The sequence below is a fragment of the Xenopus laevis genome, chromosome 2L (assembly GCF_017654675.1).
Source record: "Xenopus laevis strain J_2021 chromosome 2L, Xenopus_laevis_v10.1, whole genome shotgun sequence".
In the NCBI taxonomy this organism is placed as follows: domain Eukaryota; kingdom Metazoa; phylum Chordata; class Amphibia; order Anura; family Pipidae; genus Xenopus; species Xenopus laevis.
In genome coordinates, this window is record NC_054373.1 from 183135914 (window position 1) to 183208002 (window position 72089).

A 72089-nucleotide genomic window follows, 5' to 3' on the forward strand; every position below is an offset into this window, starting at 1 on the left:
ACAAGTCCGAAAAGATGCGGCATTTACAAACCAGCCTGCAAAACATGTTGTACAATGCTTTTAAGGGTGATGTCACTTCAGGAACTCATCAACATTCCAGGGGCAGAGGTGCCAGTAATCCTGCCATGAGCGCACCTGCAAGGACAAAGCCCTTTGGCCAGTCTGTAACGTCAGACATGCAAATGTTTTTCTGTCCAAGGCAGCGCCACAACCCTTCTGGATCCACCCTCAAAGAACGCCTCGACCGGCAGGTAGCGGACTACCTGGCATTAACTGCAGATATCGACACTCTGAGGAGCGATGAACCCCTGGACTACTGGGTGCGCAGGCTTGATCTGTGGCCAGAGCTGTCACAATTTGCCATGAACCTCTTGTCTTGCCCAGCCTCAAGTGTGCTCTCAGAAAGGACCTTCAGTGCAGCAGGAGGGATTGTAACTGAGAAGAGAACTCGCCTAGGTCACAAAAGTGTCGATTACCTGACCTTTATTAAAATGAATGAGGGGTGGATCTCGGAGGGTTACTGCACGCCGGAAGACTTGTTCTGACTTCTATGCAGCTGTCCTTCTCTTCAAGCCTCATGACTCCACACACAGCTGTCCTTTAGCGTCCTCCTCCTCCCTCCGCCACCGTTACAAACTAGGGTGCAAACCCTACTGGTTTAATTTTTTCTGGCCTCTGTGCTTCAGTGGCTGCGACCAAAAAATGCCTATTTTCTGCATTTATATGACATAATTTTTCTGGCCTCTGTGCTTCAGTGGCTGCAACCAAAAAAATTTATATTTTCAGCATTTATATGGCATAATTTTTCTGTCAACTGTGCTTCAGTGGCTGCGACCAAAAAAATGCATATTTTCTGCATTTATATGGCATAATTTTTCTGGCCTCTGTGCTTCAGTGGCTGCAACCAAAAAAATTACTATTTTCAGCATTTATATGGCATAATTTTTCTGGCAACTGTGCTTCAGTGGCTGCCGACCAAAAAAATGCATATTTTCTGCATTTATATGGCATAATTTTTTCTGGCCTCTGTGCTTCAGTGGCTGCAACCAAAAAAATTTATATTTTCAGCATTTATATGGCATAATTTTTCTGTCAACTGTGCTTCAGTGGCTGCGACCAAAAAAATGCATATTTTCTGCATTTATATGGCATAATTTTTCTGGCCTCTGTGCTTCAGTGGCTGCAACCAAAAAAATTTATATTTTCAGCATTTATATGGCATAATTTTTCTGGCAACTGTGCTTCAGTGGCTGCGACCAAAAAAATGACTATTTTCAGCATTTATATGGCATATTTTTTCTGGCCTCTGTGCTTCAGTGGCTGTGGCCAAAAAAACTGGGCAAACAATGCCTACAAGGTCAACGACGTTGACCTTGTAGGCATTGTTTGCCCAGTTTTTTTGGCCACAGCCACTGAAGCACAGAGGCCAGAAAAATATGCCATATAAATGCTGAAAATAGTCATTTTTTGCCATACGTTGACTCAACGTATATGGCAAAAAATGACTATTTTCAGCATTTATGTGGCATATTTTTTCTGGCAACTGTGCTTCAGTGGCTGCAACCAAAAAAACTGGGCAAACAATGTCTACAAGGTCAACGTATGGCGAAAAATTACTATTTTCAGCATTTATATGGCATATTTTTTCTGGCAACTGTGCTTCAGTGGCTGCGTCCAAAAAAACTGGGCAAACAATGTCTACAAGGTCAACGTATGGCGAAAAATGACTATTTTCAGCATTTATATGGCATATTTTTTCTGGCAACTGTGCTTCAGTGGCTGCGTCCAAAAAAACTGGGCAAACAATGCCTACAAGGTCAACGTATGGCAGTTGTTTAAAGAGAACAGTAGATTACTAGCCAGCAAAGCTACCTAAGCTAAAATGTCCCTCAAATCCCTGCAGACTTCTGTCCCTCCAATACAGAGCAGTATCAAGCAGATTACTAGCCAGCAAACTTACTATCATCTGTCCCTGAAATCACTAACAGCTCTCCCCCTACACTATCTCTTCCAAGCACACACAGGCAGATTTTTCAGATACATTTTTGCCCTTGATCCCCCTCTGGCATGCCACTGTCCAGGTCGTTGCACCCTTTAAACAACTTTAAAATCATTTTTCTGGCCAGAAATGTCTTTTCTAGATGTTAAAGTTCGCCTTCCCATTGAAGTCTATGGGGTTCGCGAACCGTTCGCGAACCGCTCGCATTTTTGCGCAAGTTCGCGAATATGTTCGCGAACTTTTTTTCCGACGTTCGCTACATCCCTAGTACATAATTCACATTATTTTAGCTGTTACCTGGTTGCTAGGATAGTGCTTGCCTTAGCAACCAGGAATGAACAGGTGAGAAGCTGAATGTAAAATAAATGAGTAAAATAATAAAAATCTATACTTGTCACTATGAAACGGGTTTTCTATGATTGGTGCCCAATCTGCTGCCCTTAGGGATCCCAGGGGATTAGTGGATTCCAGTCAGTTTCGTCTTTTTGCCTCTGTAATGGGAATAGGGCATTGCTAGAAGGTTCCTTGTCACTGAGGACAGGTACGAGCTATTTCCCCCCCTCCCCCCGTAATCTTCCGGTGCTTCAGCAATTTCCGTCACTTCCGGCTCATGCGCAGTTGTTAAAAAACCAGCAGACTGCTCCAACTGCGATTGCGCCGATACAACGTTTACTTCAAGAAGATTACCGAAGAGAAGAAGATGGCGCCAGTGAACTCCACTGCGCTCACTCTGCATGTGCGGTCAGTAATCCTTCAGGCGACACGATTCTGGGGTAACACTTAGCAGGGGGGAAGCAGGGAGGGGGCCAGTGGAGGGGGGCCAGTGGGGATTTATCACAGTGGGGGGTTTAGTTCCCCATGTGCCCAGCGTTCAGAGTTGCCTTTTATTGCATTCATTGGATTTTTTTACACTGCATGCCATATTAACTGACGATAGATAGATGGTAGATAGATAATAAGATAGATAGATAGATAGATAGATAGATAGATAGATAGATAGATAGATAGATAGATAGATAGATAGATAATGGATAGATGATAGATAGATAGATAGATAGATAGATAGATAGATAGATAGATAGATAGATAGATAGATAGATAGATAGATAGATAGATAATGGATAGATGATAGATAGATAGATTATTAGATAGACAGATAGACAGATAGATCATTAGATAGACAGATAGACAGATAGATCATTAGATAGACAGACAGGCAGATAGATAGATAGATAGATAGATAGATAGATAGATAGATAGATAGATAGATAGATAGATAGATAGATAGATAGATAGATAGATAGATAGATAGACAGACAGACAGACAGACAGACAGACAGATAGATAGAGTAGATAGACAGACAGACAGACAGACAGACAGATAGATGCTCAGCTACAACTCCCAGCACCTGCAGTATGGCAAGATTAGCAGTTATGTGTATTTATGGCTCCTAATTGGACCATTTATTTATCAGGGTGCAGCAGGCTAGTGCAACTCTTCCCTTGGTACAGGCTGAAGGCACAAACATGCGGATTTGACAGCAAATAAAGAAGGAGCGGAGTCTCTTCTCTCTTGCTCATTGGCTGGCGCTCCACCCTCCCTCAGGGACGGCACATCAGCAGATGAAATTCTCAGTTTAGACATTACCCCCAATTGTAATAAAATACAAAGTCTGCCCAGGTGTAATAACCAATGGCAACTAATAAGAGCTGTGATTTTAAACAGGTGACTCTTATTGATTGGTTGCTGTAGGCAGTTAGACCAGTAGCACTTTTGCACCTTTTATTACATAACCCCCTTAAAGTCATAAACTCCCAGATTTAGATCAGGCCTCTGTCTCCATTGGATTTTAATGGTGGTTCATTAGTCAGGGCTGCAGGGATTTGTAGTTCCTGCAATCAGGGGCAACGGGCAAGTACAGAGCAAGCAGAGGCTGGGCTGCAGGGGGAGCCCATGAGGTGTGGGGGTGGGCAGGCAATAATCATGTGATGACCCAGAGATCCTTAGCTATTAGTGCAATTACGGTAATAAAATCCTATAGATGCCCCAGAATCCTTAGCTATTAGTGTAATTATGGTAATAATAATCCTATAGATGCCCCAGAGATCGTTAGCTATTAATGTAATTACGGTAATAATAATCCTGTAGATGCCCCAGAGATCCTTAGCTATTAGTGTAATTATGGTAATAATAATCCTATAGATGCCCCAGAGATCGTTAGCTATTAATGTAATTACGGTAATAATAATCCTGTAGATGCCACAGAGATCCTCAGATATTAGTGTAATTACGGTAATACTAATCCTGTAGTTGCCACAAAGATCCTCTGATAACAGTAGTGTAATTACGGTAATAATAATCCTGTAGATGACCCAGAGATCTTCAGCTATTAGTGTAATTACGTTAATTACGGTAATGATAATCCTACATTTTCCTTTGAAACAGGAGCATGAAATAAACTGAGTCCGGCCCTGCTGACTCGCTGATTCTAGTCCCGCCCCCGGCTGATTTCTATGAGGCGCAGCTCGGATCCTGCTCATTCCGGTACCAGGGGCACTTGAGCTCACAGAACAGCCAAAATAAAGGCCCCGCCCCTGCAGCCCGCACTGACGCAACCATTGCATGAGCCTCAACCCCGCCCACTCTCTGTCTCGGAGGCTGGTGCCTTATACTGCTCCGCTATTGGTTGTCTCTCTGGGGGCCTTGTCCTTTTCAACCAATGAGACAGCAGCTGCTGATATGACCAGAGAAAGGAAGTAATGGTACGTGAAACGCCTTCCGCCCTTCTAAAGGTTCGACCATTAACCCTTTCACTGTTGATCTATAGGCTGGGCCATTAACCCTTTCATTGCTGATCTTTAGGCTGGACCCTGTCTGTAACCCTTTCACTGCTGATCTATGGGGATGGGGTCAATTTATAACAGTTTCACTGTTGCTCTAAGGCAGGGGTCCCCAACCTTTTTTACCTGTGAGTCACATTCAAATGTAAAAAGAGTTGGTGAGCAACACAAGCATGAAAAAGTCCATTGGGGTGCCAAATACGGGCTGTGATTGGCTATTTGGTAGCCTCTATGTGTATTGGTAGCCTACAAGAGGCTCTACTTGGCACTATACTTAGTTTTTATGCAATTAAAACTTGCTTTCATGCCTTGAATTCAAAAATTAGCAGCTACTTTGAAGACCCTGAGAGCAACATCCAAGGGGTTGGAGAGCAACATGTTGCTCACGAGCTACTGGTTGGGGATCACTGCTCTAAGGTTTCAGCCTGTAACTCTTTCAGTGCAGATATATATATATACACACACATATGAATGGGGGAAGTTTTATGGCAGCAACAGAACTATAGCAACTGACAGTTGTACAGACATTGTGAATCTGCCCAGCAATGACCTACAGAGAGCCAGTTCCAGTAAATTACACATTATTATGATACAATATGGGAAACTTCAACCTGCACAGCAGCTCACAGGATGGACAGACAGACAGACAAGCAGACACTGTCTCACTAGCCCATAACGGCTTTTCAAAGACAATAGTTGTGTGTAGAATATTCTGGGTGCAGATAAGACCCCCCCGGAAAATATCCCACAACTTCCCGACTCTCATTGTAACAACCACTTTCCCTCCTTTACATGGAGCCTCATTTCCTCTAAATTGAAGGATACCAATTAATTCCCTGGTGCCACACCCACCTCCATCCCCTCATGTCACCACACACCCCATCTGTCACTCACCCCCATCTTTCAATCACCCCCTTACACTGGTGAATAGCAGGGGAAGAGAGACATGGCAGCAGGGCCCACCAGGACGGGGGAGACACCAGTATATTTGGCCCCCTATCATGGGCTGGGCCCCCCAGCAGTCACAGGGTCAGTTTCCTCTATAGCTATAAACCTGCACAGGGCAAGAGTAACTCAATTAACACTTGTGATGGCGCATGGTGGAAGACATACTATAGCTGTGCTGGGCATGTAGAAACACCCATAGGTACTGACCTTAGAACTGGCACTGCAATACAAAAGCCAAAGTGCAGACTCAGGGTTGGAATTGTGCAGAGAGGGAAACAAATAAGTGACTTGTTACTGTAATTATCCCCCATAAATACTGTCTCCTGCCCTTCATGTGACCATTCTGTGAAATGGGATTGATACAGTTACACAAGGCAAGGGCACATGGGATTATTTTACCAAAAGATACAAGTTTAGAAAAAATGGTGTTTCTGTTGGAAGGGCACACACTAGACACTAGGGCAGAACTAGGGTACAAGGAAGAACTTGGCAACAGGGCAGAGCTAGGGAACAGTGATTGGGGGCCTGGGGATTTTTGGTGCAGATTTGGCCAATGCCAGTTGTTTAATGTTTTGGATACAGTGGCTAGAACAAGAGCCTTTGGGGAGTTTGAGTGGGGAGAGAGTTTGGCAGATTGGGCAGGAGATTCAGTAATGGAAATGGCCAATTTACTGATCATACAACACCATGTCAATGAATAATAAGGTGGTGGTTACATACTGGAAAGGCATCTATACTGGGGAGGGAAACTATGGGGGTTACTACATATTCCTAAACGATGCCCATACACTGGCACCACCTTCTGCCAAAGCTTTGTGAGTGTTATTTTGGAAGATGCTTCTTTAACTAATGTGACTGAACTAAAGATATAAACTGCTAGGAGGGTCACACTCCCACCCTTATACCCAACAGGCCACAAACCAGCAAACTGACATGTTGGGTTTGGCTTATTAGGTCCACAGGGGTTGGCACTACCCCAAAGCACATGTTGACCCTCTAAAAATACATGTTAATGATAATAATAATAAGAAGAAGAAGAAGAAGAAGAATAAAAAAGTATTAACTGAAGGGGAAGGGTGAAAATCATCTGATCTTAAAATGACATGCCATATCTTCCTTTTAGATTGTAAACTCTGTTGACGAGGTGTTTTTTTTGTTTGTGATACATTGTATCTATAGAATTAGTGGGTAGTTATAAGCTGATACATTGTATCTATAGAACTAGAGGGTAGTTACAGACTGATACATTGTATCTATAGAATTAGAGGGTAGTTACAGCCTGACACATTGTATCTATAGAAGTAGCAGGTAGTTACAGGCTGATACAATGTATCTATAGAATTAGTGGGTAGTTACAGACTGACACATTGTATTAGCGGAACAGGTTGCAGAGTTGAAGGCGGAATATAAGGGGGCGGGGAGGGGGCGGAGCTAACACTGCCGGTCTGTATATAAAGGTGAGTAAGGTTTAAGCTTTCCTCTAGTTTCTTCAGTCCGACTAGAGGACACTTCGGTCTCGATACAATAAGATCTGACTCCGGACCCTGCTTACCCCCCATTACCGCTGTGAAACATTCATTTTACATCAGTGCCGGTAAGTGTCTCCTCTTGCGCTTTGTCTGCTCTGACTGTGACTTTCCTGCCGGCGCTAAACTGCTCCGCTTGTCTGTAACTGCCCCTGGGCTTCTATATAACCCGCTGCCTGGAGACTTGGATCAATAGCGCGGGGCCCGGCCGTTAGTTCTAATTGACTGTCATCTAATCGCAAGTTTTAACCATTGCGCTTTCTTCTACTGTCACTCATTTCCCTCTCTCTCTTCTAACTGCCGGCGTCTGGGCTTCTTTCTCTCTCCTAACTGCCGGCGTCTGGGCTTCTTTCTCTCTCCTAACTGCCGGCGTCTGGGGCCTCTTTCTTTCTAACTGCCGGCGTCTGGGCTTCTTTCTCTCTCCTAACTGCCGGCGTCTCGGTGTCTGGACTTTGACTACCATTAGACTAGATGGATCTCCCCAACAGTGTGATTGTGAGAGTTGCAGTAGCCGGGGGCAGCATGGTTTCCTCCCTTGTTCCTAGGTTGTGTAACAAGTAATAACCTTTATAATGAACTTCCTTCCCGGCTTTGTGCTATCTCCCCTCCCCCAGTGTTTCAGCTGCTGAGTCACTGTGGGTTCCAGGATGTTGTGTCCCTCAGTCACTGCCTCTGTGTGTCTGTCTGACTCCCAGCAGTTTCCATCAGCCTGTGTCTGAGATACAGCCTTTTTGGCTTAGAAAGCCTGCTGGGAGATGTAGTTTAACTAATGGAATCTGGTGCTAGCCACATTCTCTATTCTGTATTTGTTTCAAGTCCATGGATGTTTGTGTGAGCCTTGGCAACAAGGACCCATTTATAGTGATATACTGGCATTAGAGTTGCAGCAATCTACATATATGTGATCCTCTATTATAGAGCTGCTTCCCAGAGGGTAGTGAAATATTTATTCCATAGCCTATAGGCAACCTCTGGACTAGATTAGGAAGGTCTTATTTTTGGAATAATATGCTTTTCTCTCCTTTCTAAACTGAAGCCAGTCCATTTATATCTTATTTTGACTATCATACTGCTACCAGGTTGCTATGGCCAGTGACTTTAGCAACCAGCCAGTATATAATTGCCTAGGAGCAGGAGGGATGTGCCCTATTGTTCCATTAACATTTCTTTCTCTCTTCCCATCGCAGCATAAGGATTATGATTTTAAGTTATCCAGTTTGTCACCGCATTTCTATGGCCAGTCAAGAGTACCAAATATTTCGAGCCAGTGGCAAATCAGACGGGCGGGACGCCTTCAGGGAATCCTGATATTCCGGCAGCTCTTGTAGCCCCCCTGCAATAATCACTTAAGGTAATGTCTGCTTATTGGGGGGGTGTCATGCACAAACATTGGGGAGTAGGGGTGGTCCGGTGCCAATCAGTAGACATTACATGGGTCTGACCTGGGATTCAGAATAGTCCCTGGCATTTCAACGGCAGAGGCCTAATAAATAGTGATCCATAGTGGATGGAGATGCAGATTTATATAAACTTTTAACTTCGTATAAATAAAATATTCTTTTAATTCAATCTCTCTGGTCCTGTGGATCCGTTGAGTGCCGGGTGGCCCTACATCTTTGGGTATGGTCACTGCCCATTCTATGCAAGAGGGTTGATGGAAGCATGGGGTTCTGGTGGGCCCACATTAGGTTGGTCTCTTATCTCTCCAGTGAATTCTTTGGTTCTGTGACTTTATAAGATGCTTATAGGAGAACAAAAGCCTAACTAAAGAAGTTGGTAGAAATGTTGTATATTATGTTTTGTGCTTCTGTACCAGCCCAAGGCAACCACAGCCCTTTAGCAGTAAAGAGCTGTGTCTCCAAAGATGCCCCAGTAGCTCCCCATCTTCTTTTCTGCTGATTCACTGATTCACATGCTCTGTGCTGCTGTCACTTACTGAGCTTAGGGAGCCACTCACAATATACAGTACACATAGAATAGAAATGTCACAATATAAGGCTGATTAGTAATTAATACACCTAATTACTACATGGAAGCACAGGAACCAGTGCAATTAGCATCAGAATTTAATAATCAGCAAACCTGTAGCATCAGCTTATATTACAGCCAGGGAAGCTCATTTTCTGCTGGATAATTAGTGACGAGCCCCAAGCTTAGCTTCTCAACAGCCAATCAGAGCCCACTGAGCATGTGAGTGTCACAGACACTTTCCAAGATGGTGACCCCCTGTGACAAGTTTGAAGTCCTGGATCATTGCTGCTATTGACAAGCTCAAACTTTAGCCTCGTGCAATAAGTTCACTATATAAAATAGGACATTTTTAGGGTTTAGTTCTCCTTTAATCCACAGCTCAAAAGTTATTGCCCCATGGGCCCTTATATCCCCCTCCATGGTGCAAATGGGAAAACTGAATCCAAAGCAGTAAGTTCATGGGCACAACCTCTAAGAAACTGTCTGATACCCGGATACAAATCTCTTGTAATTTGTGATTTGTTGTGATTGGTTATTATACAGTGAAATACAAAGTAATCTCTGGCTCCATCCATTGTCCCTTTCCCACGGGATCTCTGACCAGTTCCCAGCAGCTCCGACCCACATGATATTTGTTTAAATCAAAATATTCCTGTTCCTTTGTCTCTTGTGTAACAGAAAAAAATGCAACTGTCTCTCCCTGGGTGGAAACTGAATGTAGGCGAAAGGGCAAGGGGAGGAGGGAGATGTTTGTTTCAAATCCTGCCGAGTGTTAAAAAAAACAGGGTGGGGGTTGTAAGATCACCCATTGTGGGTGGGGGGAGAACTCTGCAGCTGGTGTTGCTGTGGGGGCTGGGAGCTGTGTAGCCATTGCCTGGATACAACTCAAATACACTCCACTTTATCATTTATAAGTTGCTTTTTTTGTAACATAGAACCTTGTACTCTGCGGAAATAAAACCGATTTATTTTATTGCCTTATTTATTTATATGTTGTACTTTCTGTTATAACTGCTACATGTGTCATTAGTCTCTTCCTATGACCAAAGTGCAGCTTCAGTTTTCCTCTGCTCGGTTGAATTCTGATAAGGTTATAGATAGAGATAATGTACCCCCTACTGTAAATGATAAGGATATGAGAAGTCACTGAGGGGTTGTTCTGTGACCATATAAAGGCACAAGGCTGCAGGCTGAGTTATACAGGGAACTCATAATACATGAGTGATACTCAGAGTTCCCTGTATAACTCAGCCTGCAGCCTTGTGCCTTTATATGGTCACAGAACAACCCCTCAGTGACTTCTCATATCCTTATCATTTACAGTAGGGGGTACATTATCCCTTACAATACATGAGTGATACTCAAAGGGATAATGTACCTGCTACTGTAAATAAGGATATTAAAAGTCACTGAGGGGTTCTGTGACCATATAAAGACACAAGGTTGCGGGAGTGATGTATACAGATGAGCAGTTGAACAGTAGAATGGATGTGCATTATGGTTATGGCATCTAATGTTGGTAATTTATTTTCTCCCAAAGACTCTGGCAGAGTTTATTTGCCTTGTCTTCTCACTACACCGCACTTTTCTCCGGAATCCACTCGTCTCCTCAGGGAATAACCCCACACAATGGTTGGATTCAAGCCCACCGATGTCCCTCCCACTGCGGCGGTGAAATTCATTGGTGCTGGGACAGCAGCCTGTATAGCCGACCTATTCACCTTCCCTCTGGACACCGCCAAGGTCCGACTCCAGGTAAGTGTTCCTGCTACAGTTGAGTTCATGGCTAGCATTTCTATGGAAGGTGTTGCATTGTGTAAAGAAGGGAGGCCAGTTGGGTTCATGGCTAGGTACCATGTGGGTCAGACCAATGCTGCAGGAACTGAGAGTTTAACTCTTCTGCAGATCCAAGGGGAGTCCAAGGCCGTTCATATGAAGACTGCTTCGTACAAGGGAGTCTTTGGGACCATCTCGACTATGGTGAAGATGGAAGGGCCCAAGAGTCTGTACAATGGTTTGGCTGCCGGCCTGCAGCGTCAGATGAGCTTTGCCTCCGTCCGTATTGGCCTGTATGACTCCGTCAAGCAGTTTTACACCAAAGGATCCGAACGTAAGTGAATTATTCTCTGTGGCGTTGCTGGGCTGAGCCCCTGGCAGTCAAATGGGTACGGTGGTGATTGCTTGGTATCTGTCTTAAAGGAACATTTAACACCACAGGCTTTATATAAACAAGCTGCTGTGTAGCTATGGTAGAAAAGTCACAGGATACACGGCATAACAAGCTCTATAGATTTCCATTGTAAACTACAGAGCTTATCAGTTATCTACTGCGTGTTTGTGTGCTTGAATGGTTGCCCCATGGCTACACAGCGGCTTTTCTGCATCAGAAGCTGTACTGTAGTTCATACAAACACACCAGTTTTAGAAGTGCAGGGCAATATGACCATATATTTCTTTTACTTTAAAACACTTAATTTTTTGGTGTTACTGTTCCTTTAAGTGGATTTGGTAAAAGGACCTTACCCAGAGAAGGGGAGGGGGGAGCTTGCCGAAAAATGCTGGTATCCCTTTAAGGGAACCACCTTGTGGCCACTCTGGAAACTGCAACCTGGGTTCTGCAACTGCCAGCCCTCCAGAAGCCTGGGTGCCAGGGACAGTAAATCCGCTTGTTCTAACGTATTAAAACGTACCACTATCCATTGCTCCCCTTGGTTCTAGGAAGCGGTACCCACTAGCCCTTTGGATGATTTTAACTAGCCCAGCTAGGCTCTGTGACTTTGGTAACTGGGACCTTTTTACAGATGCTGGGATTGGGAGCAGGCTGGCTGCTGGGTGCACCACGGGTGCTATGGCAGTGGCAGTGGCCCAGCCCACAGATGTGGTGAAGGTTCGTTTCCAAGCTCAGGCCAACTCCTCTGCGAACAGACGCTACAAGGGGACAATGGACGCATATCGCACCATCGCCAGGGAGGAAGGGATGCGCGGACTCTGGAAAGGTAACTTTGTACACCTAGACTGGGGGTTGCAATTATTTTCCTACTATACGCTAGACATTTTGCATTGCTATTGGAAGCAGGGTCTGTTTCTCGTAATCGGCAGTGCTGGTTCTTACTCCTGAAACCATGTAGCAGAAGACAGCTGATTGAGAAATGGCAGGTTTTGGTGGGAGTAAGGTGGCTGCCAGACAGTAATACATTTTCTTCCTTAAAGGAACAGTTCAGTGTGGAAATTAAAACTGGGTAAATAGGCTGTGCAAAATTAAAAAAAAATGTATCTAATATAAGTTAATTAGCCAAAAATGTAATTTATAAAGGCTGGAGTGACTGGATGTGTAACATAATAGCCAGAACACTACTTCCTGCTTTTCAGCTCTCTAACTCTTGAGTTAGTCAGTGACTATAAGGGAGGCCACATGGGACATAACTGTTCAGTGAGTTTGTAATTGATCCTCAGCATTCAGCTCAGGTTCAAAAGAAACGGTTATGTCCCATGTGCCCCCCCTTAAGCCTTTTGATTGGTTACTGCCTGGTAACCAATCGGTAGAAGCCAGTGGAGAGCTGAAAAACAGGAAGTAGTGTTCTGGCTATTCTGTTACACACCAGTCACTCCAGCCTTTATACATTACACTTTTGGCTAATTATATTAGATGTCTGTCTATTTACCTATTTTTATATTGAACAATTCCTTTAAATGCAATGGACCTGTAGAACTTGCATTGCTGTGACCTTGTCAATGGATCCACATAATATATTAATATTAAAAATCAATAATTTTCTGCACACAGGTACAGCTCCCAATATCACCAGAAACGCAATTGTCAACTGCACGGAGCTGGTCACTTATGATCTCATTAAAGATTCCATCCTGAAAGCCAACATCATGACAGGTGGGTAGTACCATCCGGGAGTTGTAGAATTGCTACAGACAGCCCCCGGCTCCTAAATTGACTCTCTTGCTGTCTTGCCCCCCCCCAACAGATAATCTGCCCTGCCACTTCACCTCTGCCTTTGGGGCGGGTTTCTGTACCACTGTGATTGCGTCTCCAGTCGATGTAGTGAAGACAAGATACATGAACTCTGCCAAGGGCCAATACACTAGTGCCCTCAACTGTGCTCTCACCATGTTCAGAAAGGAGGGGCCCCGAGCTTTCTACAAGGGGTAAGTAATGTGTTCTGCTCATAGTAGCGCCTCCCTGCTGCCCCATGCAGGTTCCAACCCTGTCCTGTTGCTATGGACAGGAGTCGCATCAACAAGATGCCTTTTGCCCATTAACTTGTGCTCTTGGTCTTGTAATCCATAACAACCAACCAAATGTTGGCTGTGTGTATTTAGGAGCCAAACTGCCAGAATTCAACATTGTTGCAGGTTCATGCATCTTCACATTAAGTGAAACTATTAACTTCCCCTTTAAAGGAGAAGGAAAGGCCCCAAAGCAGTTTATTGTCAATAATTAGCTACAATAGTGTAGAATGCTTTACCATTCCTGAGTAAACGGCTCTAGAAGCTCTTTGTTTAAGATGGCAATTGCCATATTAACTTGGTGTGACATCACTTCCTGCCTGAGTCTCTCCCTGCTCATTCATAGCTCTGGGCTCAGATTACAGCAGAGGGAGGGGGAGAGGAGCACACTGAGCATGCTCAAGCCCTAGAGGTTTAAGCTGAAAACAGGAAGTCTGATACAGAAGCCCATGAGTACACAATAGAAGGAAAGAAATGTGCTGTTTCTTTTGACCCTTGACTCAAAGCAGCATTACTTTGAGGCTTTACTGGTGTATTTATATAGACCTTTCTGATAAAGCTTACTTCACTTTAGCCTTTCTTTCCCCTTTAAATGACTGAGCTCTTTCTGTCTGTCCCGCAGGTTCATGCCGTCTTTCCTGAGGTTGGGATCCTGGAATGTCGTTATGTTTGTGACTTACGAGCAGCTCAAGAGAGCCATGATGTCGGCCCAAAGATCCCGGGAAGCCCCTTTTTGATCCTGCTGAGACCCTGTTGATGATAAATGGGGGGGGCTTATTTAATTCTCCAGCCTTTGTAGAATTGTTTACAGTTAGATTTGTACCACTTTGTTTGTTTGTTGTTTTTTTTTTTTTAACCACTAATTTCCAGCAACTCCCTGAAGTGCTGGTTTTGGGCATGACTAGAGCTGGAAGCAGAAGGGCATTTCTATTAGGGGTGGAATTTCTTGCTAATTGTTACTTTTAAATGTGGCATTTTCTTAGTTTTATTGGCCAAAACATCCCAAAAGTTCAAGTCTCTTTAATAAATGCAAAGAAAGATTTTAGTTAAATTTAAATAAAACAAGTGACCATACGGCTTACAGGAACAAAGAGACAGGAGTTGCCTGCGCTGGTTCTACTATTGGTCAATGATTGTCTGCATGAAGAGATGCAACTCCCAGCCATCTGCTGCCCAGGAGTGCTGGGAGTTGTTTTTTTCAATTGTCCCTCTGTTTCAGTGATACCCAATTTGATTGGCTTTTACATTCCAAACTGACTCCTCTGTTGGCAATGGCCTCCTGGTTCATCTGTCCTGGCTGGTGCCCAGTTAAAGGGACAGATGCAGAAATAGCTGTAACTTATATACATGTCTGTCTGAGATAATTGGGGTGGAGTGTGAATTTGTGTCAAAATGTACAACAACCCAATTGTGGTTGATGGGCTTTTTTATTCTGTTTTTATGGTTTAAAATAAAGTCACTAACGAGAGCTGCTGTTTGGTTCATGTGAATTCACTTGCTGTGGAACACTGCCACCTAGTGGCCATAAATGTATCAAATGTGCCTATGAAGTCCTCATCCATTGAGTAGGAAGGAACATTGAGTAGGAAGGAACATTGAGTAGGAAGGAACATTGAGTATCTACCCATTTTTGGCCACATTGGTCAGGCAGCCTGTTGGAGGCTTAGATGATGCAAAGGTTTAGTCCAACTTTCCACGTGTGTAGTGCTCTTTCCAAATCGGGCCACACCAGGAGACCAGCATATGATTAACAAATGTAGAATAGGATGGACAACACAGTAGGCAGACGCTGCTGCAATTAAATTTTTATTCGGTCACATGTTTCAGATCAGCATGGATCCTTTTTGTTTTATTTTTTCAAGTGAAAATACAAAATTCCAAAAAACACCTTTTTAAAACCACTCTGCATTATAACTCCACCCCTCATATATTTTCAATTAGTATCAATTATCTGTGCTACCATGTAACCCTTTCTTATCCAGTGTTAATTGGGTTCAACCAATCACCATGTCCAGTGAAATAAATATTCTGGCTGTTCCGGTGAACCACATAGAACCGATGTCCACTGGGTATTGTGCTTCCCCCACCACTTTGAACACTAACATTAAAATATTGCAACATTACAATAACCAAGTGTTATTGACTAATGTTGCGAAAATTAAACAATTGCATCAAATTTAAACTGCAATATACACTTAAAAATAGGTACTACTCTCATTGGAGTCTTAACTAGCCAGTATGGATCCACAAACGTGAATTTCAAGGAAGGAATTATACATTTACTAACTGTAAAACCATTGTTTACTTAAAGAGAATTTTTTTTTTTTTTTTTTTTTTTTACTATTAAAGCTTAGCATATCGCAGATTTATCAAGGGTCGAAGTGAATTCGAGGGAATTTTCGAAGTTAAAAAAAAAATAATTTTTTGGGTACTTCAACCATCGAATAGGATACTTCGACTTTACTTCGAATGCAAAGTAAAATAATTTGAATATTTGATGATCAAAGTACTGTCTCTTTAAAAAAAACTTTGACTTCAATACTTTGCCAAATTAAACCTGCCGAAGTGCTATGTTAGCCTATGGGGACCTTCTACAGCATTTCACTAAGTTTTTCTGGTGGGCTCATGGTTTTAGGTTTTCTGGTGGGCACCTGAGATCCCAGTCCGACACTGGGCAGAACATACACAATTTAAGCAGGGAAATGTGCCTTTTTCGGAATTCCAAGGAACCTGTTTATTTCCTTTTTGGGACACTGCTGAACACAAAACATCCCTGATGCTTTTCCCTTGTAACTAATGAGAATTGGTTTCATAAATAATTTCCCAAACTGGCTTTCTCCTTGTATAATGGGCCAATATTTTTTATACCACTTTTTCTATTTCCTTACAGTGTTTTAACATATTTTGCAATAAATGGAATCCGATTATTACTCTTTTTCACATTACCCTGTAACAAATCCTCCCTTTTTAGGGATGTTACCTCTTCTGTGGTATTTGCCAAATCTGATGGAGGATAACCTCTTTCTACAAACTGTGAAAACATGCTTTGCCTCCCATACACACGGCCCAATTACAGTCTTGTGTATGGATGATGTAGCATCCCAATGCTCTACTGCCACCAACAGGCAGTGTAATGCAATAACAACTAGCCTCTAGTAACTGCACACTCCCTGTAGTTAAGAATCAATTCTTTTATTTAAATACAAGAGGGGATTTTGCACAGAGGGGGGTATGATCTGGGGCAGGTAGGTGGGCACTATGCCAGGAGAGACTTGTGTAGCAGCTCAGGGAACTGGAAGTGGATGGTGAGATCTCCTTTATGAGTGGGGTCGTGGGACAGAAGCATTCCTTCTCCTGGGACCACTTTGCAGTACGTGGGGCTGGGGGGAGACACGGGTGTAAGGAGCTGGTTATTGGTCGGTAAAGAATAAAATCCTATGAATAGCTACACACTGGGCCAGAGGAGAATAAGAGGCACAGAAGGAAGAAGCCTCCCCAATCTAGGATTTGGGTTCCTATATACCCCATCACACAATTTGCAACATTAGGGGGCCCATTTACTTAGCTTGAGTGAAGGAATAGAGGAAAAAAAACTTAGAATTTCGAATGGTTTTTTTGGCTACTTCGACCATTGAATGGGCTACTTCAACCTTCAACTACGACTTCGAATCGAACTAAAAATCGTTCGACTATTCTAACCAGGGCCGCCATCAGGGGGGCACAGGGGGGACAAGCGTACCGGGCCCGGGCATGAAGGGGGGCCCGGCAGCGCTGCATTTTTTGAAGATCCGGGCCCCCCTTACGAGCGCCCGAGCCGTACGTCTTGCCTCTTGCGTGCCGAATGCGGAAGTGCCAAAAAGCCGAAGCCGATGCGCCGAAAAGACCCGAAGTAACGGAAAAAGCCGAAGTCACGAAGCGCCGAAAAGACCCGAAGTCACGGAAAAAGCCGAAGTCACGAAGCGCCGAAAAGACCCGAAGTCACGAAAACAGCCGAAGTCCTGAAGCAGCGCAAAGACCCGAAGTCACGTAAACAGCCGAAATTGAAGTCCTGAAGCGGTGAAAAGACCCGAAGTCACGAAAGGAGGCGAAGTTGAAGTACTGAAGCCATGAGTTCAATTCTACTGAACAACAGTTTGTGTTTTTTTTGTTTTTTTAATCCCCTGGCCACCAATGTATTATTTTAATATTCTATAGGCCCCTGCCACCAATCTTTTTTTTAAAACTTTTTTTTTGGGGCCCCAATTTTTTTTTTAACTCGTAAGGGGCCCCTTGCCACTATTGTTTTTTAAAAAAAAAATAAATAAAAATTAATTTTCTTTTTGGTGGCCCCAAATTTTTTTAACTTGTAAGGGGGCCCCTGCCACCAGTTTTTTTTCAAAAAAAATTATTTTTTTTTCAAATTTTTTTTGGGGGCCCCAATTTGTTTTTAACTTGTAAGGGGGCCCCTGCCACCATTTTTTTTATTTTCAAAATAAAAATTTTTTTTCAAATTTTTTTTTGGGGGCCCCAATTTGTTTTTAACTTGTAAGGGGGCCCCTGCCACCATTTTTTTTTATTTTCAAAATAAAAATTTTTTTTCAAATTTTTTTTGGGGGCCCCAATTTGTTTTTAACTTGTAAGGGGGCCCCTGCCGCCAATGTTTTTTTTCAAATAAAAATTTTTTTTTTCAAATTTTTTTTGGGGCCCCAATTTGTTTTTAACTTATAAGGGAGCCACTGCCACCAATGTTTGTTTATTTTTTAGTTTTTTTTGTTGGGGCCCCAAGTTTTTTTTTTCTTATAAAAAAAAACAGTTTTTTAAAAAAAAAAAATAATTTTTTTTTTTTTTTGGGGCCCCAATTTTTTTATAAGGGGGCCCTGACCATCAATAGCTTTTTACAACTTGTGTGGGGGGGGTTACTTTTTTAACGCTGATGTCTGTGTGGTCTTTTAACTGCGATGTGGAGTGGGCGGGATATGGGGTGGAGCTTGGTCGTCAGTGTGGGCGGGGCCCAGGGGGCCCCAAAAATTTTGTTGTACGGGGCCCCGTGATTTCTAATGGCGGCCCTGATTCTAACCATTCGATAGTCGAAGTACTGTCTCTTTAAGGAAAAACTTTGACCCCCTAGTTCACCACCTAAAAGCTACCTAAGTCAATGTTAGCCAATGGGGAAGGTTCCCATAGGCTTAGCTTTCTTTTTTTGGTCAAACAAAAATCGTTTGATCGATGGATTAAAATCGAACGAATAGCGCTAAATCCTTCGACTTCGATATTCGAAGTCGCCGGATTTAACTTCGACAGTCGAATATCGAGGGTTAATTAACCCTCGATAATCGACCTTAAGTAAATTTGCCCCTAAGAAAAAAAAATAAAAAGCATTACCAGTGATGTTGCTCAAAGATTAACAGTTAGCAACCAATGAGATCTTTGCTTTTGTTTTCTAATTGCTGATTGGTGATGCTTCACTCCACTTTTTTTTACCCAGCATAATAAATAGGCCGCTAAGTGGCATTTGTCAGCTGCAAACAATCCCGGTCCTATTATGCCAGTAGCTCAGGAGTAACATGTTGCTCCCCAACCCCTTGGATGTTGCTCCCAGTGGCCACAAAGCAGGTGATTATTTTTCAATTTCAATTTGGGGGCAAGTTTTGGTTGTATAAAAACCAGATGTACTGCCAAACAGAGTCTATTGAAGGCTGTCAGTCTACGTAGGGGCCATCAAACAGCCAATCACAGCCCTTATTTGGCACCCCAGGGACCCTTTTCATGCTAGTGTTGCTCCCCAACTCTCTTTACATTTGAATGTGGTTCGCGGGTAAAAAGGTTGAGGATCCCTGCTTTATGCTAATATTCTGCTCATGTAAAGTGAATTTTCTTCAGTGGGCCTAGGACCACTGGAGCACAGCTAAACAAAGTGAAATAACCAGAAATAATAAGATAAAAATGAAGACCAATTGCAAACCGTCCCTCTGCATCATAATAAAGGCTAAAGGGGTCGTTCACCTTTAAAATAACTTCGTATGATGTAAGGAGGGATATTCTGAGACAATTTGCAATTGGTTTTCATTTTTTATTATTTGTGGTTTTTCAGTTATTTAGCTTTTTATTCAACAGTTCTCCAGCAATTTCAGCCATCTGGTTGCTAGGGGCCAAATAACATTAGCAACCATGAAGTCAAGTCAAGAGTGAGTTTCATCCATTTTATCCGTCAATGTACAGTGGCAGGGGGTCACTCCTAGTCTTCCTAAAGTCAACAACCATCTCCTTTGTTTTGAACTGAATATGAATAGGAGAGGCCTGAATAGAAAGAGGAGGAATAAAAAGTAGCAATAACAATACATTTGTAGCCTTACAGAGCATTTGTTTTTTAGATGGGGTCAGTGACCCCTCATTTGAAAGCTGGAAAGAGTCAGAAGAAGGTGGCAAATCATTCAAAAACTTTAAATATAAAGAGCAATTGGAAAGTTACTGTACTGTTTCCACACTATACTGTGCCTTTGCGTAATATAGGTTAACCAGCCAGCTTAACACACTCCACATAAGACTCAGCAAAGAATACTCAGAATGCTCTGTGAGTTGAATAAACTTGAATGCTTTATCCTTATATGGGTTCTTATTTTATTATTCTTCTGTAAAACTGTAAAACATAATAACATGCATCACAACCTGTACAGCATATACACACATGTAAACACATACAGGAAACATATCATCTTACTTACTGACGGTTATGTAACCTGTGTAAAAGTGAAAGATCCTAAGGAGGTCTGTCCCTCTGCTTGTGAGCAGTCTGTGTGAGCTCAAAATGGATTCTCCTCTACTTCCTGTGAACTTTAGTGGGAAGGCTTAACCTTGAATGACAAGTCTAATTAACATGTGCGCAGCTATCCTAAATTGGTCCACTAGGTGGCAGCACATAACAGCTAAACCAGGGGTGTCCAAACTTTTGGCTCGCCGGGCCACATTGGAAAAAGAAGAAATATGAGGGGGCCACACATGAAATACACAAACAGGTTTGATTTGTAAAAGTAAAGGAAATACACAGAAAAGAACTACAATGCCAGTTGGATAACTAGATGGAGCTATACACTGGAATATGGGAAACCTGGATAATAAATAAGACATATTATTATATTATTATTACTAACTGGGGAATGGGCAGAGTCCTCCCTCCTCCTTTCTCCTCGGGAACCAAACTGGGCCGCATTCATATGCATCCTGGGCCGCATGTGGCCCTCGGGCCGCAGTTTGGACACCCCTGAGCTAAACCAATATTAATGCATACAACCGAATATTACAATGCCATCAGATAAGGTATAAACAGCACAGTTGCTTAGAATTAGCCATTCTATAACATACTTGTGAAATTAAAGGTGAAGTGCCCCAGCTGATTTGTTATGTCTGTAGTGGGCTTTGAGAGGTTGGGGAATGGCTTGAGCCAAATACGACCTGTGAGCTGCTCTAGGAGTAGGTACAACTGATCCTGCTGGATTAACCTGTGGGTTTTGGGCCAGTACATGACTAGTGTGGAGGTCACAATGGGGGAACATGTACGTTTCTGCATCAGGGTCAGATAGGTAGGACTTCTTTATGGGGCACGGCTGGGAGTAGGGGTTTACCAAAGAGTTGGGCAGATTAGGGGTGAGGCCATGCAGAAATATCGGGGGGCCCCCTGCATTGGGTCCAAGGAAAATCTGGGTGGGGTGCTACTTACTGAACTATATCATTAATAGGAATATTTAACAGTCTCTCATGCAAAGTCTCCACTTCCAACATGCAGCCTCTCAGTGCCTGAAACACAAAACAGCAATATATACAGTATATATTTATTCTGTAGCACTCGTTACACACGTACCTATAATACTATTGTACTTTATTATCATAATAATAATAATAAATTGGTCAGGCTCAGCAGGCGACAACATTTAAAGGGAAAGTTCATCTTTAGCTTGTTTTCATCTTCAACCTAATCACGTGACACACATACAATGCTCCACTAACCTCAGCCCCTTATCTTTCCAAGCTGGATGTCGGCCGTGTAGAACAAGTCATTGCCTTGCCTTTTAAATCTGGGATGAGGCTTCTCCCTCACAATGAATATGATGTCTGCTGGAATAAGGTTGGGACCCTACAAAATGTCGCATTCATTACTGCGCTGCCGACTCATGTCGTGTATCACAGCTCCTATTGGCTGATCAAGGTTGCCAGGTCTCATTTTCAAAACCAGCCCAAAACTAGCCAAGAGGCACTTCAAAAGGAGCCCAAAATAGCCCAATATGTGCAGTAAAAAAAATGTCTTAAAAAATATGTGAAAATATTTTTCAAAATTTCACTGATTCACAAATTTTTCCATGAAGCAAATTGGGACAGATTAGGCCGTCACCAGGGGTCATAACTACAGAGGGGCCCAGTAGGTATAGGGGCCCCTAATACATAAACAATTTCAATAAATATTAACAAAACAGCTCAACCTCTAGACATTTTGGTGACCAGTAGATTTTTGCCCCAAAATTGTCTGAAATTGAGGAAAGTCACCTGAAAATGTGAGAATGCTTCAGAGGGAAGGGAGACTGGGGTACAGAGCCCAATATCTGGTAACTACACAAGGCAGTCCCATTGCACACTGGGTATTGTAGTCTTACATTAAACTTGACAGTTGGGAAACAAAAACTACATTACCCAGCATGCATTGGGAGACACAGGCTTGGCACATTAGTGCAAGAAAAACATTGGCTGCTTTCCAAAGCACAAACCAGCCAAAGGCCCACAAATAGCCCAAATCCATACATTGGCTAGTTTGTACTTGCAAAACCTGCCTTGGCTTTAAATAAGTGGCCCAATTTGGCTGCAAAGCCGCCAACCCTGTGGCTGATGTATAAAGCCAATGAGTGGAGATTGGGCAACAGTTTCAGGTTAAATGTTCTCACCTGGTCACATTCATTTTGGAAAGTAATTTTAGTGCCTTCCCGGCTGCACGTCTATTGATAGGATCTTGTCCCGGATGCTGGAGGTGAGTCCGTCGTTGTTCATTACCTAAGAAACACAGTAGCACCAATTAGCCACTGGTACTAATTAATATTCATACAGTAAGGCTCAGGGTCACAGAAAAAATGGCCTCAGCCCTATTAAACTACAACTCCCAGCAGCCTGGGGCCATACTTACAACTCTGGGACATTTGATTGTGACAATATTTGTCTAACATTATAACATGGCTGTTGTGTGTGAGGTTATAAGATTTAAAGGCACAGTGACCAGCATGGGTGGGGGAAGGGTAGAATGTAGGCTAAAGGGGCAGGATTTAATTTCCATATGGTATCCATGTTATGCCCGGCATGATATCCTCCAGTGAGAGGAAGAGATCCCACTCGATGCGTGGGTCTTGGGTTTTCACTCCTCTCCCCCACATACCTCTAAATCCAGTATTCACATCAGAACCATCGGGAGCGAATATATCATAACATGTTAATGTAACACATAGGCGCAACTCTCTCTTGGCCACTTGGATGAACAAGTCATGGGACCCAAACAGCCAATCCCATGCAGAGCAACAATCCCTCACCTAAATGTAACAGGCTGACCCCAGTGATAATGACTAATTACTGCTTAATTACTATAATGATCAAACATGGAGACTAATATCATTGGGGGGTTTGTGTGTAGGACAACTAAAGCCCTAATACTAATGTGTTTGCCAGTAATCTGGTGCATCATTATATAGGGATTTTATACAGGGCAGCCAATCAATGGAGCCCAGACAGTATTATAGGGGGCCAAAACAATTATTAATGACTGTACAGTATGGAATGGGGAGGGACAAAAATCTTTCACTTATTTGGGTCCCCAGTGACAAAAGTGGGTTTCTGTAGATGATTCTCCATGGAGACAGCAGGACAAATAGAGACAGTAGGGCAAGATGGGTGGGTGGGAATGCATGGGAGTCAATGGCCTGGGTGGGAATGCATGGGGGGGGTCCCCAATAAATGACTGATATTAGTGCACTATAGGAAGTCTCTGACTGGCTGCTCTGGGGCCGAGGCTGGATAATGGGGTTGAACACAACACAAGTCCTATGCTTTAGTCTAAACATGTTCCTCCTGATACCTGCAAAGGGATTGTCTCCTACTAAGAATTAGTTGAAGGTTCTGTCTGGATTCCCATGAAACACATAACCAGAAGTCCATTCCTCCTCTCCTCCCAACTCAGGGGGACCTTCCTCTCTAAACTTATCATAGGCGCTTTTTTCCACACTGGTTAGAGGAAGAAGAAAGATTGAGTTTTGTTATGAAGGAGAGCGGGAACACACTGCCTGCAGTGCACTATAGTGATCATATCCCTTTATATATTTATATATAGTGATCATATCCCCCTTATATATTTATATATAGTGATCATATCCCCCTTATATATTTATATATAGTGATCATATCCCTCTTATATATTTATATATAGTGATCATATCCCCTTATATATTTATATATAGTGATCATACCCCCTTATATATTTATATATAGTGATCATGTCCCCCTTATGTATTTATATATAGTGATTATATCTCCTTATATATTTATATATAGTGATCATATCCCCCTTATATATTTATATATAGTGATCATATCCCCCTTATATATTTATATATAGTGATCATATCCCCTTATATATTTATATATAGTGATCATATCCTCCTTATATTTATATATAGTGATCATATCCCCCTTATATATTTATATATAGTGATCATATCCCCCTATATATTTATATATAGTGATCATATCCCCTTATATATTTATATATAGTGATCATATCCCCCTTATATATTTATATATAGTGATCATATCCCCCTTATATATTTATATATAGTGATCATATCCCCCTATATATTTATATATAGTGATCATATCCCCTTATATATTTATATATAGTGATCATATCCCCCTTATATATTTATATATAGTGATCATATCCCCCTTAACTGTCTCTTCTCCAGTGTAACCAATCACAACTTGTCTTTCCCCGTAACTGATCCCTTCCATTCCCTTTATCAGTTTAGTTGCTCCTCTCTGTACTTTATCTATGTCACTATAGTTAGTACATTCGGTGACTCACTGACTACAGTTTATTATCTCCAGTAAGTGACATTAGGGTTTTTCTGCAGACACTGGAGTTATACAATGACTGTACCAGAGAATACACTGGGATGTCTATAACTGTTAGGTCAATACACAGACTGCTAGTTGCATTTATTGGGGTCCCTTCCGACTTTTTAATGTCGGCGTCCCCCGCACAGCGAGCAATTTCCAGCACCAAATAGTAATCCTGCACCATAGCTGCTCCTCCCCCGGTGTCTGTACGCTTTCTGAGTTACTATGGGAACCTCACCGCGGTGTTACCTGGGAGCCGCAGTCCGCCTTCTCCCGCCACATAGCCACTTGCAATAGAGGCAGGCGTAGCAAAAACTACACGTACCATAATGCATTGCGAACGCATTCAGCTTTCTAGCCGCTGGGTCAGTCCTTAAATTGCAAAATGATTTAATCGATGACGTTCTGATGGATAGGAATATCACACGAGATGAAGTGCGAGAGGGTTTCAGACTACTTTGAATGAAAAACGTCACTGCCAAACTCGCACCGTTTCCCCATGATGTTAAAGTAAAGCTTTTCTATTGCGCGTGCGCAAGTGGTGTGTTGACATGGTGCCCGCAACAAAGATGGTCACCGCGAGCTTCTGTAGAGAAGGAAGGGAGTGACTGAAAGGTTGTCCCGCCTGTCAACATCCTTCACCGCTATCGCTTGGTTGGCAGTGGCCATCTTTGCTGAGGGTAAAGTGCCCTGTTTGGCAACACTGTTGAGGAAGGCCGAGAGAAAAGGTACTAAAGGCGGGAAAATGTTTAGTCAGTACTAATGGGAATGTAAGGGAGAGTAGGGGCTGAGAATTGATCTTATTAGGGAGCCTAGACGAGCCAGAGAAAAATGGGGCTTCATTGGGAAGTGCTGGAAATTCCTGGAATACAGGGGCCTGTGCAGAAAAAAGGAAGGGGCATTGAGAACATTTTTCTGGGGGAGTTGAGACAAGTGGAAGGTGAAGGAGTAAATGGAGGAAGGAGGTGGTTGCTGAGTGACAGACATGATGGTTTATTTGGGTCACTGAGTGGGGCCCTATAATATGGCACAGCCTGCCTGAGGAATATGCTGCTGTGTGTGTTGTATATGCACTGAACTTAAACTATACACTGAACTATACACACACCACTGAATCTACACACTGAAACTACACTGAATCTACACACTACACTGAACTATACACTACACTGAACTATACACTGCACTGAATCTACACACTGAATCTACACACTGAATCTATACACTACACTGAATCAACACACTACACTGAATTTACACATTACACTGAATCTACACACTGAATCTATACACTACACTGAATCTACACACTGAATCTATACACTACACTGAATCAACACACTACGCTGAATTTACACATTACACTGAATCTACGCACTAAATCTACACTGAATCTACGCCCTGGATCTACACAATCTACACACTGCACTGAATCCACGCACTGAATCTACACACTACACTGAATCTACGCACTGAATCTATACACTACACTGAATCTACACACTGCACTGAATCTACACACTACACTGAATCTAAACACTGAATCTAAACACTGAATCTAAACACTGAATCTACACACTGAATCTACACACTACACTGAATCTACACACTACACTGAATCTACACACTACACTGAATTTACGCACTGAATCTACACACTACACTGAATCTAAGCACTGAATCTATACACTACACTGAATCTATGCACTGAATCTACGCACTGAATCTACACACTACACTGAATCTACACACTGAGTCTACACACTACACTGAATCTACGCACTGAATCTATACACTACACTGAGTCTACGCACTGAATCTATACACTGCACTGAATCTATACACTACACTGAATCTACGCACTGAATCTACACACTACACTGAGTCTACACTGACTCTATGCACTGAATCTATACACTACACTGAGTCTACGCACTGAATCTACGCACTGAATCTATACACTACACTGAATCTACGCACTGAATCTATACACTACACTGAATCTACACACTGCACTGAATCTAAACACTGAATCTACACACTACACTGAATCTACACACTACACTGAATCTACACACTGCACTGAATCTAAACACTGAATCTAAACACTACACTGAATCTACGCACTGAATCGAATCTACGCACTGAATCTACACTGAATCTATACACTTTCCATGGAGCCAGAGTCAGAACTGAAGCACAATTAGAAGTGATACCTTTCCTGAGAAAAACTACCAATCATTATATGCATGTCATTGTCTAATATACACCATTAACCTCCTGTCTCAGTAATGGTGGGGAAAATAGGACAGCTGGACCCTGTGGCATGGACAGTATGGTTCTTTTTTTTCTTGATGTACTAAGGGCAAGGTCACATGGGGCATTGTTACGTTGCAGTCGAGTGTAAATACGCATAAAATGAAATAATGGAATGGAATGAAATAATGGAAAATTCACAACTCCCATGGGGTGCTTGCAAGCCAACATTCGCCTCTCAACTCCAGTATTTGCGTTTTTTTCAGCAGAAACACCAAGGAAACACCATGTAATTGAACTCTATGGGATCCGCAGGCTTGGAAATACACTTCGCTGAAATACGCGGCGTATTTTCATTGCGGCATTGTATGCCTGTGATGTAATTACGTTGCGTATTGACAATCCATCCAGTGATATTTTGTATGTGAATTGCTTTTCCGCTTGGCTTTTTTCACAGAAGTTTATTAAAATTCTTTCGAGTGAAATTGTGGGGAATGAAAAAAAAACAGAAATGCATGATGGGAAAAGGAAACAAGCTGAAAAACACATATTGTCATGTGTGTGATTTCATTAGTGTATTTTTACCGTGCGTTTTTAAAAATGCAGTGTATAAACACCACTTCTGACCTCACCCTAAAACGCACTTAATGAGTTCAAGGTTTGTATCTGCCTTGGCCAAATACTAAGGCCTATGGCACACTGAGCGTATCTTGCATTATACAGATTGTCCATTAAGTCTGTCCTGCATTTCAGTTTTGATTCAGACTGAACTTTAAATATGCCATGGCACTTAAGGTACATCAGGGGTCCCCAACTTTTTACCCGTGAGCCACATTCAAAGGTAAAAAGAGTTGGGGAGCAACACAAGCATAAAAAAAATCACTGGCAATGCCAAATGAGGGTTTTACTTGGCTATTTGAAGGCCTTTATGTGGACTGGCAGACTACAGGAGGCTTTACTTGACAGTACACCTGGTTTTTATACAACCAAAACTTGCCTCCAAGCCTGGAATTCAAAAATAAGCACCTGCTTTGAGGCCATTGAGCTCAACATCCAAGGGGTTGGTAAGGAACATGATGTTTGCGAGCTACTGGTTGTGGATCACTGAGGTACATAGAGGTCCAAACAGTCCCCCCAGGCCCAAGAAACAGCGACTGTTTATGGCATCTTCGAGCAACTCCATAGGCATTTGCCAGGATTTACAAATTGCCGGTCCAGGCCTGATGGAATCACGGTGTACTTTGTATGGAAACATTCATGTGAGCCACGTTCATGGGCCAGGATTTTCCAGCCTTCCCCCTGCTATTTCTGAGGGCTAAACTACACAGGATGGTGTCCGATCGACAGTTTGGATCCTACAAGTTGGATGTAGTCGCAGGGGTCAAAATCAAATGGCACCGATACTAAAATCTGATGTGTAAACTACATAGAAGATTTGCCATCTAATGTGATGCGTCTTTATCTCACAAGATTTATGAAAGGGACTGGAGTATTCCAAGAGAGTTGAAAATGAGGCAAAACTCCTATTCCCTGTTCTACAGTGACAGACGCTAAACTGCAGATCCAGAAAGCAGACCCATTGTTATGCCAGATTTGTATTGTAATTGTAATATTTATGAGTTTGCCACACATGCTGCTTTTTTACCTTCTTTTGTACATTCTCAAGTTTAAAATCTATAAAAAATAAGCAGCAAACTGTCTTAGAACATCAAGGTCTCCGTAATACTAAAACTCAGTGGGTTATTTATTAAAGCCCTAATGTTAAAAACTGAAAAAATTTAGTTTTTTCACTAGAAATTCAAAATTTTAGAGGAAAAACAAACTCAAATTCTTCAAGATTTATTATACCCTGATGCTGCTAAAAGCCCGAATCCGGAAAGCCACCTTCTCAGACTTGTCGAAGTCCCATATAAGTCGATGGGAGAGGCTATCTTATATTGACGTTATCGGGGTCTTCGGGGGTTTTTAGTGATTTGGGGGGAAAAAGACTGAAAAATTCGAGTAATTTGATTTTCCGCCTCGCTTTTATTGAACTTTTCTGTGATCAGATTAAATAGTTTTTTTATTAATAAATAAGCTGAAATCATGCAGGAGAATTTGGTCGTGTTTTTTTTTTTGTTTTTTTTTTAATAAAATGAGATAAATTTGGATTTTAGTTCTCCCAGATAGGCAAAAAAGGATGATTATCTTGATCAGATCAAACTGCCTAAAATATCTTCTTCTGAAAAAGAATCCCTTAACAGTCCCATAACTGATGAAGAAATTAAGCAAGCTATTCAAACCTTGAAAAACAAATCGAGCCCTGGATCTGATGGGTTGCCCGCTAGTTATTACAAGAAGTTTCAAGAATATTTAATACCACACCTTACAGTACTTCTCAATGATATGTTAGCAGGACACTCTATTCCACCTGAAATGCTAAAGGCCAACTTATCTCTCTTACCAAAACCTAACACAGATTTAACTAGGGTGCAAAATTATAGACCTATATCTGTTCTAAATGTTGATGTGAAGTTATTCTCCAAAATTCTTAAGTCTCCGCTTAAATAAACTGATGCCGAAGCTAATACATCCAGACCAATTTGGGTTCATCCAAGGACGACAAACAACAGATGCCATACGTCGACTAATCAATATAATACATGATGCCAACATAACGAAATCTCCAATTCTATTATTGATGCTAGACATTTACAAAGCATTCGACTCTGTGTCATGGTCATATCTGTTCAATGTCCTCCCCAGATACAATATCTCCGGTCCTTTTATGGATGGTTTACGAGTTTTGTATAATAACCCAACAGCCTCGATAAAGATGTTTACAAAGGGACAAGACAGGGGTGTCCTCTTTCCCCTCTGCTCTTCGCTCTTGCTATGGAACCACTTGCTTGGATTATACGTGAAGAGATTAATATTAAAGGCTACATCAAGGGCGCCAAAACTTATAAATTGGGCCTCTACGCAGATGACCTATGCATGACACTTACAAACCCCCTGACTAGTTTACCTAATTTGTTTCAGAAATTGGATCACTTTCAACAGATTTCGGGTCTCAAAGTTAACATAAATAAAACAGAAGCTATGCCGATACATATACCCTCTCCTCAAATCAAGTTATTACAGTTGAATTTCCCGTTTCAATGGAAGCAAAGGTCCCTAGGATACTTAGGAGTCAAGATCTCCAAGAATTACAATACACTATATAAAGCTAACTTTCCACCATTGATCCAACAGTTACAATCCAAGCTATCTGACTGGGGTAAACTACAGCTTTTGTGGTTAGGTCGTATAACCTCCATCAGAATGGTGATTTTACCAAAAATCCTATACTTATTTCGTGCTTTGCCTATTCCGATATTGAGCAAAGATATAGACAAACTACAGAGATCAACCTTTCAATTTTTGTGGAACAATAAACGGCACCGCATCAACAAATCTACCCTATATCGATCTTATAATCAAGGAGGCCTTAGGGTATCAAACTTTATCCAATATTATAGAGCTGCAAGAATGGCACAATCGATCTTATGGCAAACACCTCCTAATACAGTACCCTGGGTAGACTTTGAAAATTCTACTATTGCACCAATAGGAACATCAGCTTTGCTGTGGCTCACCAACCAGAATTTGAACTTATATAAACTGGAAAACCCAATTATACGATTACATCTTAAAATATGGAAAGTGGTGAAACACAAAATTCTTCAGCATGACTCTCATAGTAACTTATAGCCAATAACAGGTAATCCTGATTTCTCTCCTGGATTAATGCCACGTTCTTTTACATGGTGGAAGGATAATAACTTTTTCCGTCTCAAGGACTTACTTAGCCCTAGGTGATTTATTTTTCATACTTCACTACAAGAATCCTATCAACTTCCAAACTCGGAATTATATCGTTATAACCAGTTGTTGCATTTTTATACTCAACAAACTTCTCTCAAGCCCACATTAGAAAGTTCTGGTTACGAATCCCGTTGTCGTCATCCTGAATATACAGCTCATAGTATTTCGCAGATTTATTCCCAACTGACTGATATAAGCCCTAAAAACATCTTATACACGAGAATGGGGAACAGACCTCTCAACCACCATTTCACATGACAAATGGAAGAGAATTTGGGATTCCATTCGACACCTTCCCCAAATGTTAGTATCCGAGAAACTGCATACAAAGTAATTATGAGATGGTACACTACTACTATACAGAAACAAAAGTACCTACCAACTTTCCCAGATACGTGCTTCAGGAACTGTCAAGAGAGAGGAACAGATTTTCATTCATGTTGGAAATTCCCCCTGACCCGGAAAACGCTCTCCTTTGCCTTCCCTCTAGAAAACTTACTAAATTGCAAAAAAAAATTGCTGTTACAAATTTTGGCAGCAGCAAAATGGACAATAGCACTTAACTGGCAATCGCCAACTTTGGCTGTATCACAAATGAAAACCAGAGTGGATCACATACATTCCTTGTCTTATCTTTTGGCTATTATTTCTGACTCCCTAGATATATAAAAGCAAATATGGGAACCTTGGGAAAATTTTAAGAAAACTCAACTTTAATATTACTGATGTAAGTTTATCTGTGAAAAAGTAGAAAATAGGCTTAACCACATGCATGGTCTGTTTGGAACTTGTCTGGTCTTCGTACTTCCAATGTGAGGGTTTGATGGGAGTATGAAGGTTTTTTATAACACATGATTTGAAACTGTCAGGTTTACTATGGTTGGTATCCATTTTGTATATGTATTTTTTTTTTTTAGGTAACTTTTTCTTTTACATTTTGTTTGTGTATATTGCAATATTTCACAATGTGATATTGTTCTTGATACAATTTCTGTATACCACTGTTATATTTCATGTGACTTTTTGAAAAATAAAGAGAATTAAAAAAAATTTGAATTTTAGTAAATAACCCTCTTAATTTCAAGGTCAATTGCCTTGTTAATGTCCTGGCTTTCTACCCGCCCTCACCTGCACAGATACTAGTAAATCACAAACTGAGAACCATTCTTCAGAGGAAAACATATTCCAGTCAGTTGCATGTTTATTTCATCAGTACTTTTTATATAACAGCCTGACCCTCATCCTGAAGGATTCAGCGTGCAATCATGATGGACAGGGACAAAAACCAGGTGACGGAGAAGATCTTGGACCTCACCCTGGAGATTATCGCTCTGCTAATGGGAGAGGTGAGTCGTTATTGCCTGTTGTAGGTTTACCTCCTCTCTGTGCCCTCATTTAGCTGGCGGCGAGGGTGTTGCAGGTGACCTGCAGGTGTGCACCGGTTTTGGGGAACGTGACTAAGATGTCTGCTTGGGGGAGACCTTGCTGATGCAGGATGATCACTGTGTGTCTTGTTGCTGTGCTCATCGATATGAATATACCAAGAGCTCATGACTTGTGACTGGCTATTAGTTTGGGACCTGTTATCCTGAATTCTCGGGACCTGGGGTTTTCCAGATAATGGATCTTTTCCGGATAATGGATCTTTCCATAATTTGGATCGTCACATCTTTAAATTGTGGGAATTTTTTCCCCCTCTTGAGGCAAATTTGAGAGGCTGCAGATGGTTTTTTTTGCCTTCCTCTGGATCAACTGGCAGTTAGGCAGGTTAAAAAAGTTAAAAGGTTGAATTTGATGGACATGTTTCATTTTTCAACCTAACTTACTATGTTACTAGAAATAATACCTAAAAAAGAAGCCAGCGCCACAGGCACCGGGCAAAACAAACAAATATAGGGCAGTAACGTTTTGCAAATGACCCCCTTATTTCTGTGCACAGGTTTTATTGTAGCTTCACCGTGCTATGTGTAACCCCTTCTTATCCACCACCACAATTATATATAGCCTTTTAGGGAAGAGGGGTTGCTTCTTGCCTCGTGGGCCTTATAGGTGGATACTCACAAACATATGGTTCAAATAGGCGTAAAAAATCTTTGTTGTCCCAGCGCGTATCCTTTAGAACTTTAACTCACAGTCTTCATTCACTGCAAGATTGCTAGGTTTTAGGTCTCTGTGGATAATGCCTGCAGAATGAATATACTTCAAGCCACGCAAGATTTGATAGATAAGAAACTGTACATGGTCATCTGTAAGCTTTTGACACTTAACAATATTATTGAGATCAGCTCCCATTAGATGTGTAACAAGATATACATCATTGAATTCCTCAAATGATTTTGCAGGTGAGAAAACATCTAGGAGTCCAATGACATTTTCATGTTTCATATGCTTAAGCAGACGGAGTTCTCTATATGTTCGCTTGGCATGAATGATGGACTGAAACGGCCTAGAGAGTTTTTTTACAGCAATACGCAATGCTGTCCTAGTGTCAAATGATGAGCACACGGAACCGTAGGCCCCAGAACCCACTGGTGTCAGGTTTTGGTACCTATCAGGCACCTCCCACAATGTTTTGTTTAGTTCTTGTCTGTAGAAGACGTAAGATTGATCCTTCTACAGACAAGATTGATCTTCTACAGACAAGAACTAAACAAAACATTGTGGGAGGTGCCTGATAGGTACCAAAACCTGACACCAGTGGGTTCTGGGGCCTACGGTTCCGTGTGCTCATCATTTGACACTAGGACAGCATTGCGTATTGCTGTAAAAAAACTCTCTAGGCCGTTTCAGTCCATCATTCATGCCAAGCGAACATATAGAGAACTCCGTCTGCTTAAGCATATGAAACATGAAAATGTCATTGGACTCCTAGATGTTTTCTCACCTGCAAAATCATTTGAGGAATTCAATGATGTATATCTTGTTACACATCTAATGGGAGCTGATCTCAATAATATTGTTAAGTGTCAAAAGCTTACAGATGACCATGTACAGTTTCTTATCTATCAAATCTTGCGTGGCTTGAAGTATATTCATTCTGCAGGCATTATCCACAGAGACCTAAAACCTAGCAATCTTGCAGTGAATGAAGACTGTGAGTTAAAGTTCTAAAGGATACGCGCTGGGACAACAAAGATTTTTTACGCCTATTTGAACCATATGTTTGTGAGTATCCACCTATAAGGCCCACGAGGCAAGAAGCAACCCCTCTTCCCTAAAAGGCTATATATAATTGTGGTGGTGGATAAGAAGGGGTTACACATAGCACGGTGAAGCTACAATAAAACCTGTGCACAGAAATAAGGGGGTCATTTGCAAAACGTTACTGCCCTATATTTGTTTGTTTTGCCCGGTGCCTGTGGCGCTGGCTTCTTTTTTAGGTATTATTTTGTGGACTTGACGGATACAAGTGAGAGCCGGCAGGGGATTGTGAACACAACCAAACCTAGGACTATAATTTGGACTGATATGTTACTAGAAAATCATGTAAACATTAAAAAAAAAACAATAGGCTGGTTTTGCTTCCAATAAGGATTAATTATATGTTAGTTGGGATCAAGTACAAGCTACTGTTTTATTACTACGCAGAAAAAGGAAAACATTTTTAAAAATTGGAATTATTTGATTATAACGGATTCTATGGGGGATGGCCTTCCTGTAATCTAGAGCTTTCTGGATAACTGATCCCATACCTGTATTACTATACTGCTTTATCTGCCCCCACTAAAAAAAAGCTAGAATCCCCCCACAACTTGTGAAAGAGCAATATTACAGAGCCAAATTACACAGAAAAAGTAAATCATTTTTAAACATTTGGATAATTTGGATAAAATGGAGCCTATGGGAGGAGGCCTTTCCATAATTCGGAGCTTTGTGGATAACGGTTTCCAGATAACAGGTCCAATACCTGTATGTTAATTATTGAGGAACCACAATTACATGGGTATGTCCCATACTTGGGTTTCCCTTTACATTTTTAACTCTTAGGTCTTGTATCAGAGGGACAAAGCATATCTTTCAAAGTACGGCCATGCTTATAGCAAAACAGAGGTGATTGTGTGAATAATTGTCCAAACTTCTTTTCTGATTGGATTAAAGGCCAGTATTTCTTAATCACTTTCTCTGTGAGTATATTAATTAAATGTGCACACAAACGATATTCTGTCTGGCCGCATCTTTTGGTCTTTTAACTAGAAGGCTATTTTCTCTTACTGTATTACTTCACAATTTGCAAAAGAACCCAACGATTGGATCATAATGCATCCGATAGGGGCGGTCGTATCGCAGTCAGCTGTGAGCTGACTGGATATTTTAACCTGCCCGATCGACATCTGCCAGATATCGATCAGGGAAGCCCGTCGGATGGCCCCACACACTGCCAATAAGCTGCCGACTTGGTCTGTCTGCAGCTGTTATTGGCCCGTGTATGGGGGCCTTAAGACTTTACACAGCACTGCATAAGAGTTTCTTGCTTACTCCTAGGATTACGTTGTTGTGAAGAAGACTGATCACAAAAAAGATCGGCCTAATCTGTGCTTGGCACAGCCACTGACATCACTTGTGCAAGAGAAGAAAAGAGACAAGAGCACAAAGCTTTCAAAGAAGATCCATAGGAGATCCAATACAGAGGTGGCTTTCAGTATTGAAATCCTTATGTGGTCCAGACAGGCTGGGGAATTAAACTTTATGCTAATGTTGGAATGCAGGGAGTTGAGAAAATAGGGAGATGATAAGGTGATAGTTTTGAAAGAATGTAATGAGGAGAGGAAAAATTACAAGGAGTAATGGGGAAGGAGGAAAGAGAATGGTGCAGCGGGAGAGGAGTAAATTAAGTAGTTGTAGGGAATTGTACAATGGGAAAGGAGAAAGGGGCAATGGGGAGGGTGTCACAATGACAGGGAAGAAGGAATAAAACTGGCCATAGATGCAAAGATCCGATCGTTCGAATCCTCAAATGATTGGACTTCCCTATCTCCCGACCTGTCACTAACCTTTCAGATCAAATAAAGTAGTAAAAGAACAGATCAGCCGATGTTCTGCCCCTGACATCAATCGTACGATAGTTATGTCCGACAAACCTAGTGACAGTCTCCCACTGAAAATCATACGATCGGCAATACATGCAGAGATATTACCCGCAGCCGACAGAAATCTTTTAACCTGGCTGATCGACCAGATGTCCGATCTCTGTGGGACGAAAAATGCCGGGACTCTCCACACATGGTCCGAAAACAGTACGTATTGAGGATTCGTACGATCGGATCTTTGCGTCTATGGCCAGCTTTAGTCTGAAAGAAATGGGAGGAGGGGATGTATTCCTAAAAACTTGAGAATGAAGTCAAACACCATTTTCTGTTGTACAGTCACAGACAATTATCCGAGCTAATGCTGTCTTTGTGTGCTTTAGGTTCCTGCCTGTTATCAGAACGATGGTTCATGTCCCACAGCGGGGCAGTTGGAAAATTCCAAAAGGAACATGGAACAGTATGAGGATGTTGCCATGAAAAACCAAGACTCCCTCAGCCCTGGGTGTAAGAGACTGTTTGCTTCAACACTTTTGTTAAAATAGAAAGGATACTTCACATACTGCTGTCATAATTTCCGTACAAGACTTTAATACTTAAAGGGATTGTTCACTGTCAAACACTTTTTCCAGTTCAGTTGGTTTCAGATCAGTTCACCAGAAATAAAGACTTTTTCCAATGACTTTCTATTTTCTGTTTGTGATTGTTTTCTAATATTGAAGTGTAAAGTATCATTTTTCACCTTTTAAAGCAGGGGGGCTTCTTTTTCCAAAAGATGTATTAGAGCTCACTCTATTAAACTCACCAGACATCATGTCTCTCTACATGCAGGATTTGTGCAAAAGGCAGTTGTTTTTTTAGATTTTGTTTGTACTGGAATCAGTTATTTGAGTGAGCTCTAATTCATCTGCTAGGAAAGGAGCCCTCCTATAAGATATATTGGATCCAACTGTCAGTGAATATCTGACACCCAACTGCTGCATGAAGACAGAATGAAGAGAAACAGATGCTGAGAGAGGAATAGTGAATATAAACTTGATTATTTCAGAAACACTGCAGAATACTTAATTGATTGTATTTAGAAAATTTCTTATTTCCGTATGATAAAGCTTATATTAAATTCTCATTTTCACTATAGTTCCCCTTTAAACACACCAAAACTAGAGCGGTGTAACAGGGATGCCTAGGTCTCACTTAACCCCCATATATACTCATTGCTCATTTTAAGAAATGCAAAAAGTTTCTAAATTGGGTGCACCATTCGAATGGGAAAGAGCAAAACCTCCAATGACAGTGCTCTTTTAACTGTGTGTTCAATCTCTGCAGATATCCCCAGTACTCCAGAAAGATGTCGCATGCCCCCGTTCTCTCAGGCTGATACAGAGGCCAATGACAAGATGGCAAGGGATTATCAGGTATTAAACTCAAGTCTGTAATCATTTGTATTGATGATTTAGTGATGCCATGTGGATCTGTTTGATTGTTTAGAGTAAAAGGGATACTGTCATGGGATTTTTTTCAAAATGCTTCAGTTAATAGTGCTGCTCCAACAGAATTCTGCACTGTAATCCAATTCTCAAAAGAGCAAACAGATTTTTTATATTCAATTTTGAAATCTGACATGGGGCTAGACATATTGTCAGTTTCCCAGCTGCCCCCAGTCACGTGACTTGTGCCTGCACTTTAGGATGGAACTACTTGCAGGCTGTTATTTCTCCTACTTAATGTAACTGAATGTGTCTCTGTGGGACCTGGATTTTACTATTGCGTGCTGTTCTTACATCTACCAGGGAGCTATTATCCCATTGTTCTGCTGATGGGCTGCTGGCAGGGAGCAAGGGGTGATATCACTCCACTTTGCAGTACAGCAGTAAAGAGTGACTGAGGTTTATCAGAGAACAAGTCACATGACTGGGGACAGCTGGGAAAGTGACAATATGTCTAGCCCCATGTCAGATTTCAAAATTGAATGTAAAAAAATCTTTGCTCTTTTGAAAAACAGGTTTCATTGCAGAATTCTGCTGGAGCAGCACTATTAACTGATAAGTTTTGAACAAAACATTTTTTCCCGTGACAGTATCCCTTTAAAGAAGAACTTAACCCCTTTTGTGACTCCCTGCCCTTTGTATGAACCTTTTTAAATAATACCCCATGGCTTCCAACACATTTTGTTGGCATGTGGTTGGTGTTTGACTCATGTGCAGAACAAATTATCAATCCATCTTTAATGCGTGCACCGCTGTTTAACGGGGAACTGTTGTGAAGATGAACATTTAATAAAAGCTTCATCATACTGAAATAATAAACTTTCTAAATATAATCAATTAAATATTCTGCATTGTTTCTGAAATAACTCACCCAACTGCTGCATGAAGACAAAATGAAGAGAAACAGATGCTGAGAGAGGAATAGTGAAGATAAACTTGATTATTTTATAAATGATGCAGAATATTTAATTGATTGTATTTAGAAAGCTTTTTTATTTCAGCATGATGAAGCTGATATTAAAATTTACTTTGTGTGATAGTTCCCCTTTAAACATCTGCTTGAAAGTCCCTGCAGAGTTCAGTACAGCACGTCAGTGACCAAAAGAAATGAAAAGGATTTATTCAAGCTGGCAGCATGGGAGGGCAGAAAGAAATTCCTTTAAGGATCTGAATTTTTTTACAGTGCATGAGAAGTACCGGTAACAATTCTGCTTGGGGTGGAATGAAGATTTACATAATGCTGAGGCTTTGAACACGATGTTTGGGATATTTCTGTTTAAAGTAAAGGTTCCATGTATGGTTTGGTCTGACTACTGTATGGGCTAACCATGATTAAAGGTTAAGTAAACCTTTAAAATAAGTGAATGTTTAACTGACGAGGGGGCTAGTTTAAGCACTTTTGTCATTTACATCCATTATTTATTTTGTTTTTATTCCAAGATATTAAGGGATACATGTACTGTTAATATGAATGAATTTTGTTACAACAGCGCCACCTGCTGGTCATTTTCCCTCAAGTCTGACCAGCAAGTAGTCAAGGAAGTTGTCAGGAGAAAGAAAGAGGCTGCTCTGATATTCTTCTGTTTATGAAAGATTTGAGAAAGGTTTCTAATTGTATTCCTAAGCAGAAGAACATCAGAGCAGCCTCTTTCTTTCTCCTGACAACTTCTTCCTTGACTACTTGGTGGTCAGACTGGTGGGAAACTGACCAGCAGGTGGCGCTGTTGTAACAAAATTCATTCCTATTAACAGTACATTTATCCTTTAATATCTTGGAATAAAAAGAAAATAAATAATGAATTTACTATGCAAATGTGGTTAGAATAGAACTCTCATCAATTTTACATTCACTTATTTTAAAGGTTTCCTTATCCTTTAATAACACTTTGATTCTGTATTGCAGGTTGAACAATTGGATGGGATATTCCCCCAGCAGTGTAAGAAGAAGGAGATCCCCACTGATATCAACACAGGTGGGACTTAAACACTAAGGGGCAGATTTATCAAAGGTCAAATAGCAATTTCGAATTAGAATTTCCGAGTTTCAAAATTCACACATTCAAATTTGTAATCCCCTGGAAACACCTGGAAACAGTTCTAATTCTAATATTCGTCACCTAAAACCTGCCGAGTTCATGTACAAGTCAATGGCAGAGGTCTGTTTAGCCATTTGGAGATGTTAATTGCCTTCCTGACATTCAAGTTTTTTTCTCTGAGAAAAACTCGATTCGTACGAATCGATTACTATCTGAATTTTAGGGTCAACCATTTGATTGAATATTACACATTCAAATTTTTTCTTAAATCACCTCCCATTTGAATTGTGTATATTTGAATTAAAAAAAAAAAAATCAAATGAATTCGAAATTCGACCTTTGATAGATGGGCCTTTATATAAAGGGAATTATCTTCTGTCAGAATTCTTTGTCTTCAGGATTAAACCTGTTACTGCTTTGGAAATGGCTTGTTTTACCTGAAGCAAGTCCAATGGGTTTTCGTACATGCATTTGATGTTTCCTGAACACCATGGGACAGATTTCTCAAGGGTCAAATTGAAAATTAGAATTTTTGATATTTTTTTCATGGTCAAAAAAAAAGTTATTCAATTACGATTCGAGTTTTTAAAAATATTTGATTTTTGAGATTTAGCGTACTCTGGCCCTTTAAGAACTCTAATTTGACTATTCGCCACCTAAAACCTGCCGAATTGCTGTTTAAGTCAATGGGAGAGGTCCAGGGATTCATTTGGTATTGTTTGCAGCCTTCCTGACATTCGACAATTTTTCGGAGAAAAAGTCATCAAATTTTTTCTCAAATTCAATTCAAATAAATTTTGTCTTTTCGGTTCTATATTTAATTCATTCGAGTTTTAAAATTTCTTATTTTTTAATAAATTTAGAATTTTGAGTTTATGGGAGTTTAGGGAGAGTTTTTAAAAACTCGCATGAATTCAAAACTCAACCTTTGATAAATGGGCCTCTATATGAAGGGAACATTTCTTTTTTTATCTTTTAATGAATTATCTTCCGTCAGAATTATTTGTCTTCAGGATTAAACCCAGATAAAATATGTTACTGCTTTGGAAATGGCTTGTTTTACCTGAAGCAAGTCCAATGGGTTTTGTACATGCATTTGATGTTATTTAAACACTATTTATTTAAGGCACTAAGTTTGCCCAGGAGCAGTAACCCATAGCAACCAATAAGATGTTTGCTTTTAAAGGACTAGTAACATCAAAAACATTTCTTAAAAATTCATTATACATTTTTAGTATACCTCAAAAAAACCACCAAGACAATTTAACCTTTAAAATCGCAAAGTCTTTATTAAGAAATACCTTACAGAAACTCCACTTGCGCTCCACTTCAGAAAGTGATCTGGCGATCCAAAGTGCGACGCTCGATTTCTCCTTTCTGCCTTCCTTATAGGAGATAGCCAGGGAGGAGAAATTGAGCACCGCATGATGGATCATTGCCTTGTCGCCTTTTCTGGAGCGGAAGCGGAGTTTCGCTAGGTTATTTCTTAATAAAGGCTTTGCGATTTTAAAGTTTAATTTGTCTTGGTGTTTTTTTTTCTATGTATACCAAAAAATTTGATGTTACTGGTCCTTTAAACAGACGACCAGTAAATTCTACCTGCTGATTTGTCACTTTTGGTTAGAGTCCTGCAGAGGGTCGGGTACCCGTAAAAATCTGCGGTACCCTGCGGGTTGCGGGTAGAAGTTCCCGGGTGCGGGTATAGACTCGGGTTTGCGAGTCGGCCACGAGTCTTCTCAATATCGATTTTTCCTCCTTTTTTCTGATCACGCCTGTTTCCGATGATGCCACTTCCGGCTTACAATGACAGCACTTCCTGATTCTTGATGGTCAGCGGGTGGCGGGTCCGGGTTGCGGATAAGGCACTTGCGGGTTGGGTAGCAGGTCCAACTCCGTAAGAATGCGAGCTGCGGGTCTGGGTTGCGGATTGCAGGTTGCGAGTACTAGTCGGGTACAGGTTCCCAAAAATGGACCCGAGCAGGACTCTACTTTGGGTTACTGCTCCTGGGCAAACTTAGTGCCTTTTATAACATATCCCCCTTTTTGTCTTTGCCATTTTGCCTTTCCCTTTATCTTCCATTTTTGTTTCCCAACAGGATTTCCCTTCACTTGGGAAGCCAAAATGGAAGCTTTCCGCATGCCTTTTTCGGAGTTTTCCATGAATAGCAAGAGTGTGCCTCAGCATAGCCGAGAAATAAGAAATACGAAGCTAAATCCATTGGTTGAGACTTCAAAAACATCCCTCAATACTCCTGTTAAGAACAAAACATTACAGGAAGAAGCTCGACCAGGACTCCAGGACTTCCCTGATGATTTCCACCCAACGACGTGTTTTAATGAGAAAACCCAACATGTATCTAATCGTCCGGACAGCACCAAGTTCGATCTTGAGGCGGATCAAATAGGCGGGATGGCAGAAAAGCTGTATTTGTGTTCAGAGTGTGGCAAATGCTTCACTAATGATTCCGATCTAGTCGCCCATCAGAGAGTTCACACAGAGGAGAAAGCTTATATGTGTTACGAATGTGGCTCCTTTTTTACCTGCAGCTCGGATCTTGCAAAGCACAAACAAATTCACTCCGGTGACCATTCACTGTCAGAATCTGAATATGCAAAGTGTCCTGCCCAAGCCACGGGTTCATATGAGAAAATACAGACCGGGGAGAAGCCATTTATCTGCACGGAATGTGGCAAATGTTTCTCTTGCAGTGTAGACCTTGCAGCACATCAGAGAGATCACGCGGTAGACAACAACGCGCCGAGTTGTGAACTTGAAGCACCACTTCCCAAAGGCATAACTGCTCTTCCACATCAGAGGATTGACGCCCGGTTAAAAGACTTTGCGTGCTCTAATTGCGGTGAATGTTTCACGGTGAAATCAGAGCTGGTGAAGCATCACAGGATTCACGTAGAGCAGAAACCCTTTGCTTGTTCTGAATGCGGAAAATGCTTCACTCAGTTGTCGCATCTTCAGAGACACCAGACCATGCACTCAGGGGAGACGCCGTGCATTTCTGCAGAACCCAGGGAACGTTGCGATGATAGTTCAACTGTATCCAAACCAGAGAAAAGTCAGACGCAAGAGAAACCATTTGTTTGTGCTCAATGTGGGGCAGGATTTCCCACTAGCCCCGAGCTTGTTACACATGAAATCCTACACATTGCAGAGACAGAATTTGTTTGCGCTGAATGCGGAGAATGTTTCACTAATAATTCTGATCTTGCATCACATAAAGTCCTTCATGCAGGGGAGAACCCATTCCTCCGTCCCGTAGGTGACAAATCCCTGTCCTATAGTTCAAATTACTTTATAAACCACAGCTCTGCGGGGGACAAACCATACGCTTGCTCTGACTGTGGGAAAGGCTTTGCATATAGATCGGCCTATGTCAGGCATCAAAGGATTCACACAGGGGAGAAACCCTTTGTATGTTCCCACTGTGGAAAATGTTTTACTCAAAAAACTCATCTCATTACTCATCAGAGAGTTCACAAAAATAATAAGCATATTTAGTTAGGTTTTATTATCAGTACACGTTTCAGTGGTTATATTTGTATTAAATTATGTTATGCTGTCACCAAGATATATATATATATATATATATATATATATATATTTATTTCTATGGGGTCCATTATCCAGAAACCCATATTATGGAAAGGCTGTCTCCCATAGACCCCATTTTATCCAAATAATCCAAATATTTAAAAACAATTTCCTTTTTCTGTGTAATAATAAAACAGTCGCTTGTACTTGATCCCAACTAAGATATAATTAATCCTTATTGGAAGCAAAACCAGCCTTTTGGGTTTATTTAATGATTATATGATTTTCTAGTAGACTTAAGGTATGAAGATACGCTATCTGGAAACCCCTAGGTCCCAAACATTCCGGATATACCTGTATCAGTCTTTCACATAATCTGCAGAGCCATGAATGGCAGCTTTTCAATTGTCATTCGTTATTTTTCTTTTTTTTTATGGTTTCTAAAATATTTCTCTTCTGAATCTTTGCAGCTTCCAAATGGGGGTCACTGACCCCATCTAAAAAAACAAATGCTCTATAAGGCTACAAATGTATTGTTGTTGACACTTTTTATAATGAAAAAAGAAAGAAAAGAACCTTGTTTGTGACTGTATCAGATTCACCAGACCTCTTGTATTTAAAACACACTTCCCTCTAATATTTGTCACAGTGATAATGGTTACTTACCGTATATACTCGAGTATAAGCCGTCCCGAGTATAAGACGAGGTACCTAATTTTACCTCCAAAAACTGGGAAAGCTTATTGACTCGAGTATAAGCCGAGGGTGAGAAATGCAGCAGCTTCTGGTAAGTTTCAATCAAAAAATTGAGGGTTTCTGCTCCCATTGGAGGTGCCGGCATCTCGTTTTTGGATGCCGGTGACCATTCTTGGAAACCGGTGAATATTCTTGGAGACTATTCTTGGACGCCGGCGACTATTCTTGGATGCCGGCGACTATTCTTAGACGCTGGCGACCGTTTTTGCACTTGACCCGAGTATAAGCCGAGGTAGAGTTTTTCAGCATATTTTGGGGGCTGAAAAACTCGGCTTATACTCAAGTATATACGGTAGTTTATATTTATTTTGTAAGTTTAAATAGGCAACCTTTATCTGCTTAAATTAACCAACTTGATACTTTGTTATAAGTCTCAAGGATAAGCTGATAACACCAGGTTATATGAAACTTTTTTTATAATGCACCATTATATCCTATTCAGATCCCAGTCTCTTATTCAAATCAATGCATGGTTGCTAGGGTCATTTGGACCCTAGCAACCAGATTGTTGAAACTGCAAACTGGAGAGCTGCTGAATAAATATCTACATAACTCAAAAACCACAAATAATAAAAAATGAAAACCAGTTGTAAATTGTCTCTCTACGTCAGTGATCCCCAACCAGTGGCTCTGGTACAACATGTTGTTCTCCAACCCCTTCCATGTTGCTCCCAGTGGCCTCAAAGTAGGTGTTTCTTTTTTAATTCCTGGTTTGAAGACAAGCTTTAGTTACAACTAGGTGTACAGCCAAATAGAGCCTCCTGTAGGCTGACAGTTCACCTAGGGGCTACCAATAGCCAATCACAGCCTATAGTTGTCACCCAGGGACTTTGTTTTGCTTGTGTTACTCTCCAACCTTTATGTACAGTTGAATGTAGCTCACGGGTGAAAGGTTGGGCACTGCCTGCTCTGCATCTTATTCATTTAAAGGGGAACAATCACTTTAAGCAATGAACGTAGAAAGCTTTCAGCTCTACAAAAGGATAAGTAAACCTATAAAAAAGTAAATGTAAAATTGAAATTTAAATTCATTTTTTTTTTAATTCTAAGATATTAAAGGAAACATACAGTTAATATGAATGAATTATGTTACAACAGCGCCACCTGCTGGTCAGTTTCCCACCAGTCTGACCACCAAGTAGTCAAGGAAGTTGTCAGGAGAAAGAAAGAGTCTGCTCTGATGTTCTTCTGCTTAGGAAAAACATTATAAACCTCAGATACATTTTCTTGCATCTTCCCTAACCAAATGAAAAAGTATTTTCTCCCTGGCACATTTATTTATCTCTTTCATTGTGACACACATCAGCTACACTGGCTTCTTTCTCCTTCCCTAGTTAAACATTGTAGTTTAGGGAATGATTTAACATTGGGCCACAGTGACTGATCCAAACATTGAGTGATACAATCAGCTCTTGTGCCTAGATCAGATCATATGGGACCTCATTGAAGGCATGCTGGAGTGGTCCTTATTAGGGATGAGCGAATTTATTCGATTGCCATGGATTTGTGGGAAATTCCGCATTTTACCATGTGCGAATTTTGTTGCGGAAAAATTCACTGAGAAAAGCCAATTGACTTTAATGCATTAGATCAAAAAAGTCGCCATAAGAAAAAACATCCATTGACTTTAATGCATTTGGACAAAAAAGTCGCCATAAGAAAAAACGTCCATTTACTTTAATGCATAAGGACAAAAGTCGCCATAAGAAAAAACATCCATTGACTTTAATGCATTTGGACAAAAAAGTCGCCATAAGAAAAAACCAACATTTACTTTAATGCATAAGGACAAAAGTCGCCATAAGAAAAAACATCCATTGACTTTAATGCATTTGGACAAAAAAGTCGCCATAAGAAAAAGCCAACATTTACTTTGATGCATAAGGACAAAAGTCGCCATAAGAAAAAACATCCATTGACTTAAATGCATTTGGACAAAAAAGTCGCCATAAGAAAAAACCTCCATTTACTTTAATGCATAAGGACAAAAGTCGCCATAAGAAAAAACATCCATTGACTTTAATGCATTTGGACAAAAAAGTCACCATAAGAAAAAACATCCATTGACTTTAATGCATTTGGACAAAAAAGTCGCCATAAGAAAAAACCTCCATTTACTTTAATGCATAAGGACAAAAGTCACCATAAGAAAAAACATCCATTGACTTTAATGCATTTGGACAAAAAAGTCGCCATAAGAAAAAACCTCCATTTACTTTAATGCATAAGGACAAAAGTCGCCATAAGAAAAAACATCCATTGACTTTAATGCATTTGGACAAAAAAGTGGCCATAAGAAAAAACATCCATTGACTTTAATGCATTTGGACAAAAAAGTGGCCATAAGAAAAAAACAACATTTACTTTGATGCATAAGGACAAAAGTCGCCATAAGAAAAAACGTCCATTGACTTTAATGCATTAGGACAAAAAAGTCGCCATAATATAAAACTTCCATTGACTTTAATGCATAAGGACAAAAGTCGCCATAAGAAAAAACATCCATTGACTTTAATGCATTGGGACAAAAGTGGCCATAAGTATAAAAAAAATTATTTTATAGATTTTGAATTATTTGCCCTCTGACTCTTTCCAGCTTTCAAATGGGGGTCACTGACCCCATCTAAGAAAAAGGCAACAAATGTATTGTTATTGTTACTTTTATTCCTCCTCTAACCTATTCAGGCTTCTATTCATATTCCAGTCTCTTATTCAAGTCAATGCATGGTTGCTAGGGGAATTTGGACCCTGGCAACCAGATTGTTGAAATTGCAAATTGAAGAGCTGCTGAATAAAAAGCTAAATAAGTAAAAAAAAACACAAATAATAAAAAAAAAGAAAACCAATTGCAAATTGTCTCAGAATATCCCTCTCGGCATTATACTAAAAGGTAACTCAAAAGTGAAAAACCCCTTTAAGGCCCCTGCCCAGGTCGGTGCTGCTGGGTGATAAGGCTTTTCAGAATGCTGCCTATTCCTCTCAGCATCTGAGTGTCATTTCCCCTTTAATCGGCAATCTCTTCCCATAGAGAAGGAACGTGACTCTAGCACACATACAGTTAACCTTCCCGGCGTGCCTTGCTCGAGTTTTGGCACAAGGAAGAGGCGTGTTTATTCCTGTTCCACGTGCGCGCAGCTCGCTTTTCATTGGACGGCGCAATTTAGTAAGCGTCTTCTTTCTGCCAATGATGTTGTAATAGTGGCGCCTGCGCGTATCTCTCCCGCTGGCCTTGGTTGTCAGGCGCCAAGTGTGGGAAGGTGGATAGTGATCTCCCCGCAGGCCGATCTCGTGCTGAAACCATGGACGAGCTGTACCTGGAGAATATCGACGAGCTGGTGACCGACCAGAACAAGATAGTGAGTAGCGTAATTGTCGCAAAGCACCAATTTGATGTGGCCTGATGGCGAGTCCGGCCTGTGCTAAAAGTTGTTATTCCTCAGCCGCTGCAGGGACTTGTAGTTCGTCCACAGTTGAATGTCCCCGCGCTGCCGAGGGATGATGCGAGTTATAGGGGGTGTTCCCCTTTAAATTAACTGTTAGTAGGATGTAGAGAGGGATATTCTGAGACAATTTGCAATTGGTTTTCATTTTTTATTATTTGTTGTTTTTGACTTATTTAGCTTTTTATTCAGCAGCTCTCCAGTTTGCAATATCAACAGTCTGGTTGCTAGAGTCCAAATTCCCCTAGCAACCATACATTGATTTGAATAAGAGACTGGAATATGAATAGGAGAGGCCTGAATAGAAAGAAGAGTAATAAAAAGTATCAACAACAATACATTTGTAGCCTTACAGAGCATTTGTTTTTTAGATGGGGTCAGTGACCCCCCATTCGAAAGCTTAATAGAGTCAGAAGTTGGAAAGCACCTCCTGCCACTAACTTGCATAAGCAAACTAGGATTCGACCAAATCCGAATCCGGACGAATAAAAGGCAGAATCCTGTATTCAGTGCATCCCTAGTCAGAAAAAGACAGAAAATAATTCATAAACGATGAGAGTAGGATTACACGAGACGTTTTTACTGCGCAAGCCGACGCACTGTGACAAAACCCTGGCAACAATACGCAGCATCTGCATCCGACAGTCGTATTGCGTCGGATCAACGCTGCAACTTAATCCTGCGTCTCTATCTCTTCCCTTATTTCTGTCGCTTGCGATTTGTCGCAGCACGTCGAATCCTGCCGAAAACGTTGTGTAGTCCTAGCCTAAAGAAGACCAATTGAAAGTTTGCTTAGAATTAGCCATTCTATAATATATTAAAAGTTAACGTAAGTATACAATGGTTAACTCCAAGCAACCTTTCAATTGGTCTTCTTTATAGTTTTTTAATTATTTACCTTCATCTTCTGACTCTTTCTAGCTTTTCTGGTCACTGACCCCATCTAAAAACAAATGCTCTGTAAGGCTACAAATGTATTGTTATTGCTACTTTTTATTACTCCTCTTTCTATTCAGGCCTCTCCTGTTCATATTCCAGTCTCTTATTCACATCAGTGCATGGTTGCTAGGAGAATTTGGACTCTAGCAACCAGACGGCTGAAATTGCAAAGTGGAGATCTGCTGAATAAAAAGCTAAATAACTCAAAAACCACAAATAATATAAATTGAAAACGAATTGCAAATCGACTCAGAATATCCCTCTCTACATCCTACTAACAGTTCATTTAAAGGTGAACAACTCCTTTAAGGTCAAGCAGCAGCTGAAGGGTGTGTGATTCTATGTTCCTTTATGTGAAGAGACTGGAGTTGTGTGTGTATGTACTTCACTCAGGTGGGGGGCACTGCCAGGGTTTCGGTCAAGACTTTAGCTCCTCCCCATACACCTCTCTAGCCACACCCCTGATCCACCCAGTCCTGCCTCCAATCCACCTAATAGTGGGCTGGGCCTCTGGCTGGACTTGGTTCCAGAGAGCTGCTTGGCACAATCATTCTGTTAACCGGTCTCAGTGGGCCAGTGCTCTTATAATCATGGCAACAAGGCGGTCAGACCCAGACAGTTCCTATTAAAGGAACAGTAACACCAAAAAAATAAAGTGTTTTAAAGTAATGAAAATATAATGCAGTGTTGCCCTGCACTGGTAAAACTGATCTGTTTGCTTCAGAAACACTACTATAGTTCATATAAACAAGCTGCTGTGGAGCAATGGCGGAAATTGAAAAACGGCTATATGGCACAGGTTAACTAATGGATAACAGATAACACCATTAGACAGGCAGAGCTTATTTGCTATCTGCTGTGTAACCTGAGCCTTTTCTCCTTTGAATGGCTGCCCCCATTGCTACACAGCAGCTTATTTATATAAACAATAGTAGTGTTTCTGAAGCAAACACAGCAGTTTTACCAGTGCAGGGCAACACTGCATTATATTTTCATTACTTTAAAACACTTATTTTTTGTCGTTACTGTTCCTTTAAGTTACTGATCAAGAGACCAATAGTTCTGGCACCATGTGTGAGCCATTGGGCTGCCAGCTCAATACGAAGCATCACATCTGCACTCAGGTTTGCTCTTGGCCTCTCAACTGTCACTGAACTACAACTCCCTGCGCTGTATTGTTCTAGTGACTCCATTCTCACTGCTTGTGTTGCAGGTGACATACAAATGGCTGAGCCACACGCTGGGAGTCCATGTTAACCAGGCTAAACAGTGAGTACTGCCCCATCCCTTCCAATTTCTTTTCTAATGTCCGCCATTTTTATTCACAACACAGTGTAACAGTCCCTCTAAGTGTATAAGCACTAGAACTAGCTCAGCGCCTGCCCAGGATATTCATTATAATGTTCATTGTAACCTACATTTCTATTTGTTTCCTGCTTCTCTGAGTCTGTTAATCCCAGAATCCCTGATGTGTGCCTGACGCGTCCATGTGTCTGGCGCCTCCGTGTGTCTGACGCGTCCATGTGTCTGTCCCCTGCAGGATGCTGTACGACTACGTGACCAGGAAGCGCAAGGAAAATGGCAACGCCCAGGTGCACGTCACTTACCTTGTGACTGGGAAATATATGCAGGACGGTTACCCCGTGAGTATATGAGATCAGCCATCCCCTGTCTCACCAATTCAGGCTGTTTTTGGGGTTCAAGCCCCACTTTTCCATCTGGTATTTGGCTTGGAGTCCAGGATTGTATGGAAATATGGTTATTGGGCGGCAGTTAGAGAATATGCAGAAAAAACAACCACCTGTCAATCTCGACCTGAATTTCCTTCAAGGTGCTCCCCAAAGTCTGCACTGGGATGATTTAGGGGTGCAAGCAGGACAGTGTCGCAACCTCTATCTGGATTGTAGGGGTTGCTTTTATGTCTAAATAGAACAAATATCCAACAACTCCCATCTCCTTGTACCTTCACTCCCAGACTGCCAAAGCGTTGTAGTTCAGCAAAAGTAGGGATGCACCCAAATATTATCGATTTTGGCCGAATCCTTCATGAAAGATTTTGCCGAATACAGAACCAGACCCTAATATAGGTCTGCAAATCAGGGATAGGAAGGAGGAAAAACATTTTTTACTTCCTTGTTTTGTGACAAAAAGTTACTTGATTTCCCTTCCCACCTGTAATTTACATATGCGAATTTGGATTCGGATTAGTTTCAGCCAGTCACAAGGATACGGTCGAATCCGGCTGAAAAAGGCTGAATCCCAAACACAATCCTGGATTCGGCACATCCCTAAGCCAAAGCCAGGCCAAAAAAGTCTTATTGTGATGTTGTTGTGTTTTGCCGAGTCAGTCGCTGATGTATCTGGTGGTTCCAGCTCACTCTCTGCTTTTTCTTTTTCCAGTTTCATAAAGTGTCTGTAGTGAAGGAAGAGAAGCTTGAAGGTAAATTGATATTATTTGGGACAATTTTGCCTACACTTGGGACAACAATCCACTCACAATGGGGCCTAATCACTCCTAGTCTAGAAGTTGGGACAAACTCCATTGATCACAAGGTTCAGCCTAAAGCTTCAATAACTTTCAATTCTCTGTTTTTTTCCTATAGCCACAAAGTCAAAGCTCACAGAGGTGGCCAGTGTCCATGTGTACAGCATCCAAAAATCAGCTCTGAAGGACTGTGCTCCTCTCTTTAACACTGACTATGATATTATCAAGAATAATCTGCACAACTGCAACAAGTATGTGTGTTATATAGTTGTCTGTGGGACCCTTTATACTTCACACCCGTGGGTTATCCAACTTCATACCTCTAACATTCTGTGAGGGGCCCCTTTTTTGTCACACCAACACTTGTGTATGAAAGTTCCAGGGGTACCCAGGGCACAAATAAGCACTCACCCCAAATCTCCCCCTAACTGACCTTCAGACTGGGCCCCCTTAGCTCATAACATGGTTACAGATATATAGAAACATGGGGTAACAGTCACCCTGCTATAGTTCCAGGGGTACCCAGGGCACAAATAAACACTCACCCCAAATCTCCCCTTAACTGACCTTCAGACTGGGCCCCCTTAGCTCATAACAAGGTTACAGATATATAGAAACATTGGGGTGTCACACTGCTATAGTTCCAGGGGTACCCAGGGTACAAATAAACACTCACCCCAAATCTCCCCCTAACTGACCTTCAGACTGGGCCCCCTTAGCTCATAACAAGGTTACAGATATATAGAAAAATTGGGGTGTCACACTGCTATAGTTCCAGGGTACAAATAAACACTCACCCCAAATCTCCCCATAATTGGCCTTCAGTCTGGGCCCCCTTAGCTCGTAACAAGGTTACAGATATATAGAAAGATTGGGGTAACAGTCACCCTGCTATAGTTCCAGGGGTACCCAGGGTACAAATAAGCACTCACCCCAAATCTCCCCCTAACTGACCTTCAGACTGGGCCCTCTTAGCTCATAACAAGGTTACAGATATATAGAAACATTGGGGTGTCACCCTGCTATAGTTCCAGGGGTACCCAGGGTACAAATAATTACTCACCCCAAATCTCCCCCTAACTGACCTTCAGACTGGGCCCCCTTAGCTCATAACAAGGTTACAGATATATAGAAACATTGGGGTAACAGTCCCCCAGTCACTGCTGTGAGGTAGAAAGAAGAGTGGGGTGCAGTACATTACAGGTGTGTATGTGATATTTCAGTAGGAATATTACTATATGTTATACATGGTGTGTGTGTATAAGTTGTAGTATATAAATAACAATATACACACGGTCATTATCTCATTGAATTCTCATGTTTGTTCCCTGTAGATTTAGTGCCATTCAGTGCCATGAGGCAGTATTAAGGTCCGTAGAGGAAATCTCCCAGCACCTCAAAGCAAACACCCAACAGGCTGAAGAAGCAAATGTTACCACCAAACCCGCTATCAATGGGCACATTGCTGCACCTGCCCCAAAGCCCCCCGCTTCTAAGCAGCCTAAAGGCATCATGGGAATGTTTTCCCAGCAATCTGTCAAGCAGCAGAACACACAGAAAGAAAGCAAGACTGACGCAAAGGAACCGGCAGTAAGTGCTCTGACCGAAACGAGTGTGCTGCCTGTGCTCTCACAGCTCTATGTGCAATTGCCCATATACATACTACAGATCTTGTTTAGCCTGTATGGATCACTAATGGCATTATGAGAGTTTTGTGTGTGGACACAGTGCGGGTCAAATTTGCCCGTGGGCAGTAACCCATGGCAACCAATAAAATTGTTGCATTCATTGTTCTACCTGCAGCTGGCTGAAAAAAAACCCCATCACTGATTGGTTGCTATAGGTTACTGCCTGTGGGCAAACTAGCCCAGTGTTGATAAATGAGCCCCAATATGTCTGTATGCCTCTTGGGCCCCAATAATTAGCTCTTTCTATTGTAAGCCCTGGGGCCACTTAGTAATGTGTGTAGGTGCTGGCACCCATAGATTACACACTGTACACTGTTATGGTGTAACATTAACAGATAAAATTGAGTCTGCTTCTTCTTGGACAAGATGTTGCACTGCAAAGTTATTGCATTTGAAATATCTGTTCTCATGCAACACAAAGGACAAATAAACCCAACATCACCCACCTGTATTTGTATCAAGCGGTAAATATGCAAATAATAATTTGGGTTCTGTTCCCTATTCGGCATCCCTTAAAGCTGCAGTACCCAAAATGAACAGCAGGTGTCATGCAAACCACACCGTGATGCAAAGACTGAGTGGAGATACAGTATAATTACACATTAAAGGAATTGTTCAGTATAAAAATAAAAAGTAGGTAAATAGGCTGTGCAAAATAAAAAATGTAATATAAATTAGTTAGCCAAAAATGTAATGTATAAAGGCTGGAATGACTGGATGTGTAACATAATAGCCAGAACACTACTTCCTGCTTTGCAGCTCTCTTGCTTTCCACTGATTGGTTACCAGGCAGTAACCAATCCGTGACTTGAGGGGGGGCCACATGGGTCCGATCTGTTGCTTTTAAATCTGAGTTGAATGCTGAGGATCAATTACAAACTCACTGAACAGTTATGTCCCATGTGGCCCCCCTTCAAGTCGCTGACTAACTCAGAGTTAGAGAGCTGAAAAGCAGGAAGCAGAGTTCTGACTATTATGTTACACATCCAGTCACTCCAGCCTTTATACATTACATTTTTGCCTAACTTACTATATTGGGGACATTTTTTATTTTGCACAGCCTATCTATTTACCCAGCAAAGAGCAATAAAAAATAGTATATAAAATATTACAAGAAGTGACCTTTGCCTGCTTTTAGGCTATAAGCCCTAATGCTGGGGCTTTCCAGTGTCATTAAAGGGACTGTTCACCTTTTAGATTGATGTAGAGAGGGATATTCTGAGACAATTGGTTTTCGTTTTTTATTGTTTATGGTTTTTGAGTTATTTGGCATTTTATTCAGCAGCTCTTCAGTTTGCAATTTCAGCAGTCTGGTTGCTAGGGTCCAAATTACCCTAGCAACCATACATTGATTTGAATAAGAGACTGGATTATGAATAGGAGAGGCCTGAATAGAAAGATGAGTAAGAAATAGTAGAAATAACAATACATTTGTAGCCTTACAGAGCATTTGTTTTTAGATGGGGTCAGCGACCCCTCATTTGAAAACTGGAAAGAGTTCGAAAAAGAAGGCAAATAATTCAAAAACTATAAAAAAGTAAAGGCCAATTGAAAAGTTGCTTAGCATTGGGCATTCTATAACATACTAAAAGTTAACTTAAAAGCAAACCACCCCTTTTAAGTGACAGCAGCCCAGAGCGTGTGCTGGGAAGTGGCAGAAAAGAACATAAGGAGTTACTGGGAGCATATTCGCTGCCACAGATCTTGCTGAAGAACTATTGGGGGGCCTTGGGCTGGTACAGAAGCCCAACCCATTAGGTTCTAGTTTAATTATTTGTTCAGCTCTAGTTGTCCTTTATCATAATTCTGCAATCTCCTGTGTTTCTGTGTAGGTCACTGCAGCGAGCAGCAAAGTCCCTGCCAAGTCACAGGCTGTGAACAACTTCTTTGGGAAAGCGTCTTTAAGTGAGTAGGGTTCCACTTACTAGGTGGCAGCCATTTTTATTGTGCAAGTGTAGGCATGCTATGGTACAACTACACATCTCAGCAGGGTTTTGGGAGTCGCAGTTGTGCTTCAGAAGGAGAATGAATGTTTGCTTGTTGGGCTGTTATTGGTGAGTGCTACCGATGCTCTTTGTATTTTGTTTTTAGTCTTTATTCAAGTAGAACGTAGGTTAATGAGATCCTGACACTTAGAACTAATTGCAGTATTAGATTCCTGACATTTAGTGGGAGGGGCTCTGTTCCTCGGCCTGGGATCTGTGCTCAGCCCTGTGCCATTTGGGGGAATTCTCCAGCCTGTTAAAGCTCACATACAGCTTGTCCAATAGAATCGGTCTATTTGTCCGACACCCTACAGAGCAGAAAGATGCACATCCTTTCACATTTATCAAGAACATATCCTTAAAGGGATACTGTCATGGGAAAACATGTTTTTTTTTTTTCAAAACACATCAGTTAATAGTGCTACTCCAGCAGAATTCTGCACTGAAATCCAATTCTCAAAAGAGCAAACAGATTTTTTTTACATTTAATTTTAAAATCTGACATGGGGCTAGACATATTGTCAGTTTCCCAGCTGCCCACAGTCATGTGACTTGTGCTCTGATAAACTTCAGTCTCTCTTTACTGCTGTACTGCAAGTCGGAGTGATATCGGCCAAATTCTGCTAAAAATAGCTTGTAATTGGATGAAATCCAGATTCGATGGATCCTTAATGATTACTGCTTTAAATCCCTGCAGCCTTACTGTAACCAAACAATTGTGACACGCGCAGTCATTCCTTTTTTATTCTTCTTAAATATTTTCTATACAAATACTAAGTAGATTTAAAGTTCTGCAGGATTTGTTTTCTTACCTCTCTCTTTCCCTGTATGAGCAAATACGACTGTAACAAGAAGGGAGCGCTGACCCTCACTCGGTAGGAATTACATGACTGGTGGAAGGAAGTAGATAGGCCCCGTGTACCAGGAAATATACTAGTAGATGGAGCTCAGACCAATGACACTGAGAGAGTTGGAATCACATGACTGGTGGAAGGAAGTAGATAGGCCTCGTGTAAATATAGAGATGCTAGTAGATGGAGCTCAGACCAATGACCCTGAGTGAGTTGGAATCACATGACTGGTGGAAGGAAGTAGATAGGCCTCGTGTACCAATAGAAATACTCGTAGATGGAGCTCAGACCGATGACCCTGACTGGGTAGGAATCACATGACTGGTGGAAGGAAGTAGATGGGCCCTGTGTACCAGGAAATATACTAGTAGATGTAGCTCAGACCAATGACACAGAGAGTTGGAATCACATGACTGTTGGAAGGAAGTAGATAGGCCTCTTGTACCAATAGAGATGCTAGTAGATGGAGCTCAGACCAATGACCCTACTCGTTAGGAATCACATGACTGGTGGAAGGAATTAGATAGGCCTCATATAAAAGTAGAGATACTAGTGGGAAAGTAGGTAAAATATAACTGATATTGATAATATTGTTTTTAAAAAGAAGTATGTTTAACAAATCTTTATGTAGGTAAAATGAAAGCGTCTTCATCTGCTAATGAAACCATTAAAGAAGAGAAAGCTGCGCTTGAGCCCCCCACTCCAGTCACCCCCGAGCCCTCCGTGGCTGAATCTGTAAATCCTCCAGAACAGCCTGGGAAATGTACAGAGCCAGCTAAAGCCCCAACTAAAGAGAAGAAAAGGTAATTCATGGGTAATTAAAAGGAAGCACCCCGGTATATTGTGCAAACCAATAACATCAGCCTTCATTTCCCACCCTCCTCTTCTGCTGTAATGTTACTGGAAATGGGATGAGCCAATGGGAAACGGATCGGCATCTTCCTTCTAAACACTCCAGCTGAATGGGTTAAACCATGTGTAACATTGGGCATATTAAAGGGGGACTCTTACCAAGGGTATGATTTATTGTTGTCCATTATATAAGAAAATGCAATTCCATGTTCTCTCTCACCCCACAGGGGAAAGCGAGTGGAAATGTCGGACAGTGACGAGGAGAAAGAAAAGCTTGTGAAGAAGAAGAGGAGGAGGATTAAGCAGCCAATGAGTGACAGCGAGGATGAGGGTACATGTGCAGCTATAACGAGGAGTTACTGCTCTGATTAAAGGAGAGCTAAACCCTAAAAATGTGGCTAAATTTACCATATTTTATATAGTGACAGCCTAAAGTTTCAGCTTGTCAATAGCAGCAATGATCCAGGACTTCAAACTTGTCACAGGGGGTCACCATCTTGGAAAGTGTCTGTGACACTCACATGCTCAGTGGGCTCTGATTGGCTGTTGAGAAGCTAAGCTTAGGGCTCGTCACTAATTATCCAGCAGAAAATGAGCTTCCCTGGCTGTAATATAAGCTGATGCTACAGGTTTGCTGATTATTAAATTCTGATGCTAATTGCACTGGTTTCTGTGCTGCCATGTAGTAATTATGTGTATTAATTACTAATCAGCCTTATATTGTGACATTTCTATTCTATGTGTACTGTATATTGTGAGTGGGTCCCTAAGCTCAGTAAGTGACAGCAGCACAGAGCATGTGCAGTGAATCAGCAGAAAAGAAGATGGGGAGCTACTGGGGCATCTTTGGAGACACAGATCTTTACTGCTAAAGGGCTGTGGTTGCCTTGGGCTGGTACAGAAGCACAAAACATCATATACAACATTTCTAGCTACTTCTTTAGTTAGGCTTTAGTTCTCCTTTAACCCCCAGCATTCCTGCCATAGACCTGCCAGGTCACAGCTCCCACATCATCAGTGAGTCTTTACCTGCATGCCCATGTCAAGGCTTCCAGAGGTTCTGCCCAATCATTGCTCTGCACTCTCCTTCCTGCAGGGACGTTCCTTTTTTTTTTTTTTTTTTTTGCTGTTCCTCTGAGCCGGGGGATTAAATCTCAGCTGGGCACAAGGATTTCATTAATGATGGGTGGCTGCTGCCTCTGTGTGCCCAAAGCAACCAGGTGTTTAGGTGGCACTGCCAGTCAGTGTTTTCTGTCTCCACTTTAGCTCCATCACTCTCCTAACTTCTCTAAGGGTCCCTTTTTGCGTCGTCCGTAAATGTCACTAAATAAGTCACTATCTGCTAAGTTGTGGCAAGAAACATCAGCCTGCATAAGCCTCGTTTTATTAATCCTTTCTTACATCCCAGCCCCACAGAGACTTGCTGCTGGCCGTGGCCAACTCCCTGCTTTGAGACAGGGCTTCCCTTACTGACACAAACCCCACTTTCTTAATGAAGGTGCTGGGAGTTTTACTCCCTGGCACCTGTTAAAGTTAGCTGCCTTTCGGGGGTTCAGCTTTTAGTGTTATAGGATGGCCAATTCTTAGCAACTTTTTAGTTGCTCTTCATTCTTTTATTTTTTTTTATCGTTTTCTTAAATTATTTGCTTCTTTCTCTTTCAAGCTTCCAAATGGGGGTCACTGACCCCATCTAAAAAACAAATGCTCTGTAAGGCTACAAATGTATTGTTATTATTACTTTTTATTACTCCTCTTTCTATTCAGGCCTCTCCTATTCATATTTCAGTCTCTTATTCAAATCAGTGCATGGTTGCTAGGGGAATTTGGACCCTAGCAACCAGACGGCTGAAAATACAAACTGGAGAGCTGCTGAATAAAAAGCTAAATAACTCAAAAACCACAAAAAATAAAGAATGAAAACCAATTGCAAATTATCTCAGAATATCACTCTCTACATTATATTATCCGTTAATTTAAAGGTGAACTACCCTAAACGACCTTAACATGTAGTGACTGTAGGGATGGAAGCTTTAATGACAGTGAAACTTTTATGTAAAACTTGTGCTTCTGCTTCTATTTTATCAGCCTTTTAAACCAGTGTTACTTTAGTGTTTCCTCCAGTAAAGCAGAGCCGTGTATTTCCCTTTAAGCTGCATACTTATTACACTAATACTTATACACTTCATAAATGCAGTGCTGTTATTTGCATAAAAGACTTGGGAATTCATCATCCTCACACGTGATTTGTTTGTCTGTTGCAGATTGTCCTCCTCCCTGTGAGATAAAGACCCCTCCTGCCTCACCCCCAGCTCCTGTGCCTGCCCCAAAGTCAGAAGCTGATGCTCAACCCCAGGTATTACTGTACTGAAGCCTGTGACTGCCAGTGTCCCTGGTGTATTTACATGTGAGCCAGTGGTACATAACTAAATGACTATCTGATCCTTCTCACGCTGATCTCTGTTCTGAAATGACTAATAACCCAATTCTTTTAACCCACAGCTGGGTGTTAAGAGGAGGAAGCGCAGGCGAGTCTTAAAGTCCACAACATTCATGGATGAAGAAGGAAGCATTGGTAATATGTCACCTTGTTCTGTTATATAATATCTGATCCCCATTGTAAGCAGCAGTCCTGTCCTGCTTTATGGCAGCTGAGATTCTAGCTATCTGTATAACAGAACATTCTGTACAGTGGCTGCACAGATCCTATCTGATCCCCATTGTAAGCAGCAGTCCTGTCCTGCTTTATGACAGCTGAGATTCTAGCTATCTGTATAACAGAGCATTCTGTCCCAGTGGCTGCACAGATCTTATCTGATCCCCATTGTAAGCAGCAGTCCTGTCCTGCTTTATGACAGCTGAGATTCTAGCTATCTGTATAACAGAGCATTCTGTCCCAGTGGCTGCACAGATCCTCATTGTAAGCAGCAGTCCTGTCCTGCTTTATGGCAGCTGAGATTCTAGCTATCTGTATAACAGAACATTCTGTCCCAGTGGCTGCACAGATCCTATCTGATCCCCATTGTAAGCAGCAGTCCTGTCCTGCTTTATGGCAGCTGAGATTCTAGCTATCTGTATAACAGAGCATTCTGTCCCAGTGGCTGCACAGATCCTATCTGATCCCCATTGTAAGCAACAGTCCTGTCCTGCTTTATGGCAGCTGAGATTCTAGCTATCTGTATAACAGAACATTCTGTACAGTGGCTGCACAGATCCCAGTTTAGGATTGTATCAGATGTATAATATTAATTTTTATTTCAATCATTCTGTTCATTGTTGTAGTGACAGAGAAGGCCTATGTGAGTGAGTCGTGCAGTGACAGTGAGGAAGAATTCACCAAACCCAAATCGGCTGCTGCCCAGAAACAGTCAGTTACAGGAGGTGCGAAACACGAGAGCAAATTGGAGCCAAAAGCCTCTAAAAAGAAGTCGGTGGCAAGTAAAGGCACAAAACAAGCCTCTATCATGGGCTTCTTCCAGAAGAAGTGAGAAGGCCACACTGTGTATTTTCTATAGACTCTTTCCATCTTGTTGCAGTTACAGGTAACCGAGACGGGGCGAAGGGGAAACCAGTTTTGTTGGTTTTGGGCCACTTATTTCTAGCGGAAAGAATTACTTCTTGTTGCCTGTAAGGAAACTGAGCCCCATCTCCCCCCCCCCCCCAGTCTTATTTGGGAGAAAATTATGTGGGTCAGACCATTGGTTTTATATCTGGGGACAAATCTCTTGGTTATAAATAATAATTGTGGAGCCAATTGTGTGGCTGTTACTGACAGGACTCAGACCCCCAGATGAGCAAATGTTATAAATAAATAAAAGTTACTCTCTTGTTTCTGTCCTGTTCAATCTCCTGCATTTGGGGTGCAATTTTCAGGCAGTTGTGGGAAACATCTGTACATGGCAGCTGATAAATGCACCACCTAGTGCTTCTTACCTTACATACAAAGTCTTACCAGGAATGTCTGTGCTACATCTGTATCTGTACCCTGACTGAATGAACACAATTCAAACCCACTAATCTATACCTCATTCTCCCACTCTTGGTAGGGAATCCCATAACCTGACTGTCCTTACAGTAAAGAACCCCTTCCTATGCTGATGGCGAGATCTCCTTTCCTCCCCACCAATGAATCACTCATTCCCCCTCTCTTGGTAGGGAATCCCATAACCTGACTGCCCTTACAGTAAAGAACCCCTTCCTATGCTGATGGTGAGATCTCCTTTCCTCCCCACCAATGAATCACTCATTCCCCTCTCTTGGTAGGGAATCCCATAACCTGACTCTCCTTACAGTAAAGAACCCCTTCCTATGCTGATGGTGAGATCTCCTTTCCTCCCCACCAATGAATCACTCATTCCCCCTCTCTTGGTAGGGAATCCCATAACCTGACTGTCCTTACAGTAAAGAACCCCTTCCTATGCTGATGGTGAAATCTCCTTTCCTCCCCACCAATGAATCACTCATTCCCCTCTCTTGGTAGGGAATCCCATAACCTGACTGTCCTTACAGTAGAGAACCCCTTCCTATTCTGATGGTGAGATCTCCTTTCCTCCCCACCAATGAATCACTCATTCCCCCTCTCTTGGTAGGGAATCCCATAACCTGACTGCCCTTACAGTAAAGAACCCCTTCCTATGATGATGGCGATATCTCCTTTCCTCCCCACCAATGAATCACTCATTTCCCCTCTCTTATAGAATATCTTTTGTGTATTTTTAGGGATAGGAAATAAATGGGATTAAGTTGAACTGCAACATGTTTAAGTTTAGTGAAGGCAAAAGAGAAGGATTGCGTGCATGTTCCTATACAAGCAGAATTTATGTACCTGCAATATGCTGGTGGGAACTTTAGGGGGCAGGAGAGTATCTTTCATAGGCTGTCATCATAATCACCATTATTTATTTATATGTTAAATACAACAAAATAGCAGAATAATTGGTTCAGCTGCCTGTGCCAGGGACATGACGTTGTCAAGTCCTAGACGTGAATGTGTTACAGTTGGGCCCTATTGTTTCCATAGCTCTGTGTTGGGCACATGGACCACTGAAAGCCACTTTGTGCTTTATAGATGGCAGGAGAATAAATCTAAATGCTGAGAAGATGAAGGGAGCCATTACTTTCCCTTTCTAATGGGGCCCAGCAGTGACAGTTATTAGGGATTAAGCTTCCCTTTCTCTGCTCATTACTGTCCCCTTGGGAGTGGAATGGGCCGATATTTACAAGCTGTTTTATGGCCCTTTGGCTCCCGGGGAGCAGGAGAGATAGCGGCTTGTGATTCCCTGGAAGAAATTTAGATAGGAAGATGCTTGGGGAATACATCGCTCTGTACCTCTTGCACTAAATACTTTTTATTCTGTAGTTAACACTTCTATTATGTAACATTGAGTATTAGTATTGGGGTATAACCAGAATATCATTTCCAGAGATGGGGGTGCAGCTGCACCTGGGATGTGGGCGGGCCCCTGAGCAGCAAGAATTCATTCTTTCACTATTTAGTCATTTATAATGACAGAGAATGGTCAATACACACATTGGATTAAAGTAAACCCTCCTTCCTAACCATCAACCAGGAACATGCAAACTGGACCAGGACCACTGATTGGCCCTTGGAGCACACATTCCTGGTAACCAATAAGGGCTTTCAGACTGTCAATAGAAATGACCTGGCGAAATGCTGTGCCCCCCCAATGAATTGATCTACATTTGCCCTGGCAAAACCTAGGGCAAACTGGGAGGTTGGGTAGGTGCAGTTGTGGCATGGGACCCTCACTAGAGATACTATGGGCAACAAATTCTCTAACCCGGACCAACTGTACTGCCATCACTTCTATAACTGCATCTGACATCATGGGGGGGGCATGAATTTATAAATGAAAGCAGAAGATAAAATTGACCCAGGGGAGACGCACTTGAGGTGGCTCACGTCACCAGTGATCAGGTCACTTGGCACAGTTAGGTCCACCACCTACTGGAAAAGTACATTTCTAGTTGAACCCAAATATTGTGGATGGCCCTTTTGTCCTCCCTGTACCCCGTCCAGTGAGATTTATAGAGTTGCACCATGTCACCCTCAAAGGAAAAGAGAAAAGCTTATGTTCTTGGCTACAGAGGCTCCCGTCATCAACATCATCTTTTATTTATATAGCGCCGGCAAGTTATGCAGCACTTTACATTGAGTCTGATCTCCAGAAGACCTGTGGTCAAAGCCATAGTCCTCCAGTTTGGGACAGTATCTAGGAGCATCTATCCTGACAAATTTCTCCAGAACAGGACCTAGGGCATTGCTGGCCTCTGTTGCCTCAGCTCAACTCAGCGTTTATGATAAAACGTCTACATGAAATCTTCTGCCCTAGATAAAGCACCCAGGTCTAAATCAAATACTTATAGAGCAAAGTTGTCTGAACTGATGAATCGAAGGAACTAGAGGCACCAGAAAGACCCAGTTACAGTCGATAAAACCTTCTCTTAATGGTCAAGTCTAGAGGTTGCAGAATGATGTGATGTTTTGCTGCCGTAGAACCTTGGAAGCTTTTTTTTATCACTGATAGAACTATGAATTCCTTTATGTATTTGAAACTTCCAAAGGTTCATGTCAGGCCAACAGCTCTTGTGTTGGGTCATGGGGCAAGATAGGTACCCCAAGCAGGTCAACTGCAGAAAATTGGGCAAGAAATTCTACTACTCAAAGGAATAACCTGCATTCCATTGAGATGATGTGGCAAGACACGGTTGTCCTCGAAAAATCTGCAAAAGTTGAAGAGTTGAAGCCGTTTTTGCCATTATCATGAGTCCCACGGGCAACAGGTTCTAGAAGTCTTTGGCTGCAGTTTCAGGTGGTCCAACTGTAAAGGTTCGAGTGATAATTTATGGTGGTTCATTTTGTCTTTCATTGAATATTTCCTGTTGAAGATTCAGAGAACTAGGAATCCCCCACTAGTCAGATGACATTCCTCTTTCCACATTCTCCATGGAAGTACGGAGAATGTTTATCCAGTTGGAGGCAATAGGTCTCAGGGAAGGGGACCCAGTGAATGCGGGAAATCCAGTTGTAGTTCTTCATGATGTGGTCATCTGCTGCCTATAGTTCCACCAAGATAATGGGTTTAGAACATTGGCTATATCTAATTTGGTGATATCTGTTGTCCAACATAATCTGGTGCTAGATCAGGGTGACTATGTACCAACCATAGCATTTGGGATGGACTGAACCCCAGATTTGTTTTTGTGGCAGGATTTGGCCAAGCTTATTTCAAACCCATAAAATGAGTTGACTTTACACTGCAGACAACAGAAGGAGGCAAGTTTATTGCTGTTTTTTCCCCAGTGATTTAGCTAATTTGGATGTTCAAATTTAGAATATTTAGTGGAAGGGTTGGTATTTAGCTAAATTTAAAAAAATAAATTAAAATATGTATGTGTAAACTCATTATGGGATGAGAAGGACCTGACCAAATGTTCAACAAAGGGCACTTGTAATTAAAGGAGGGTTGGATGGAGCCCATATTTTTCCTGGACATAACTATAAGGGGCATCTAGGGGCCACATTAGCATTTAATTTGAATTTCCAAATGCCCATACATTCTTAATCGAATTCTTAGCAACACAATTGCCGATGTTCCTTGGCTGCGACGTTACCCAACAAGTAAAAAAAAGATTCTCGGGAAGAAAAAACAATTTTTTTGGAGAGATTTCATGTTGATCATACAGTGAAGTCAATGGCTCGGAACGGACTCTGACTGGTTTTATTTCCCCAGGAGCCACTTCTTGTCTCACTTGTTATTGTTTGGAAGAATAAAGCAGTAAATACCAAGGCTGTGCTGCAAGTCGGGATGGGAATTATGAAGATTATTGCTTCCTAGAAAAGCAGACGATCCAGCATGTGGCTATCGGGGGGTTTTGAGACATTCAGCTCATCTCTTTCGCTCTTTCTTCCTTCTGTGTTGCTGTCTCTGCGCTGGAGAGTCATTACATTCCATGGGATCCATTTTAGTCAACATAGAAACATAGGAAGATGATAACAGATGAACAACAGTTGGCCCAAGTAGTACATACACGTCTTTGCTACTTCACCTGTAATTCTTATTTGAAATTTCTTGTCCCCTTTCATCTAAACCCCAAACCAACTCTGTTTTGGTCTCCTTGTATTAAAGAAGAAGGAATAGCATTTTACTATTGGGGTGCCAAAAGTTAAGTTACCCAACACCCTGTGCCGGTGTTCTGATCAGCAGAAAACCGCACCACCCCGGGTGTCAATTAAGTAAAAGTAGTCACATGGGGGTGCCTAACTTTTGGCACCCCCAAGTGTAAAATGTACGGATGAACTGAATCGGGGATTTTGGTTTGGATAGAATCTCAGCTGCCATAAAGCAGGACAGGACTGCTGCTTACAATGGGGATCAGATAGGATCTGTGCAGCCACTGGGACAGAATGTTCTGTTATACAGATAGCTAGAATCTCAGCTGCCATAAAGCAGGACAGGACTGTTGCTTACAATGGGGATCAGATGGGATATGCACCCACATATTTAACTATGAGTGTGACCCTATAACAGATCAGTATACGTTCCCATTTACAGTATATATGATTATATTGTGGTTCAAAGAAATACCAGGCAGCTGAATGGAAAATGACAAGTTCTGCTACGATTATTAAAAGGGTTACGTAAAGCCCAGGTATCCCATAAAAGTGCATTTAATGCCTGTACCCCCTGTAAGGGAATGCCTGCTGGAGGATTAATTGCTGACTAAGATAAATTGCTTATATATTTCTTGTCTGCGGAGCACAGAGATGTATACATTGTAAAATCTGACATAGCAGATGTCTACTGTAAAACACTCAAGCCCCGCTGCTGTCATAGTGAATCAGCCATAACACCATTACTATTCATTTATAAGGCGCCGGCGAGTTCCACCACATGATACAATAGGGAGTAATAATAACATACACAGGGGTGCTGGCCAGAATGGAAGATGGGGCACTAATCTAACACATAACTTGGAGGAGACATGAAGGGACTTACCAAGGGACATTGAACCAACCGGGGCTGCAACTTAACTACAATTCCCAGCATTATCAGCTCAACGTAATTTCTCTATCTTTGCAGCTTATCAGAAGCAACCCACCAACAGATACTGAAAACAACTAAAACCACTATATTTTAGAAAGTTGTGAGTACTCAACGAATAGTGAACCTTGAAGTACAAGTGATCATTGAAGAGTGAACCTTAAAGTATGAATGTTCATGGAAGAGTGAGCCCTGAAGTATGAGTACTGGACAAAGTGAATCCTGAAGCATGAGAACCATGAACTATGAGTACTAAATGAAACGTAAACCTTTGAATTACAAGTGCTCAGTGAAGAGTGAGCCCTAAAGTAGGAGTACTCCACAAAGAGTGAATCCCGAAGCATGAGAGACATGAAATATGAGCACTCAATGAAAGTGAGTCTTTAGCATGAGAACCTTGAAGTAAGAGTGCTCAGTGAAGAGTGAGCCATGACGTACTAGTTAATTGAAGCGTTTGTCCTGAAGTATGAGTACTCAATGAAGAGTAAACCCTGAAGTATGAGTACTCCATGAATAGTGAGCCCTGAAGCATGAGAGCCTTTAAGTATGAGTGCTTAGTGAAGTGAGTCCAGAAGTACCAGTTCATTAAAGAGTGAGCACTGAAGTATGAGTACTCAACATAGTGTGAGCTCTGAAGTATGAGAGCCTTGAAGTGTGAGTGCTCAGTGAAGAGTGAGCCCTGAAGTACCAGTTTATTGAAGGGTTTGTCCTGAAGTATGAGTACTCAGTGAAAAGTGAGTCCTGAAGTATGAGTATTCAATGAAGAGTGAGCCCTGAAGTATGAGTACTCAAAAAAAAAAGTGTGAACCCAGAAGCATGACAGCCTTGAAGTGCCAGTTCATTTAAGAGTGAGGCCTGAAATATGAGTACTCAACGAAGAATGAACCCTGAAGTATGAGTGATCAGTTGAAGAGTGGGCCTTAAAGTATGAGTGTTCATGGAAGAGTGGGCTCTGAAGTATGAGTACTCAACAAAGAATCAAAAGTGAGTCCTTAGCATAAGAGCCTTGAAGAAGAGTGCTTCGTGAAGAGTGAGCCATGAAGCAGCAGTTCATTGAAGCTTGTGTTCTGAAGTATGAGTACTCAATGAAGAGTAAGTCTGAAGCATGAGAGCCTTTAAGTATGAATGCTCAGTGAAGAGTGATCCCAGAAGTACCAGTTCATTAAAGAGTGAGCCCTGAAGTATGTCCACTCAATGATGAGTGATCCCTGAAGTATGAGTGCTCAATGAGCATGAGGCATGAAGTATGAGTACACAACTAAGTGTGAGCCCTGAAGCATGAGAGCTTGAAGTGTCAGTGCTCAATGAAGAGTGAGCCCTGAAGAACCAGCTCATTGAAGAATGAGCCCTGAAATATGAGTACTCAACAAAGAATAAAAAGTGAGTCTTTAGCATGAGAGCCTTGAAGTAATAGTGCTCCGTGAAGAGTGAGCCATGAAGTACCAGTTCATTGAAGCATTTTTCCCTGAAGTATGAGTACTCAACGAAGAGTGAGCCCTGAAGTATGAGTACTCAATAAGGAGTCTGTCATGAAGTATGAGTACTCTGAAGATTGATCCCTGAAGTGAGTACTCAATGAAGAGTGAGCCCTGAAGCAAGAGAGCCTTGAAGTGTGAGTGCTCAGTGAAGAGTGAGCCTAGAAGTACCAGTTCATTGAAGAGTGCACCCTGAAGTATAAGTGCTCAGTGAAAGTGAGCCTTGAAGTTTGAATGCTCATTGAAGTGTGAACCCCAAAGTATGAGTGCTCAACAAAGAGTAAATCTTGCAGCATGAAAGCCCTGAGGCAGAGTACTCAATAAAAAGTAAACCTAGAAGTGTTAATTGAGGAGTGAGCCCTGAAGTATGAGAACTCAACGAAGAGTGAATCCTGAAGCAGGAAAGCCTTGAAGTATGAAATTAAATGAAAATTGAGTCCTTAGCATGAGAATCTTAAAGTATGAGTACTCAACAAAGAGTGAATCCTGAAGCATGAGTACTCTGAATTATGAGTACCCAATGAAAAGGGAGTCACTAACATGAGAGCCTTGAAGGGTGATTGCTGCGTGAAGACTGAGCCCTATGTGCTGTTGTCAGGGCACAGGATCCAATTAATGAGGACTGACCATTTATAGGGATAGCTTTTAGGTTATTTAGAGTGGAGCAGCTGTTCCACTTTTGATGATCCTCCATCTAAGAAACCCAAGTGTTTTCAGGGAAGAGGCAAATACCCAATCGTCTACTTGAAAGGTGCCCTAAAAATGCTCTTGTTGCAGCAGTGTGAGTTCTGCAACACAGAACTATAGGGAGTAGCTTAATATTCCTAAAACTCCATTACTCATTCTCCTGGGGCACCTGTATCTGCCCCGTACTTTTTACACTGTAACTACTGATGGCACTTGGACTTAACTTCCAATACATGTGAGGGCTCATGTTTAAATGCAAGGAGCAAGGAATGTAATCCATGAAGTAGCCATGAAGGATACTTGTCACCAAACATAGAATTAGACAAGGTTTACACTTCTTGGTTTGGAGGTGGCAGTAGTCAGGGCTTCCTCTGAATCAATAGGCACAACTGCAAGAGATAAGGAGCAGGAGGAAGGAGCAGTGGTGATCACTTGTTGACTGCTGGCAGCCCACCTGCTTCCCTGTTTGCTGGTTGGAGATTGGCTTGGAAGGGGGGGGTTGGAAGCAGACCCCGCAGTCCGGGGCCCCTGCAGTCACAGGGTTTGCTTACAATTTGGACTCCACCAACTACCAGGGTAGTAAATGTCATATATATATCTATAACCCCTGGAACTATAGCAGGGTGACACCCCAATGTTTCTATATATCTGTAACCTTGTTATGAGCTAAGGGGGCCCAGTCTGAAGGTCAGTTAGGGGGAGATTTGGGGTGAGTGATTATTTGTACCCTGGGTACCCCTGGAACTATAGCAGGGTGACACCCCAATGTTTCTATATATCTGTAACCTTGTTATGAGCTAAGGGGCCCAGTCTGAAGGTCAGTTAGGGGGAGATTTGGGGTGAGTGTTTATTTGTACCCTGGGTACCCCTGGAACTATAGCAAGGTGACACCCCAATGTTTCTATATATCTGTAACCTTGTTATGAGCTAAGGGGACCCAGTCTGAAGGTCAGTTAGGGGGAGATTTGGGGTGAGTGCTTATTTATACCCTGGGTACCCCTGGAACTATAGCAGGATGACTGTTACCCCAATGTTTCTATATATCTGTAACCTTGTTATGAGCTAAGGGGACCCAGTCTGAAGGTCAGTTAGGGGGAGATTTGGGGTGAGTGCTTATTTGTACCCTGGGTACCCCTGGAACTATAGCAGGGTGACACCCCAATGTTTCTATATATCTGTAACCTTGTTATGAGCTAAGTGGGCCCAGTCTGAAGGTCAGTTAGGGGGAGATTTGGGGTGAGTGTTTATTTGTGCCCTGGAACTATAGCAGGGTGACTGTTACGCCATTGTTTCTTTATATTTATAATTCTAGGGGCAGAGTAATTATTCGTTTTACCCCCAGGCTGTACCCAAGGCTTGCCCCTGCTATAGAGAGAGAGAGAGAGAGAGAGATGACTATAGATTTTTATGAATGTACGTGGGCAGAGTGTCGGCACAGACATACAGAGGTGCCTCTATTCAGACTCCAGCGCTACTGTATGTGATAGACAAAGTGACTATAGTTTGGAATTCGCACAGTTAAATATTATCTATTTTTTAGGGACCCCCAGCTCTCTGGGTTGCCGAGGGACCCCATCTTCTCACAATACAGAGAATTCTCCCTAGTGGGGCGACTTCTCCGACTGATACTAATTTTAACCCACGTGGAGCAGTTTATGGAAAACTCAAGCTTTTGAAACAATGTCGTATTTCATATTCACTGGTCTCCTCGCGGGCAGCTTTAATACAATCGCTGTCTCTGTGTAAATAAGTCTAATTGGGGGCGACGACTTGAAAATATTATCTTACCCCCCCCACCCCCCCGACGTTTACGAGAGGGTTTGGCACAAGGAACCAACAGAGAATCCGATGTCTTTATTGTGAATAAGAAACGGTAACTGGAAAAAGACTCAAGTCCATCAAGTTTAACCTTTTACTCTCTAAATGTGAAAAAAATATTTCAGAGGCCTGAGAAATAACTGTACTTATGTAATATTTGTTTGTATTATGAGATTGCAACTGTCACAGCCCACTGCCAGCCACCGGACTCTCTGCCCCCACCAGACAGTGCTGGCTAATCAAAGACACCCCAAATTACACATATTTGTGCTGGGGAATGTTACTTTCACTTTTATTTATGCCAATTTGTAGTTTGGGTTTAGTTTTCCTATAAAAGGATTATTTTGTATGCCAAGCGGGCAGCCTTCCATCTCATAAATATACCAATTTATTTCATAGAGTGAATACGAAAGCCAAAGTTATAAATTCCCCCAGCTGCTCCTGCCTCACACACTTATTCCTCTGCTTCATTTCTCCTGTTTTATAGCACTTTATAGATAATCTCATTTATTACATGGGAATGGGATTAACCTGGCCCAGCATTTACTAAACCTACTAACTGCTCACTGGTATAAACCCCCCACATACACCCCTAAATCCACTTGTACAGCCACTTAGGTATCCACCACTATAAAGACACAAGGCTGCAGGCTGAGTTATACAGGGAACTCTGAGTATCACTCATGTATTATAAGGGATAATGTACCCCCTACTGTAAATGATAAGGATATTAGAAGTCACTGAGGGGTTGTTCTGTGACCATATAAAGGCACAAGGCTGCAGGCTGAGTTATACAGGGAACTCTGAGTATCACTCATGTATTATAAGGGATAATGTACCCCCTACTGTAAATGATAAGGATATTAGAAGTCACTGAGGGGTTGTTCTGTGACCATATAAAGGCACAAGGCTGCAGGCTGAGTTATACAGGGAACTCTGAGTATCACTCATGTATTATAAGGGATAATGTACCCCCTACTGTAAATGATAAGGATATTAGAAGTCACTGAGGGGTTGTTCTGTGACCATATAAAGGCACAAGGCTGCAGGCTGAGTTATACAGGGAACTCTGAGTATCACTCATGTATTATAAGGAGTAATGTACCCCCTACTGTAAATGATAAGGATATTAGAAGTCACTGAGGGGTTGTTCTGTGACCATATAAAGGCACAAGGCTGCAGGCTGAGTTATACAGGGAACTCTGAGTATCACTCATGTATTATAAGGGATAATGTACCCCCTACTGTAAATGATAAGGATATTAGAAGTGACTGAGGGGTTGTTCTGTGACCATATAAAGGCACAAGGCTGCAGGCTGAGTTATACAGGGAACTCTGAGTATCACTCATATATTATAAGGGATAATGTACCCCCTACTGTAAATGATAAGGATATTAGAAGTCACTGAGGGGTTGTTCTGTGACCATATAAAGACACAAGGCTGCAGGCTGAGTTATACAGGGAACTCTGAGTATCACTCATGTATTATAAGGGATAATGTACCCCCTACTGTAAATGATAAGGATATTAGAAGTCACTGAGGGGTTGTTCTGTGACCATATAAAGGCACAAGGCTGCAGGCTGAGTTATACAGGGAACTCTGAGTATCACTCATGTATTATAAGGGATAATGTACCCCCTACTGTAAATGATAAGGATATTAGAAGTCACTGAGGGGCTATTCTGTGACCATATAAAGGCACAAGGCTGCAGGCTGAGTTATACAGGGAACTCTGAGTATCACTCATGTATTATAAGGGATAATGTACCCCCTACTGTAAATGATATTCATGTTTTTTGTGCATTCTAGTCCCCTACTATTTCCTCTACACTTGCAAAGGACAGACTCATATATATATATATATATATATATATATATATATATATATATATATATATATATATATATATATATATATATACCCCTTAAGCAGAGAGAATGCTGACATCTGGTGACCGTTTCCATAATAAACGTTAAACAATGTGAATTTCCTCTCTGTGCTCATTATCCCCCTGTAATAAATGATGTTTATAGAATAATTACATTGTAACAACAGCCCATTTAACATAGGAAGACGAAGGATAAACATTATGGTATTCCTGCATATCCCACCCCAAAACAATGGAAAAACAAAAATGACTAGGATTCTACCTTTAGAGGCAAAATAGTGTTTTCCACAGGGCGTTGGTTTTTTTCGCCCATTTTACATGAATATTTGGGTCAATAAGAGCCTTTGTGGATTGGAGTGGGATGACTGACAGGCTACAAGAAGCAAACAGACTAAATAGTGAAATTAAATCCCTTTAATAAACAGCCCAGAAGACGGATGGGCCACAAGCAGCGGATTTCAGGCAGGGCAGAAGTTGGCAGAACAGGTGGAACTTTAGATCCTCATCACAGAGCTGCCCAGTCACTTAAGACTTTATGAGTGCCATGTGTAGGGTGGTTTTTTGGAGAACACTTCTAAACCTTCTAAATGTGTCTTTTTTGCATTTTAAATTTTACACTAAAGGGCAGAGTGAGATTTATAGTCTTTATTGGCACCTTGTCCCTTGCTGGCATCTTCTGGATTTGTTTTGAAATTTATTTAAAATAGAAACCCGAAGAACATAGAGAAGGGCTTCATTATTGGCCTTGGGAGGCCACAGTAGAGCAGGAATACATTAGACTCACTGGAGATGATGACTATAGGGGTGCCAGGTTGGTAAATAGGTTTGAGAATTCCTATTTGATCTCCTAGATACCCCTGAAAGCCAAGGTTGAGATTTGACACGAGTTCTTGCAGTCTGTCTTCTATATTCCTTGAACTATGGCTACATGGTCAATATACCAATATTTTCCAATATCTGTAACCTTGGTATGAGATAAGGGGCCTCTTTATATTAACGGTGTCCATCAATGTAGGAATAAGATGGAGGAGAAAGAAGAGATTCAGATGTTTTTCTTGGCTACAGATGTGTCTAACTCTGCGATAATGTGGTGCAAGGTTGGTTTAGTCCTGCAGGGCTGCCATTAGAAATCATGGGACCCCATACAACAAAACTTTCTGGGACCCCACCCACCCTATCTTCAAGCCCCACCATCCCCACACCACAGTTACACACAGACATAATTGCCAAAAATGGTAAAGAAAAAAAAACAAACACATCTCTTTGCCGGTTCGGAAAGTGCAGCACAGCCTTTTAGGCTAGACCTGGTACGATAGTACCCC

General features: G+C 41.6%; 5 protein-coding genes across 7 annotated transcripts; 4 read left to right on the plus strand and 1 right to left on the minus strand.

Annotated features, from left to right (window-relative positions):
* The first annotated feature begins 7320 nt into the window (after positions 1-7320).
* ucp2.L (uncoupling protein 2 (mitochondrial, proton carrier) L homeolog) lies at positions 7321-14992 on the plus strand. Its single transcript, NM_001086754.1, is given in 8 exon segments — positions 7321-7382; positions 8502-8665; positions 10826-11040; positions 11191-11395; positions 12087-12281; positions 13070-13171; positions 13263-13443; positions 14147-14992. Coding segments are annotated over 6 exon segments (924 nt in total). The 5' UTR covers positions 7321-7382; positions 8502-8665; positions 10826-10914; the 3' UTR covers positions 14262-14992.
* Positions 14993-22013: 7021 nt separating this feature from the next.
* On the plus strand, positions 22014-43049 carry LOC108707627 (zinc finger protein 250-like). Of its 3 annotated transcripts, none has more exons than XM_041582784.1 (7): positions 22014-22513; positions 31975-32090; positions 35227-35373; positions 36152-36275; positions 37095-37183; positions 39159-39228; positions 41388-43049. In XM_041582784.1, exons 2-7 carry the CDS (start codon positions 32010-32012, stop codon positions 42803-42805), a joined length of 1929 nt encoding a protein of 642 aa, XP_041438718.1. In that variant the 5' UTR covers positions 22014-22513; positions 31975-32009; the 3' UTR covers positions 42806-43049. The 3 variants fall into 3 exon arrangements, with proteins under 3 accessions (XP_041438718.1, XP_041438719.1, XP_041438717.1); XM_041582783.1 differs by lacking the exon at positions 22014-22513 and adding an exon at positions 24911-25370; XM_041582785.1 differs by lacking the exons at positions 22014-22513; positions 35227-35373 and adding an exon at positions 24512-25370.
* On the minus strand, positions 32845-33348 carry LOC121399613 (mitogen-activated protein kinase 14-like; the record flags this gene model as incomplete). The annotated part of the gene is made up of 1 exon (XM_041581150.1): positions 32845-33348. A coding segment is annotated over one exon (489 nt), but the record flags the coding sequence as incomplete, so codon positions are not given.
* On the plus strand, positions 33373-33870 carry LOC121399614 (mitogen-activated protein kinase 14-like; the record flags this gene model as incomplete). Its single annotated transcript, XM_041581151.1, has 1 exon — positions 33373-33870. A coding segment is annotated over one exon (483 nt), but the record flags the coding sequence as incomplete, so codon positions are not given.
* Positions 43050-46809: 3760 nt separating the features above from the next.
* On the plus strand, positions 46810-59654 carry pold3.L (polymerase (DNA-directed), delta 3, accessory subunit L homeolog). The gene is given in 12 exon segments (NM_001089290.1): positions 46810-46950; positions 49187-49242; positions 49514-49616; positions 50374-50413; positions 50577-50709; positions 51793-52048; positions 53979-54051; positions 55614-55785; positions 56062-56165; positions 58096-58187; positions 58334-58406; positions 59114-59654. Coding segments are annotated over 12 exon segments (1365 nt in total). The 5' UTR covers positions 46810-46893; the 3' UTR covers positions 59320-59654.
* Positions 59655-72089: the final 12435 nt, after the last annotated feature.

Bases quoted from the DNA above. Each gene is read 5' to 3' on its own strand.
- LOC108707627 (XM_041582784.1), top strand. From the start codon at position 32,010: ATGATGGACAGGGACAAAAACCAGGTGACGGAGAAGATCTTGGACCTC. The intron at 37,184-39,158 runs GTATTAAACTCA...TCTGTATTGCAG, and splicing joins AGATGGCAAGGGATTATCAG to GTTGAACAATTGGATGGGAT. The intron at 39,229-41,387 runs GTGGGACTTAAA...GTTTCCCAACAG, and splicing joins CCCCACTGATATCAACACAG to GATTTCCCTTCACTTGGGAA.